Source organism: Pygoscelis adeliae, unplaced genomic scaffold (assembly GCF_000699105.1).
Source record: "Pygoscelis adeliae isolate BGI_AS28 unplaced genomic scaffold, ASM69910v1 Scaffold194, whole genome shotgun sequence".
In the NCBI taxonomy this organism is placed as follows: domain Eukaryota; kingdom Metazoa; phylum Chordata; class Aves; order Sphenisciformes; family Spheniscidae; genus Pygoscelis; species Pygoscelis adeliae.
The window spans coordinates 179,601-241,821 of record NW_008824549.1 but is presented as its reverse complement, the minus strand read 5'-3'; the positions used below and the strand labels follow the sequence as shown (position 1 = coordinate 241,821).

Genomic DNA, 62,221 nt, shown 5'->3' with positions numbered 1-62,221 from the left:
CCTGAAAAGCAGTACTTGCTGTTCCCTACATCGGTTTTGGGGAAATTAACGCAATTGGATTTTCCACACAATTATAGCGCTGGGTGTACTTTCCTTCTTATTACAAGAAATGGTATTATAAACATACACCACAGAGGCCAACCTGCTTCCATGTGAGTGCCTTGGCAAGGCAGCTACCACTAGCCACCTCCTTCCTGGGCTTCGCAAAAGGCGTCATGAAGCAAGTGGCTAAATCCAACCAGTTCTCACAGCGTCGGCCGGGCTCATGGGCATTCAGAAAAATGGCTGATTTTGCAGATCACACATTGACGTTTCATATACAAAATATTACGTGCAATCTAGAGCTGGGTCAAATTCTTTCTTGCTATATCCCAGGCAAGGGCTGGCTTTTCTTACTCATTACTAGTATGGCTTCTTCCTCTTTCTCAAGTGGTGTAGCACTTTACTGGGAGTAACCCTATTTGTGGGGCATTTGCAGACTGTGATATGACAGTAAGGATGGATTTGATCTTTGGAAAACAGTATAATGCAGTATTCTGTGTCTGGTTTTTTGTTTCTGTGACGCATAAGAGAAATACATGCCATTAAATTAAATCCCAAATCTTTAGAGCATTTCAGCAACAAAGGGCATAAAAATTACATATACAAATGGATGGATTATATCTAGAAATTAAACCTTTTAAACAATTTATGACAACTTAAGCTTTTGAACAATTACATGCAGAGTATTTTTAAAATGCACAACAAAGTTAAAACTTCAGGCTCATCAAAACCCATGCATGGAGATGGCACAACTGGCAGGATTTACCATGGAAAAGGTTATTTCTTCTATTCACAGCCAAGTCTATGTGCTGCAGTACTACTTCCAATAAAATCTTATTTTTAGCATGTTTAAGTGGTGCAGCTTAGAGTGGGTGAAATTTTTTATTTTCCCAAAATACAGTCAGTTCTGTCTTTTGAAACCTGAGAAGCTACCTAGTGTTATAAAAGGCAAATAATGTCTCATCTGACTTCTTGACAACTGCATGCCACGCTGGAAGAATAAGAGACGCTCGTTATTTTCCTAAAGCACAGAAATTGGCTGTACGGTGTAGGCTGACGAAACTTCAACAGCTGTCTTCTAAGAAGCAGGGGTTTTTTCACAATAGACTATCAAGGGACATGTGAATAGTACACCAGACTAACTCTTAAACAACAGGCATTCTTACAAATGATCAAACTCAGCTATGGGCGCCTAAGAATAACCTCCTTCGGATGGCAGGGCTGGGACATTGCTCTTCACGTACTGCAAATGCTAAAGCCGTACATAAAACATTTTGCTGGGTGAATGCTCTGTTTATATAGCTTATAGTATTTGCAGACAAAAATCCATCTGAAACACTAATATCTTAAATACCGTGAGGATCAGCCCTTTGGACAATATGGTAAATCTCTTTGTATGAGCATCCTTAACAGCACTGCTTTCCAAATGATATAGATTTATTGCTTCAATCAGACTAATAAATAATTCACATTTCTAAATGGTTTCTACACAAGGTGATGGAGTGTTGTGGTAGGATAGGAAACATCCAGCTAGAGCCTAAAATATCTTCAGACATAATCCTAAAATAATCCTGTTTTCAAACGGTAAAAGTTCGTGCCTCCTGCTTAGGCGGCACATCATCAGCATCCAGATCAGGAGTTATGCCAAACTAGCTGTAATCTAATATGGAAATGAGATGTTGGCCTTGATATTGTGTCATTCTTCTGAATGGGATCACCTGCACCCATATCTCCTAGGAGGAAATTTCAAACAGAGTTAGCTCCTTAAACCTTCTAATTAAAATGAGAAATCCCCAGGCTTCCATGACTCAGCCTCGGAAAAAGATTATTAGGAATTTAATAGGGAAAATATCGCATCTCAGACCATCTGTGACCCAGTGCACTGTGAGAATTTAAAGAAAACTGGAGGGAGGAGGTGCACGCTCCAAAGCACACTCTAGGAGTACTTTGTTGGAGCTGCAATAAATCAACATAGTTAGAGTACAGCCTTTTTCAGATTTAATTACTGTTACATAATTATTAGCAAAGCAGTCTCCTCTGAAACTGTAAAACTCATTACATCAAAAATCCCCAAGCTCCTGATGGAATTTATGAACTACTTTCTTCCTAGCTCTGGGAAAATGCAATAGGATGCATTTGGTTTTGACTCCAGAAATTTTTTAGCGCGCTGAGCTATTCTATTCTTCTTAGTTTTAGGGAACATTCCCTATTTTTCTTTTTTTTTATTATAAAACATATTCATTTTCATTTGTTTGCTTTTCTGCTCCTGGCACGGAATCTAGACATAAGCACTCAGGGACAGATACCCTTTCCCCCTCGCTGAAAGGGATTCGCATCTCATTTCCTCCATCACTCTAGTAGCTACTGATTGAGCTAAAGTACGGATTCCCTCATGGAGATGCCAAAGAACAAAATTTTCATTGTCTTTTCCCAGAGGTTTTGCTGTGAATACACAGCTTTAAAACCTGCCAATGATCTGAACAAATTGCCACCGGGGAAGGCCATTTGGTGCCTATATCAAGCAAGTCTGAGGCCAGCCCTTCCCTGACCATTGCTGCCCAGTTTGAGACCATTGGCAGCTGCCTCCTGGCTCTCCTGTAGGATAATGGAGAGATTGCATGATGCCCTAATGGACAGGCTGACCCTTAAATCCATGACATCAGCTCATAGATAGAAGTAATAAGAGACATCCCCTCAGAGAGCTGAGAGACCAAGTGAAGAATGGTAATGGCAATGGCTCCTTTAGGGTCCCGTTATTTCACAGCTGGTGGGGCTGGGCTGAGCAACCACAGCAATCCTCCCTTTCCTACTTCTTCCCTCAGCCAGGAAATTACATTTCTTAGCAGACCTTGTGCTAGCACAGCCCAGCTATCAGCCCTGGGAGGTACTCCTAAAGCTAAGCCCGACTTTGGCTGCTTGTGAGCTCGGGGGTCACAAGTCTAGGGAAAGCATCGTAGTATGTTCAGGGGTAACTCACAGATAACCAATGCTTTTGTGCTACAGCACAAAGCTGAAATCATATTTACCTGTTGAAATTGCTGTGATAATATCATCATCAGATGGGAGAAGACTAGCCTGCTTTTTCTTGTGCTGCTTTGGTAAATTTGTGGCATCAGAGAGTAACTGCTCTCCCTGCATTTATCCCCTCCAAAATACAACTTTGTGATTGTGTAAGTTGACTTGCTTGCTCTTTCATGCAAAATTGCAAATCTTATCATGGCAATTTCATAGATACCCAAAATTTCTTGGCTCAATCCAATTTTATTTACCTGTAGACATAATAGTGAAATAAAATTTGCCCCAAGGTTTAAACCTTAAACTTAGAAAACTTGAGATACTGAGCTACGCTGGGTCAGGAATATAGGGATATTCACTTTTGCTCTGCATTTAATATAATTTAATTATCTTCACAGATATTTCTCTTGGTAGATATTACAGGTTGCAAAATAACAAGCATTCCATGCAAGACAGTAAAATATAACTTAGTTTTGCATAACATTTTAATGTGATCTGAATCCTAATATGTTTAATAGAGTTAAATGATACATTTATAATACTCCAAAAGAGAGATTAAGGAAGCAAGCAAGAATGAATAGGAGCCCTCTTTCCAAAAAGAGGGATATGGCTTAAGGATCAGGATGTGCATTTCACATGGCACCAGCTGAAGTGAAGTTTCTTGCACTACATTTCTGGTAGACAATAGATGAACAGATGGTTTAGAGAGGAAGAGAGAAGGATAGAGACAATTTGGAACTGGACTTTTAAATGAAGAGTCAGTAGAGTTTAATGAAAATAAGGTTATATAGCTGATTTTTTTTAAACAAATTTTTTTCTTTTCTCCCCTAGGAAAAAGCAGTTGCTTGAAGTGTCCTGGAGAAGTACGTCTTGAGGAGATCATAAGGAGAAGAAATTACAATAGTTAAGGTAAGAGGAATGAATAGCATAATCCTTGTTGGTGGGCTGAAGAAGAAAACATTGTATATGAAACAGAAGATAAAGACAGGACATGAAGATAATCCTCGTACCATCCATGGAGTTTATTTGAATTGTAGAGAGCTCTGTCCAGATCTAGGTCAGGGAGAGAAGAAATAAAAGTGTCCTTGAGGGCTGTCTCCTTATTTGAACAAATCTTCTTCTGAAACATCTCACTGGAAAATCGTACTGAGCTTATTTTCTTGGGCGCATCCTTACTTTGTGAAAGATGGGCTCAGGATGTTTATTGGCATGGAGGCAGAGAATATGATTTAGGCAGTTATGTGGGCCACTGGGTAAAGCATCAGATTGAGGTCTCGGACACTTGAGCAAGTTACCATAGCTTAATGAGTTCCCGTGTAGCAGCTGAGCTGTTGCAAACGTAGGGTAGCACACGCTAATTTAAACTATTTTCACTGGGGCTCAGCTGATGCATGGCAGCCATTAAGCCAAGGTAGCTCAGTCATACATCTGAAATCTGATTTAAGGAATCTGGGTTCAGCTCAGTTCAGGAGGTAGGTCACCAGATTTCTGCTCACTTTATGACTTCTTTGGGCAACCATTTCATCTTGTTTTTTCTCATGCATATAGAAGTAGTAATGGTGCCAACTCACAACTGTGAAGTGCTTTGGGGGAGAGGAGAGAGAAAAAAAAAAAGGGGGCCGATTGCTATAAGAGCAGGATGTTTCTATTTGTTGCTGGGTGGAAGTGTGGAGCATGTTGAACTTTGGCTGAGTTTAATGCAAAGTTTTCATGCTTGTCCTCATTAATACCTGAGTAAATCCAATGTGTTCAAAGGGGTTTTGCTGGTATAAATGAGGGCAGAATCTTGCCATAGGGACCTAGCCTTCTGTCGGTGAGCATGCAGCTGAGGTTACTCAGCTGAGATTTATCACAATTCCTGGGAAATGCTGAAGGAAGAGCAGAAGAATCAGGAAATGTGCTTTTTGCCTACCAGTTACTCTCTTTGGGTGTTTTGGAAAGTATCAGGTGCCCCTATCCTCCCAGGAAAAGTGCACAAGTGTCCATTTTTTAAAATATGGTGTGCTTTTAAATCATTTAATAGAGAGGTTTGGTTTCTCCCTTGTTTGAAATGAAGGTGTTCCCCTGTGGAAGGATTTTTATTCTGTCTTTGTGTGGTGATCATAACATGTGGCACTCCAGACAGCTATTCTGCTCAGAGCTGAAAAACACCAAGCATTTCCTTTAATACTACCAATAAACATTTGTGTTATTTTTTCCATAAAGTGGTACTCTAAGCGTCGTGCCAGTTCTCCAAGTGACAGATTCTTTTGGAGGCGAAAGTATCAGTATTTACTGGTTACCATAAGTATTTCCAAACAATTTAAGAAGCACAAAGTCCTAAAATATTTATGTATGCACATCAGTTACAGTACTCTGCTACCATTTATTGGGCAGAACGACAAAGTACATGTATCAGAGTTACGATTGCTGTGATAATTACTTGAGGGAATCACTCCATAATGAAAATTAAAAATAAAACCATAGTATCATGTACAGTGATTAAATATTTGTGGAATGATTTATTCTACAGTCATGGAGATGGTTCATATTTCAAAATATTTGACCCAGAAAATTAACATCTTGCTGCAAAAATGGTCGCCGTATTCTTACAATAACACCTTTAGAAGTTGCAAAGGACAATGCTTCTCACATACTCACAGTCAATTTCCTGCCTTGCCCCTCCTGTTACAAAGGACTTTCAGATAACTCAAACTGTTACAAAAATCACCTGATATCACTCCTGTGTGCATTTACAGTGGATGATAATGGGGAACAGCAGAGCAAGAATCAAAGATCTTGGTTTGGGGGTCCTGCCTTGTAAGCATAGGCAGCCTCTGCCTAGTTATTCATCAGACTGAAAATTTTCAACAGAGCTGTGCTAACCCCCTCAGCTACTGCTTCTGGGCTGGCAGTAGCAGCTGTCTCTTACCATTATGCCCCGAGGAAGCAATGGCATTTGCCAGCAACTCCCTTTGTGTCTAACTCATTTCCTACATTCTCTTCTTTCATTTGCATAGTCAACTGGTCCTTACGCCTCAAGAAAATCAGGAGAGCATCTGAGGAATAAGTTGTTAGAAATGGAGTTTTTAAACATCACACCAGGAGGTGCATGCACAGACCTCATTATATTCCCAACAGGTCTGCCAGCTCATGAGAACATAACACACCAGAGAGAGACTCTCTGTACTAACAGTTGACAGTACTAAAATAAAGAAGGCAGTTTCCCCGCTCCCTCCCATCTCAGGAAATAATTGTGTAAATGCAGTGAAATATTTCTGTGAGCCCACTTTCTGTCATGATGCCCTTCTGGTGGACAGGACTTATTGATATCAGGAGTACTAGAAAGAGTAGGACTTAAGTTATAATAGGCTGCCTGCTTCTATTGTTCTTCCCTCCATCTGTCTCCCTTCTTTCACAGTAATTTAGCCTGGGGTTGTCCCAAAAGCATCAGTTAGAAATTAGTCAAAATAACCTGAAATCCTAGAATAGGTTAGATCAGAGACTTGTTTCACTGAACCTCTTCAGAATCAGGGCTTCATCATCGTTAGTGCTTTGATCTCTGATGGTTTTTCCCATCTGTGGTTAGCTGGGCTGCAATGGCATGCTGATGCCTTTGCTGCCCAGGAGAGATCTGGCAAAGATGTTTTCCAGGTGAGGGGCTGTGTTGACATCAACCACTCAGAGCAACCAACAGCTAATGATGCCCCAAAGGTGTCTCTGATAAATAACAGTTATCAAGACCCCTCCCCCCCTTTCTCATTCTTTTTGACTAGCCCAGTGGATATTTGGTAAGCCTGACCTCCTAGTTCTGGCTGGTGTTTGTGTCTTTGTTAGGTGCATTCAGACTGTTACTTGATATACTGTGGCCTCAGGACGTGAAAGGCTCTTTTTTGCCTCAGCCCCATGCCCTATTATTCTGAGTTTGGTTATGACTGGGGCTGTGCTTGGTGTGGTTTCCCAGCTATAAGTGGAACCCAGGCACAGCTGAACAGTGCTGAACCAAACCAGCTGCTGACTTACCGAACAAGTGGCAAGGGTTCAATCACAAGTGCTGTTAATGAAAAAAAGATAATTCTGTGCCTATGATTTTGGCCTTATTTGTTGTTGACCTGATGCCGACCGCTGTGCCACAGCTGATGCCAGTTGCCTGTTTGAAGCAACAGAGAAAGCACGCTGGGAATCTCCAACAATTTTATTAGCAAAGCTGGTCAGAAAACTTCCAAAAAAGCAAAAATGCTTTGAAATATCTTGCTTTGGTTATGAGAAAGACTTAATTGGGTGGGTTTTTTGGAGGACGGGGAAGAGGGACGGAATGAGTTTTGCTGTGACCTGTGTGGGCTTGCAGCCTAGTGACTAGAGCTGTGGCGTGGGATGATGGCATTTATGGCCTGCTCTTATTTGGAAAGGGCTCAGTTTATCGCTCTTGCTCTCAGTCAGGCAATCGATCAATCAGACTTGAATCTAGGGGCATAAATCCACTGTAATCACTCTTCAGTGGGCTTTGTTAGGCAATGATGAGCCTGGTGTTGCTGGAGTTTGGTGTGGTCTTAGTGCCTAAAGAAAGTAAGAGACAACTTTGAACAAGCACTGTCGCTCGTTCAGACATGAAAAGGTTCTGCAACAAGCCCATTGAAAATGAAATGTATGTGCAACATACTGCCTTTATCTAGTTAATGTGTTCAAGCTAATCACAGTGTATGCACAAGTCCAGGTACGTTATGCAAAAACTCAGCAGTACTTCACTAACTGCCAACCTATATGTCACTGTCAAAATTTAGGCTCTTTGGTTGTTTTTAAGCTTTGTAATCAATGCTGATGTTGTATCATCTTGTTATATTTGGTCCTGTTGGCTCCAAAAGAGGCATTTGATGCTCAGTGCTTTTAAAAAATGTGCCTTCGTGGTCAGGAGGCTGAACTGGTAATAGCAGTCTGACTACGGATGCCTTTTTTATAAACACTGGTTTTATCTGTGGTTCTATGAATGCATGTAGATATTCCTCAGTCTTATGTAGGATATGATAATCTGAAATGGTCTTAGTGGGTTTGGACCTGTTTGGACTATTGTGCCTATGTAGGAACCATCTAGAACAGCTTTTCTGCCAGTCAGCACAAGCTGACTTCACATGCCTACAGACCATTCTGCAAATGAGCCTCTGTAGTGGCCAGGGAACCTAAAATTGAAGCCATATGGAAACTTACTGTGCATATTAAATTGCATGCAGCAGTGTTAACAGCATTTTGATTTGTGTCTGCAAGTAATAAATGAATTATATTAATTTTGTAGCTGCAAGCTAATTTCTCCAGAATTACTTTTTAATAACCAGCATCATGTTCACTGGTAAGACTTAAATACATTTAGGAACAAATCTGAGGATTTTTTTTTCTTTTAAAAAAATTAATGCTAGATTATAATTTGAGACTGAGTTTATTTAATAATTCTCTAGATATTTCAAAGTATAATGTCACATGGCAATTGATTGACCTGGAGACCAGATTGCCTATACATGATGCAAGAGCTGGGGTAAATCACAGGTGAAATGGGTAAACTGAACAAAGACTCTGTATTGTCTACTGCTACCTTCACACATACTGGCCTGCAGGAGAGAAGGGGCAGGTATAACACTGATCTAGGATATGTGAGCACAGGAGTTATCCCTCCTTGTGTGCGGTCCTTCCTTGCCAATATCTTATCCTTTTTGGAGGAGGAGTTGCTTCCCAGACATCTCATTGGTGACTGTAAGAAAGCAAAGGATGATGGTGAGTGTATGCTTGCAGTCTGGGATTGCTAGAAATGTGTGTGGTCCCGTATAAAATATCTTCTCTTATGCCTCGGTCCATTAATAACATATTTAATATATTAATACTGACGCTGCTAGTGTCATTTTTGCTCAGAACAGTGCTGAATTTGAAGGGGGGGCACATCTCAACACATGGATGGGAAAAAGAATATAGGGAATATGACCACAGTAGCAGTGAGATATTGCACTCAGGCAGCTTGTACTGCTAGTGTCTCATGGAGGCCACTAGGCACAGCTTAAATGAACTACTGAAGAGCTTTTCCATAAGGCTGTGCCTGTGGTAGAGGCCATTACTCATGGCAGAGTCACCATCTTACAGAACGTGCTGACATCTGTGTGAGTACCTGAGGGTACGGGGAACCCGTGATTAAGTAAGATGTGGATGTATTGTACAGCAACATATCTCCTCTAGGGCATCTTTTGCAGGCTCAGCTGTTGTGAAGTGCCTGTTAATCCAGCATGAAGGCTGAAGTAACTGTTATGGGGTAGATGACCTGCTGTGCAAAACAACTGCGTCGTTCAACATGGGGATAGACAGAGTTGTAGCTGGGACACACTTGCTGTCCAGGCAAAGCACACTGGCACCCCAGCTCATGCTTAACGTACCTGTCTCTGAGGAGGTAATTATCTGAATTTGTTGTGACCACAAAGTTGCTTTTTTCCCCCGCAGAAGCCAAGTACTCCCTTACCTGTGTTTCCATCGGGTGCCGTGGTGCATCCTGCACTGAATTACTCTATCGGCTAGGAGAGCCATGGTCATACTTCTGGTGGCATTTATTCACATCCTGTGTCACTTGTTATGCTGGGGCTGTGTTTCCGTGGTTGCAATGTTTGTCATTCTGATTTCTGGGTTTGGCTATCTTAAGCCTCTCCTAAAAAGAGAGTGTGAGATGAGGCACGGGGACAGGGTTATCCTTTTAGCTAAACTTCTATTAATTTATTAAATAAGAGAACATCCGGGTGTGTAGAAAGAGTAAGAATATATGGAATTTAGGACTTGAGGAACATGATGGCTGTGACTAGTTTGAATCCATGGGCTGAAAGTCTGTGTAGCTAAACACCTGGCTAGACATATTGACTGGCTATTCACTCACTGTCTTATCACAGTCCTAAATTTTGTGCCCTTTTGGCATCAAAATTAGTATAACTACCTGCGTTCAGTCAAATGATTTCCCCACTTTCTGATGGGGACCTGCAAAATCTGCATCCCAGTGAGTATAGGCGTGCCTCTGCATGTATACTGATGGGTGTGAAATGAACCAAAATGGTTATTATATCTATTGCGGGGAATATATTTACTTTTCTAAAGTAATGCCTGTTATCAAGACAAAGATGCCAAGCACAAGAACAGCTCTCTTTGTAAATCCAGAGGGAAAGGGCTTTGCATCGTGACTGACATGGACTCTCCCTCAGAATTTGGGGATGGAATCTCAATTACTTAATTATTAAAATTAGCAAGAGTCCTGCTCCTGCTGTTCTTGGTGTCTGGACAATGCCTTTCTTTCCCACATGTGCTTCTCCTGGTGCGGGTCAAATATCCACTAGATATCTATTAGCATTCATGTGGGCTTTGCCCTGTATTCTGAGGAAGATCCCATCATAGTTTCTTTGTTTGCAAGCTGTCTGCCCAACAGAAATGTCATTTCAGTTGCATCTAAGCATTATGCATCTGCTCATGTGGCTGTAAATAAATAACGTAGTGGATAAGGCTACGTTTAGCTTCCCGTGTGATTTAGAATCCAATCTGGTATCTGCTGAACTCTCGTGGAACAAGAGCAGACCCAAGCCCTCACGTTCCTGCTTTCAAGAGTACAAAATTTATGTTATAATCTCTGATTTAGCCTGGATTCTCTATCTGTACAAGGACCTCCAATTCAGCTGATTATTATCATTTTCATTTGCAAACAGAATGTCCAAGTACTTCAGAATTTATAACCTTTTACGTGTGGGGATACTTATAGACCAGGAAATTTCATCAGTTTGAAAATACTATTTCACATATTAATCAACTCCAATAAAAAAAAAAAATTAAGAAAAAACCCCAAACCTGTTATGCTCTAAGAAATGCAAATAAAACCCCCAGAATATCAGAAAGTACAATGTTCACTAGGCTGGGGTGGGGATGGGGATACACTGAATATCCTAGAAAAATGATAAATCATAAAGGTTGCTTTTCTGTTCAAATTTTATTATTTTTTTGATAAAGTAGTCCAGAATTTCAGCTACAGCTAGATCTGGCTTGTTTCCGTATGGTATGTTCTACATACATGGTGTCCTAGAATTAAATAGTGCAAGTAGCGCAGTTAGAGGGATAAATGTGGAAGTCTAAGGAGCTAGTGACAAAGGAAAACAGCCAAGAGAAAACAGTGTTTTGGGGGAGAAGGGGGAGAAAAACTCTTTACAACTCCGTAACAACCTTTGTGGGTGATGCCAATTCAAAGCCAGTTGTGAGTCACAGGGACTCCACACTGCAGGCATTAAAAAAAAAAGAAACTCCCCCCCTCCGCCCCGGAGCTCTTTTGCCTGTGAATTTGGCTTTCCTCTCCCTTTTCCTAGCTCATTCTTGCACATCCTCTGGGGTAAGGGGGAAGGCTCTGCAGGAAAATAGGCCATCCTCTTGGCATAACGTGCAAGAATTTTGTGAGACGACTCGCTCAGGTCTGACTGTGCGGTGGAGAGGGCTTGGGAGTGCGATTCTGCATGGCAGCCCCATGTACGGTAGTTAGATTTGTATCAGTGAGACACGACAGGTCTGCCCTTGAGATTCTGCGGTGGCACGGTGCCAGCTGTTCGCCACGCTGATCTGTGTCTCTCCAGAGCAAAATCACAACCTGCTGCCATGGTTCAGCTCTGGGTCAGGCCCACAGCCAGATTATTGAGGGTTTTTTTTTGTTTGGTTTTTTTGTTTGTTTGTTTTTCCTTTTAATTTGGAAATTGCTGAAATTTTATAAGGGGAGCTGCTTTCATGACAATTCAGCCCAAAGCAGTACCATCTCTGCTACTTGTACATCAAAAGCTGTAGGATTTTGGTACCAGGATTAAATTTGCTTCGACCGTGGGTACAGACCATAAAGTATAACCGTAGGTTTGAGTTAAGCTAGATTCACAATCTGAAAAACAAAACCATGCAGCTACTTTTTAATTTAGGCAAGTATTATTTGCTTTTCCAAGGAAAGATTCTGCCATGTGTTTCACTGGGATTTCATTCATCTTTATTGATGGCATTTCACTTAATTTGCTGCCATTTGAGAGCCCTACAGGCAAATGGGAGAAGAGAAGAGTAAAGTAGGGGTAAAAATGGGAGAGGGAATTGCTAGTATAGAAAAAACCTGCCGTCACGTTTGTGCCTGTGCAATCTCCGTACATTTTAAAAATCTTTGTGCAGATAGCTATGAAGTGAAAGAATGCAGACAGTCCCAAAGGAACCACAGCCAGGATGTGTCCTAAAATGAGCGTATTCCTACTGTAACGCAGAGGAGCTTTGAGATCTCCTCTGAGCTCTGGCAAAGCAGTGGTTACCCCTCCCTCTCTCTTTGTGGTCGCACTGGGATTTGTAGGACTGTGGGGCTGGGGCCACTGGTTTTAAATTTTACTCCTGCTGAGGCTTTTTTTGAGATGGAGTTCAGAGGTACAGCCTAGCGCTACCCAGTCCATCCTACTCCGTGATTACTAGTGAGCCCAGTGTTGCAGAGGAAAGGGTGCAAACCCTGCAGTGTGCTGTCATGCCTCCCACCCCTTTTCCAATTCAGGTGCATTCCTGTCTTCAGGGCTGGCTGAAATCCTGGAACATGATGTTTAGGGGTTTTTTTCCAGCATTTTTATTAGTAAAACAAATATTTATTTTCCTCACCCTGTTCTGACATCTTTGGACACCTTTTTATAAGCCCTCGTGTTGGAAACAGGATATTAGGTTAGATAGATGTTTAATCTGAACCAGTACAGCCATTCTTAAGTAATTAGTGTATTTCTGATACCATAAAAACATACAGTGCTTTTTAAAAATCACACTAAAATGTTACTCTGGGAAATAATAAATGGCAAAGAGTTCCACTGTGTGACAAAACCATGTATGAAATAGCTTTTCTTCTGGCAGCTTTGGGGTTCCCACTTCTAAAATTGACAGAAGGCTTCATTACTCTTGTGCTAGAGGACAGGGGAGAATAGAAACTTCTCACCTAATTTTTCTGGAGCAGTTGCTATTTTACATATTTCTATCCTCAAGGAAGTGAAGGCAGTTAAGAGGAGAACAAGGCACGCAGAAATGAGCAGCTTTGTTTTGCTGTACGAATGGGGTTGAAAGGAGACAAACCTTATAAAGCAGAGATTACGGGTAAAGAAATCCACTGGCTTTTATTCCTGTGAGTTTAAGGCACCAGAACTTTCTCGACGCTCGGATTTTTTCCCTAAAATAAGGTGACTTCAAAGGTTTTTATAAATCACGTCAGAGCTCAGAGCACCTTATGTTCTGTGACTGGCCAGCGAAGGAGCACAGAAATGTTTGCTGTGTGCGTGAAAGGGAAGGTATGCAAGAGAGCCTGCTCTCAAGGGAATCCCCTACCTCCATATATCTAAATAATCTATACCCTCCTAGACAGGGAATGTCGGGGGTTTTTATGCTGTCTCAATATTTTTCTATGACTTGCTCCATTATTTATTCTGGACTGCCTTTCCAATTTGCAATGCCCTGAGCAAGCGTGGTGCCCGCCTTGAGCTACCAGAGGGGGAATCTGGCTGCGAATTGCCTCCCCATCTGTCGTGGAGTGAGCGAGAAAGATCCGAACTGGCAGGGATGTTTTTTTTCCCCCTTTCCCTTTGCTTCTGCTGCCAGAAGGGGAAACTGGAACTGGCCCATGAGTTATTGAGTTAATATAGGGCCACAGAGATGGAGACCCCCTGATTGCAGAGCCTGAAGTCTTAACACCCCTCGGGTGCCTGCTGAATGTACTGCGGCAGGCATTTCCTTCCCTTGGTGCAGGACTTTACAGCTGCCTCCTGGCTTCGCTCTCAACTTATGCAAACGCACCCTTCCCTGGTGCGGCAAGGCTACTCTGAGGTGCTCGGCTAACTTTCAGCCTCCTGGTGGAGGCTCCCCTTACAAAAATTGGTTAGATAAGTTTGCTGCCACTGCTCAGTGGGAGGGCATCTGCTCCCCCTTCAAAGGATCCCCTGTTTCTGGGCCCACTTGCCTATAGCTCCTTGTGATATATTAGTATACCTCAGTGTCTCTTCATGCGAATCTGTGCCCAGGACTGCATGCTTTCTTCTCCTTGACTGGCTTCTTCCCCCTTCTGCTCTCTCCTGTCACCTTTCCATGCTTTGCTGAATATCAGCTCATTCTGAATAACAGCAAACACAACCTATTTTACCCTCTTCTCTTTCCCCAAACCCCTCCTATATCCAGTGCAAAACACCTGGAGATGCTTTTGAGCTGACAGTCATCACCATCACCTTTCATCCAAGGCAGAAAACCACTGCCAGTACCTTCCACAGTTCCTGACCCTGATGAAAGATGGGATAATCCTGAGCCAAACCCCCTGAACCTCAAGACTTTGCTTCAAAAGGCTCTATTTTGGGCCTGATATTTGTGTCTAGAGAGGATGTTGGTTGAGCAAAACACCATGTCCGCCCCCTCCCTCTGCAAGCTTGGAAGCATTTAGACCCTGATCCAAACTTTGGGACTTGTTACCCCTCTCCAGTAGCCGGGGTAGTCTGGTCTTATTTGGAAGAGATGAATATCAAGCTGCTGTTGTCCTGAAGGAGCTGCAATGCTTGACGGGGCAGACTGTTTTACAAGTCCCGCTTGTGAAATTAGGCAAATTATCAGGAAAAATTGTCCTGTGCCCTCTTTGTCAAGCTGCATACTCAAATGAAGGTTTGAGGTTGATGTGTCATTAACAAACTGTAACCCAGACTGTGATTCAGCCAGGGGTCTCTAACCTGCAGGTGGAATTTGCACTTTTTATATAGTTTTTAAAAAAAATTATTCCCTGCTCATTCACAGCATAGCATTTTGGTACTTCAGGTGAATGCTTGTCAGGTAGCTGCTATTTCTCCCTCAAAATCAAGAGGTCTTGCTCACTCACGCACCTAAAAGCTGTTGGTTTTTAGCTGAATTGTTCATTCTTTTTGTCACACGTGTAGCTTATCGAGAAATAGCTCTGAGCGGTTAGAAAATGACCGAAGCTCAGCTGAGCTCAACTCTGTTAAGGTGTGAGGGGCCGTGCAGACCCCTGCAGCTGCTGAACTAATGTGGGTTGCAAATGCATCTATAGTTTACTGGTGCTGTTTAGTAGCCAAGACTAAGTTCAGCAATGTTCAGGGAGTCCTTTGCTCTGCAGTTTTTATGCTTCTCACGCTCTGCACCCTCCACAAGCCAGAGCTGGAGGGGCAGCTAGTGGCCTGCGTGTCTGCTCAGGGCCCTTTCCCGTATGAAATTTGGCATTTTGTTGAGCTATAAAGTTACCTTCTTCCTCTAACCTGTGTTTCATTTAGCACGCAGCTGTTTCTGTGATATTTTGGGTCTGCTTTTGCTGCATTGCTAATACATCCTTCTGAAAATAGCACGAGGATCGCCCTGATAATTCATGATTTCCATCCCCAGGCTCAAGCACTACGGGGGTGCGGGGAAGAAAGCTGTGTAGGCAAGACCAAAGGCAGCTGTATACTGTGAAATAATAAGTATCAGGCAAAATACAGTATCACAGCTAATAGATGTATTTTAAAAGTGGAAACATCTATGTTTAATTGCATTTAAAGTACGTAGTGAGAAACCACAGTTATACATTGTTATAACAAACCTTTACATCTGAAGTCAGAATAATACAAAAAAAGTGCTGATTATATATGGTCAAAATAATTGAGGCAAAATTTCGACAACATCTTCTAAAATATTAGCATGTGCCCCCTGCCAGCAACACTCTAAAGGTCAGGCTGAATAATCTCAGTGACAATCACTGGTTTTTCTTAGCTTACCCAAAAACAACAACCAAAAAAACTGTTTTGTTTTTTGTTTGCTTTTTTTGTTTTTTGTTTTTTTTTTGCATAGCTTTCAATATTGCTGCACTCTCACCTCTGCATATTGCAAGCCCATCTCAGTTCTGAGATAATTTCTTTAAAATTCTGAATATTTTTAATCCAGTTCTCCTCAAATACATAATATATATTTTCTACCAATTATAAATACATCATTTTAATTAATCTGATTTCAATAACATGCATTTGTATAATTACTGTACAATCAAAATAGACATTGACTTTACACAGTGTGTATGCTTTTATTTCAGCGATATTGTTCAGACACACTGCTCAACAAATCAAGCAAATAGGGAAATAAAAACAAAAAAAAGGAGGGGGGGGAATAACCTCTGGGAGGAAACAGAATCTCACAGTGTTTACAGACAAAAAAACGAAAGGAAAAATACTTATCGGAAAAAGGGTTTATTAATACATAGAAAATCCCCACAATAGTTGAAACACACTTTAGGAACTAGTAAACACGTTAAATAGAGTTGTGCCAATTACGCAGTGCCCAAGCATCTGCTTGCTCTTAATTAGATGGGGAGGTGAATGACCACTGTTTATTTTCATTTTCCTCATTAATTATGAAAAACTGCATTTAATTCATCTTGCATGGTGAGAGACTGGCTGCGCAGATGTAAGTCGTAAGGGAAGTGGCTCTCTGTAGGCAACCTGAACATAGAGCTCTGCCCAAGGGGACCCCTGGGTGGCACTGCACAGTAATGCATGCCATAATTGTAATTTTTGCCATAGTCCAAGCTTTCTTCTTGCTTCAGGGAAAATATCCCATTATAGTTAATTGGGGGAGGACTTAAGGGACCTTCAAACTGTGGGCTGGCACACTCGGGGGAAGTGCTTTCATAGAAGGACTCGTAAGCGCTGCAGTAATTGTAGGGTTTCATGGACTTGGAGTTGTCGAGAGTCCCGTGCCCCGGGGGGGTGCCGAGCTCGGGGCTGTGGTAGGGGGGGTAGAAGGTGGAGTAGGGCGAGCGGGTGTGATGGGCGCCTTCGCCCGCCTGGCCCATCAGGAAACTTCTGGCATTCAGCTGCAGGCATCCCGCCACCAAGTTTGTAGTTGGCTGGGACAGACCCTTGCACAAGTTTTGGACAAAGGTGAGCAGGTCAGGTCTCTTGCCAATTCGCAGGATTTCAGAAAGAGCCCAAATGTAGTTCTTGGCTAGTCTTAAAGTTTCTATTTTGGACAGTTTTTGTGTTTTAGAATAACAAGGGACCACTTTCCTTAAATTGTCCAGGGCGTCGTTAAGGCCGTGCATCCGGTTCCTCTCTCTAGCGTTGGCTTCTTGTCGCCTGAATTTGATCCTTTCCATCCTTATCTTGCTCGTCTTTTTTTTCCGAAGGCCCCTTCGCCTAGGCAAGCCGTTCTCATCCTCCTCTTCTCTCTCTTCCTCCTCCTCCTCTTTTTCTGTGTCTTCTCCAGGAGATCTTTTAATATTCTTTCCTCGGAGCACGATCTGCTTCGAAAAGCTTTCTGGGTTCTTCATTTGCTTTTGGTCATCGCTTTCTCTGGAAAACTTTCTGCACATCTGGGGTTCTGGCATTACAACAGACTCATCAAACGGTAGTGTTAACATGGTTCTATAATCTTAAGTTACCTGAAAGAATGCCAGCACAATACTTAAATATTTCCATTTTTAAAGTTTGCCGACTTACACACACATCCTCATGCACCTTTCGTGCGTCTGTGTGCACGCTCTGTGTATATGAGTGTGTGTGTAGATATATAAACGCACAATCTATATTTTTTTGCATAAAAGGCCAGTTGCAAATGCTTGCTTTTTAAAAAATAAAAGCTGTCCAGAATTTTAAAATCACTCTAAACATTCAGGATCTTGCAACTAAAAAGCCATGTTTCTCACAGATAAATATAGAGTAAATCTAAAATATACAATTAGATCCCTGCTCATTTATCTTATTTTTAAACAAGCCCTTCGAACCCTCGCCACCATGGAATTCAAAGAAATGCAAAACATGATAAAGTAATACAGAAATTTCATTAATCCAAATTCCCCTGGGTGAAAAAATGAGGAGAGCGAGAGCAGTCTTAAAATTGAGAAGTGCCATATCTCTATTAACTGATGGTTAAATATTTTAAAATCACTTTTTGACATGTATTTCAAAGTTTTTTTCCCCCTCCATGTTTCTTCCCTTATGAATCAAGATATTAAACTCTAGTAAGTTAAAGTGGGTGAGGAAAAAAAATAAATAACGGAACATTCCCCCCCCCCGATCACTCAGCTAGTAACATAATTAAAAATGAAGAATTATTTTTCTAATGATTTGTATGAAAATCACATATTACTTATTTCATATAAAGACAAAAATCAGAATGCTCTAACCCTAAACTTATTCAGATTAGAGTTAGGAAATAAAATCCCCCTACCTTTTTTTCCTTTTTCCCAGCAAAAATTCTAATTGATATTATCTATCTAGTTAGAATCAACTTATTTGCTTTTTCTCTTTTTCTTTCCTCCTTTTTTTTTTTCTCCCCCATCAATTGTGGTGGGGGGGAGGTGAAAAATTCCCTGCACGCTATAGCAGTGTTTATGTTCTGCGAGGCTCAAACGTCTCCCTCCAGCTCGTAGCTGACAGGAGCGGTCTGTAGATTCTGACTGCAATCCTGCACATGTGCTCAGAATCCAGCCTGGAATGGGAAAATAATTTCCTTTTCCCAATTATTTAGCTTTTGTTTGCAGTTTGGGAGCAGCAAAAGCTTGCACCCCCCGGTCCTCAAAGAGACAAACAAAACGAATGCAGGGACTTTTTTTAATAGAACAAAACTAAACAAAAACCCCAGTCAAAGACTAACTCTATCAGTATTGTCTACACACTTGCAATATTACATAACACCAGTGAAAGTATGCAATTGCATCAGAAGAATAAAATGTTAGGAGGAGTTATTAGACAGTAAATAGCATACATAAAATACAAGACAATGATACTGTATCTTTAAACACTTGCATGCACACCCAGCACCAACTGAAATATATCTTTATTTGTATTACCTTAGCTTTTTATTTCATTCAACAATCAGTTTTCATTTTTTGCCTTCCAAATCTTTTCAGTCTGAATGTCGCATCGTCTCCTGGAGTCTAGATCTGTGTATATCTGCACTATCTCATTGATCTCTAAAAAGTGACATTGATGCCAACTGCCAGAGCTGGTACCCATGCCATCTGCTAGTGACGTCACGGGGCAGAGAAAACCACGTGAGCCTTTCTCCTGGGACCTTCATTCTGCACTGATCATCTGGCATCCCTCTAAGTGGGTACCAGCATTCATGTATCAACACAGAAGGTTAGACTGATAGAAAAAAAAAAAAAAAGGAAGGAAAAAAATCTGCACCAGCATTTCACATACAGTAGGTGCATTTCCACTGGAGCTGCTTCTTTTTAGCAGTCTAGCTGCACGGATAGACGTGCCAACATTTGGTGCTATCCCTGCCTACAGGTACGGCTGCCCTGTGGTTGTTAATACGGTATTGTTTATACGGAAAATGCTGTCTTGTATTGATCTGAGTCCCTCCGGTGCACCTGGTACCCAGGGAAAAAAAAAAAAAAAAAGGCAAGGAAGGGAAGGCAGGAATGGGGAAGTAACGCCGGTGCTGTGACACATAGCACGGTCACAAAAAGTAGTTTTTGTGTGATGTTGTTGTGAGCGATTTTTGGGGTGTGGGGTTTTCTGAGTGCAGCGTGTTGCCCCAGAGCGCAGGTCAACAGGAGCAAACCTCCTGCCGGCTCTAAGAAATCCTCCCCTCGTGTCCCTTGGTGGGTTTTGATATTCCCGAAAGAAAAGAGGCATTTGTGGGAAACTGGACGTGCAACATGAAGCTTTAACACATGATGCCTCTTTTCTTAAACGTGTGGCTTGCCGTGCAGCCCCAGAGAGGTGCGCTTGCTCGTCCCCATCCTGCCCCCCCGCTGCAATGTGACCAGGGCCCACCTGCTCCCGGTGGGGTGACACGCTCGCAGGCGTAACTCGGGGTGCTCAGAGGGCTTCCCCCCCTGCCAAATTTTTTCCGCCTGCCTGGCCTTTTTGTGAACGCTTCTCCAAAATCTGTTTTAAAAACTGAGTTATTTCCTTTGGAAACATGTTCTTCCTCCTCCTAAAATTCTTCCCCCTGCTCTTCCATTTGCCTCCCTGGCTGCTCCTTTCTTCGTGCCCTTGTTTCTCCCGTCAGCTGCCTCTCCTGTACTCCCTGCTCTTCCTCCTCCCTTAACCCTTTTGTCTCTTTCCACAGGCAAGAAACTGTTAAATGAAGCTGACAAAGCCTCTCGGCTCAGCCTTGCCATGGAGCTTATGGCAAACTCCACCTTGGTCTGTTTGGCGTTTGTGATTTTTTTTTGTTTGTTTGTTTGTTTAAGGAGTGGTGTGTCACATACAAGCGATATCAAGAGAGTTACAGGGGGAACAACGTGTCATCTTAGAAACATTTTTTTTTTTCTAAAGTTTGCTTTCATTATTATCACGTATCACTGCTTTTTAGTGACTAAGTAATCCCTATTTCAAAAAAGTGAGTGACTGAGTATGCTTTTAGTATTAAAATAAACCCTGGCAGAGCTGCTATTGTTATGGGTCTGTGTCAGCGTTTCCATTATAAATCCTGTTTTTGAAGGGTTTATAACTCATCTGCTTTAATTCACATTGGGCCCAAGCTTGGCATTAATGTTCTCAGCCCCGATCCAACTATTTTGTTTTCACAAAGTTTCATTTAAATCTGTTTGGGCATTTTTTGATTAGGGAGGGGAACAAAAAATAAGGCAGCAGCAGAGCAACGTGTGTGTGTGGGGAGAGCGTGTTATGTACATCTACGCGTATGTGCTCAATGATTTTAGAGCCTTTCATTAAAAATAAAAAGCCCTCACCCCAAACTTTTTTTTTTTTTACAGAAGTGAGACATATCAGGCCATTCATTCTTTATGGAGCTCAGGCCTCTTTTTTTTAAAATTTTTATTTCTTAAGGCAAATGTATTTGAAGTGACAAAGACATTAAAACTTAAGTGGCAACCGTTCAAAAGGAGCAAGAGCTGTACTATTCATAACATTTGTTTCATTTTATCCCAAACATTACAATCTGTGTAACAGAGGAGAGGGTAGAATCCCATTATTCTCAATAGGAATTTATGTATTAAGATTTATATTGTGGAAGGTCCTAAGGGTTGTCAACCTTTTCAAGGATTTTGCATATTCAGAGTATTATACAATGCACGATAATCTAAATATGCAAAGTCCTGAGGAACCAAACCCTGTTTCAATGCATACTAAAAATACTATGAGAAATTGAAGGAAAGGTTGACATTGTAGTGGCTCTGTGTTAAGGGAAGGACCATCAAAATTTCCAGTTATATCACCCAGCCTCCAAAATACACTTTTATAAAAATATTTTCTCTGTCCTTTTTTATTGCTGAAATAGGTGGTTTTTTTTAAACTACTCAAATGTTATTGTAAAATGCATTTTTGAATGGCTTTTATACTGCTACTAAAAACAAAATAAATGAATTAGTTTGTGTTGAAGGATTCCCTCTGTAGTAGTAACATTACATTTTTGCAGATTCTTAATCCATCATTTGACCTTTTTAATATTTTCAAATAAATAGTGGAGAAACAAAATAGCTGAGATATCAAGGTTTAAAAAGCCTCTACTGTGCATGCATAATAACTTTTCATAAGGATTTTACTACGCATTTTGTATTATGGATCCATGATATGCAAATGTGTACTGCTGTTAATATGCATTCACAGCATACCCCATAACTGCTGCTTTGCTGTCTACTGTGAATGCATGTTAAGAATAATACACAAAACACAGTTAAATGCACTCTATAGAACGGCTGCACAGCACCAAATATGTTACTGAACACATACCACAAATTTTTTTTTCCTGTGCCCAGGCTGTATAGTTTTGAATTATAAGTGACTCTATTTCAAATGCGATATTATTATAACACGTTTAACACAGCCAAACATTAATAGGTTCACTGAAATAATATTGAGTTCAAAGAATTGCAGAACCTCCACGCGGCATCAGGGGGACTGACCCAAACTGCACTGCAATCAATGGGAGTCCTTCCAGTAACTTCAATACGCTATCATCGGATCCCCAGGGAACGTCTCTACTCTTTTCTTTTTTTTCTCTTTCTTTTTTTTTCTTTTTTTTTTTTTTAATTCTTTCATCGACCTCTCCCAACTGGCCCATATCTCCCAGTTTCGCTGAAACAGGAGAACCGCATCAGAATTAAGGAACTCTAATGATGTTTGCTCAGGACCAGTTTGGTGTGCAGTAGTCTGGGTCATTCACTGGTAGTAATGAGACCTCGTGGGCAGCGGGGGACTGTTCAGAAGGGCGAGTTAGCTAAATCTTTTTCTTTTCTTCATTTCCTCATCTTTCTAATGTAGGCACTAAACATCACAGCAACTCTGCTCCTCACGCGTGTAAAGTCATGGTGACAATCCTGCAATGCCAAACTCCCTCTTCCTCACCCACAACCTGGCATGAGTTTGCCTTCCTGCCACAGCACCCACGTGCACAGCCCCAACACCTGGGGAGGACCAGTAATACCCCCTCCAAACCCGCTCGCCTCTGGGCAGGCTCCGGCATTTGGTGCCTATGCCAGAACCCAACGGTATGCCTGCAGTGGGGCTGGACTCTCAGCTTCCCTCGGCAAGTACCTTTGCTGCCTTGGGAGCAAGACTGGGGGAAAATGTATGTCTAGTGCATTCTAAATTGCAAAGCCAGACCACGAGGGGCAAATACACGGGTAACAGTCTGAAAAACAGTGGCTCCTGGCCCCAGTCTGCTGCTGAGTTCAGAGCTCAGGAGGAGGTGGGAATACCTGTTTGGGTTTTTTTATGGTTGGTTTATTTTTTGTTGTGGGTTGTTTTTTTTTTTTTGTGGTTTGTGGGGTTTTTGTTGGTTGTTTTTTTTTTACAGAAGTAAGGCAAAAGAGGATGGTGTCTCGGGCAGGAACTCTGGTCTGCCAGCCCCAGTGAGTTTCAGACTGGTCAGAACTGGGACCCTCTGGTGAACGCAGGGCTGTGTCCCTACAGAAGGAGCTGCCGGGGGAGGAACCAGACCAATGTGCCATATGCATGTTGCGTGCCAGCTGCCTAGCCTGTGTGCAGCTAGCACACTATGGAACTGAAATGATGTGCATCCCTGTCCAGGGGTGACCCAGCCCTTTTCTGCCTGTCTGCGTCCCCAGTACGCTGCTGTAGACTATGGACTGCTTTGTGAGGGGAACCTGCCGTTCCCATCACGTTGGCTAAGCCCTCTCCTACCAGTGGTAAGATGATGTTCAGGGATATACGTCCTGCTCCCAGGAGAGATTAAAGACGACACTAATAAGGACCCCTGGCTTCAGAGAAATAACCTACGTTAGCTGAAGAGGATTTGGTTCAGTCTGCAAACGTGATTTTAACACATCTGCTAATGCTGCAAAATATTATAAATGTGCGTTGCACTATCTAAGCCCCCTGTAATGAGGATGTACTACTTGCTCTAATCAGACATCCTTAGTTTTACGTTTTGAATAGGCTGTTAGGGACAAATATGAAAGAGCTGCAGAGGGGTTAGTTACTCTGTTTTAATGGGAGTCGCTTGAGCAAAACATGAATTTAGAATCTGAAAATGGTCTCTAATACTCATTGCTTATGGTTAACCAAAAATGAGTTTGTGACCAGAAATTGCTCTAAGATTTCTGAAACGCATGACTAGAATGGGTCTGATTTAGATATGATATACATTTGGCATAATCCTATTAATTTTGAGGTACTCCTGGCTTACACTAATGTAAATGAGCTGAGAGAGGGTGGAACCAAATAATCTTAAGATGGAAAATATATTTTTTTAAAAATTAAGAAAAGGCATTCCACCTAGAAAAGTAATGGCACAGTATAGCCTGAAAGTTTTATTACCAGATTAAGAGGTGATATGTATCTTGCAGCAATATGAGGTTTAAAATTCCTCATCTCTGCCTGGGGAAAAATGCTCTGGTCAGACCAGTCACATAGCTGTGTCACTTCTTGAAACTGCAGGGGGTTATGATCATTCCTATTTCTTTGTGGTGTGAAGCAACCCTATGGTACATCTGAGAAACCGGGGGTTTTTTTCATTCAATACTTGGTGACTGGGGTTGTCACACTCTCTGCTACCCTACCTTGAGGATGCTTTGAGATCAGTAAGTTCAGCAGCCTTTAGAGGCTGCAGCAGGGACACTTGGCTGTAGCACACACCCTGATGCTGCTGATCAGCATCTACTCTTTAACAGCAATCTCTGTCAAACAGCTAGTTAGCGATGCTGCTTTTTTCCTCCCTTTCTTCTGCTGGTGCCTACAGTGATTCACAGGCATGCTTCCTCCATGTTTCCATTTTGAGAATGTCTCTGTCCCCATCAAAGTGTGTTTTTTGGGATGGACCTTGCAGCCAGTCCCTTCTAGAAGAGGTAGTGTGGGTGTGCGTGACCCCAGAAGAGACCTGCGCTTCTTCTCCTTCCCCAAGCAGACCCAATGGCTATGATGCATGCTTTTTCGTCCATAAACTGGGGGCCCTCTTTCCTTGCAAAATCTCTGAGCCTGATGGGCTGCTTTCCTCTCCGCGCTGCAAATCTCCCCCAGCAAGAGGCGCCTGATGGGATATTCTCCCTAGATCACCCGTGTGGGTGTTCCTGATACTTTTTCTCCCTTCCTGCAGCCTTCTCCCTGTGAGAGGATTATCCGTTGTGCGGGAGCGACAACGCGCTGAGCTCTACGTGGCGAGACAGCACTGGGGCAAAGACGCTCTGGGAAGTGGTGGGAGCTCTGAGCACATGGTGACGGTGCCAACTCAGTTAGAAGAGCAGAACAGCCTTACAGAAAGCACACGCCGAGATGAGCAGTTTGCTTAGGACTACGCAGCATGCTCTAAATTAAATGTGAGATGCGAGGAAACAGAGAAGTTGAATTAACACTGACTTGACGGAAGTGCAAAACAAAACCTAAGAGTAACATCAACTTCTGGTGGACAGTTCCCTCCCAGGAAATTATAGGATGTTTTGTAAGGGGAACTTTGGAAAAGATCCTTGCAAAGTTTATGAGGAACGCTGACATTTCCATTATTTGCAGCAGACCTTTGAAACTCAGCAGGGAGAAAGCCCTTAGGCTGGAGAAATGACTTTTCTTTACCCCCATGAAATTTTATCCAGGTTCAGGTGAGCTGTGAGCTCCTAAGAATCATCATTTCCTTTCTCTTGCGTGCACACCTCAGGCAAATTTTAGCAGCATACTGAAATAACATCGGAATATCTTAGGAAAAAAAAAAAAAAAGACCTTAGAAATAGCAATTCCTTTAAACCTAGTTTGAAAGCACATTATTAAAGTGGAGAAGTTGAGTAGCTGACAGTAGGAAATGCCAGAGCTACAGTTGCCTATGAAACCTTTATTCTCTCTCTTTATATACAAATATGCAGGTAGTTTCTTAACAGTACAGCTCAGCTGAAGTGCTTGTTTTTATGAAACAATATTAAGTGTGGGGCAGGATGACTCAGGCTTACTGTAATGGGAATATCTGCTCCTTTTGGTTTGCCTTCTATTATCTGAATTTATAACCCTCCTTGGACAGGGCTCTTCCTGAGATACTGGTCTGATGAAGATAAGTAAATTTTCCATTCAAAAAGCAGAAAAGCTGTGCAATCAAGCATCCCAAGCTGTTAATGAACTATGGCCTCCCTCACATTTCCCAAACCTGCGTTACACTTTTGTCTCCTCCTAGCATCTGCAATTGCCAACCAGCTTCTGCAACATGTGATAATGCATGTACTTAAAAACCTTACTGGGTTTTTAAGTAACTTAAAAACCAGCTCCAGCTTACTGCAGCTCTTTCCTTACTGAAAATAAAGATAACTTTGGGCTAAAAAAAAAACCAAACCAACAAACCAAACAAACCTAAGCCAGTGTCAGAATTGAATGTTTATCTTTGTAACACTCCTATGAAGCAGGGAAATGCTACTTTCCAGAAGGAAAAGGGAGGCACAAGGATCTTACGGCACATATGCTGAACTTGTTCCACTGATTTAAAATGTCCGATGCAAATGTTAGGAGTAATCAAGAACCCGATGTCTATTTGATAAACAATCCAGAAATTATTTTTCAAAAGTAGATTAGATGAAGTGTCAAGTCATCAGATCCTTTAGCCATCCTGTTTTTCCTGTTACAGAAAACTATACGTATCTTCACTGGTTTGAAGGCAGTGGAAGATAGTCAGTAATATACTTCGGAGGATCTTGACCATCACGTTTTACCTCAAGACACACAAAGTTTGTCACAGCTGAGAGTGGAAGCCAGGTCATTTGAGGGGTTTTACCCACAGGATCAATTTTCCCCTGATAGTACTGGAGATTCACTGGCAGAATTTGACCGCAAATAGAACAGGATTTTATAAACCTGTTTTCTGGATTCAATCCCTAGGCTTCTGAGAAAGTGAAAGGCACAGCCAATTTCAGCTCAGCTGTAAAATGGTGCTGAATTCAGATTGGGCTGTAATGATCTTTTTCCAAAAACATTTTGGAAAATTGATGTTTAAAGAACATTTTTTCAGTGATAAATGAACAATTCTATTACTTCTAGCTGCAGAACTACTTTTAGAGTAACTGATGTTTCTTATCTTTATAAAAACCCATTTGGTTTTTATAAATTGGTGTTTTTTATAAATTGGTGTTTTTATAATTTTATAAATTTGGTGTTTTTCACCAAATTTCTTGGGCAAGTGGACACACTGATGTTGTAAGCTGTAAATTTCTTAGATCCCCATTGCAAGCCTCATAATTTTCCTAGGACAGAGTAAAGAAGAAAAGATTAAGAAAAGAGCGATGGTTCCTGTCTATTCAAGTACACAACTGAAAGAAGTAGAACTCAAGAGAGGATTTTGCTTATACCTGCATAGATGTTTTTGGTAAGATCTGTGGACAACCTCTAAGAAGCAGCATTGTCTAATAACGCCAGTAAAATTTGCCAGAATCAACATGAAGTTATGATCTGCCATAAAGAGAAGTGAGGTTATCACGTATTTAAGTACGAGCTGAAGCAAACAGTAGTTTCAGTAATTTCCGTCTCTTACCATCTCTTATGTCTGCGTAATCTCTAAGGAGTTGTGTAAGCCCTACAGCTTGCCAGCTTCCTCAGGCACCAGGCATCACGAAAATCAGTGCTTCATGCTACAGCCTTGAGCACACAGTGTTGTTTTTGGAGGTAACCGCTCTGCAAAGTGGTCTCGCCTTACAGGGTGTGCAAAGGAAATCGAGTAGTATCTTTTGGCAGCCTGGAGTTTTCTTTTCAGTCCTTGGGATGGCTGAGGACTGGCTTGAATCCCTGAATAGTTTAAAGCAACCATGGCCAGAATGCACCTGGAAGTTTGGCAAAAAGCCCTTTTTTCTGGCTAAATTCCCTTTTCTAAGAAGGGAGCCCGAATCCTGCTTGCATTTCCCCTCTGTTGTGCTAGTTGCCATGTAAGCTGACTTTCTACCTGGCTTGCGTGGCCTTACTGGGTGCCTGACCCTTTAAGCTCTTGAAGTAATGAGGAAAGGTCATAGAAGACATCGTTTGCAAAATGCTAAAACAGTCATTGGTCAGCAAAAACAGTACTGAATATGCATATATTTTTGCAAGTTAGGAAACATTTCTTTTCCTTTTTTTTTGCTGTGGTATTGTTCATAGTGTCAGCCAGTATGTATCTGGCCTTATTTTGGTTTCTTCATGATCATCTTTAATTCAGTTGCTATTTTTTGAGAAATACTTATTGCAGTTTGATTCATTATTATTGCAGTGTGACCAGGAGAGAAAAATTATGCACTTTACAAAGCATTCAGAGATGCATTCTGAAGAGTGCACTATAATATGTTCAGGGCCTCATTCTTGTGTTCAGGAGTTTTATGCATGGCTTGGGTTGAAATTTGAAGTGCACTTTCTGCCTAGAGAGGTGTGCTGGCTTCTGCATTCTGTATTTGGACCTGTAAGGCATCTCACTATGTAAAGCCATCTAGGTAAAATTTATCTCAAAAGGATACTTTGCTATGAATTTTGAAGACAGCCATGTGGAGAACATTTGTTGTCACCAGCAGATGGTGACTGGAACAGCCGTCTCTCCCTGTACATCTAAGCCCTCAAACGGTGTGAATACAGGCAATGCAATAGTAATTTGGTGAAGTGATGGAGGAAATGCACTTGGTGTTACAGCACGGGGCCAAATTCTGAGAGATTCAGAGCTTCTGCACTCTGCCTCGAAGCCTGGGTGTTGGAAGAGTAAAATCTGTGAGGTTCAGGTTGGTGGGGTTTGGAGTAAATATTGCTTTCCATGTTTCACATTCAGTTTGTTATTCATTCACCTCTTGCAACACCAACTAACATAAATGAATTTTTTGCAAAGACTGTGCAAATGCTCCCGTGGAAACAGAAATCTTTATTATGAATAAGATACTTGCAGTTTGACCTTGTAACATAAAGTGGCAGAAAATGGAACGTGTTTTCTTTCAGAAGATTGCGTATTCTTTTCAGCATAAAACTTTGTGTGTTAAGTGCATTATAATGAAGTTTTATTCTGAGAAGAAGACTTTTAGGAAACGTAAGGACTTTAATTAATTTCAAAGGGATTCAAAAGGATACTTCTTTTCAAAATCACATATAGTACATAAAATCAAAACCAGAGCCTTTTTTTTTTTTCAAAATGAGACATTTCAATTGATATGAAACAAATATTTACTGAACATTTTGCATTGTGGAACACTTTTTTTTTTCTTTGCTTTTGTTTCATTTCTGAAGGAAAGCAAATTTAGAAATGCGAGCTTTTGCCAAACAAAGGAATGTCTCAGTTTGCCTACTGTACCAAAATCCCTATGGCACCTGAGCTAAATCAGTGTTTCCAAAAGGCAAACCTCTTTCAGCCATGTATTCTGGATTTGCAGTTTTCACTTTATTAATCTATTTCTCTATCATGTACTATATCCTATAATTCAGATAACCTATTCTTGTTATTTAACTACCATATATAAACATTTCTACATGCTCCCCAAATCTTTTTTTTTTTTTTTTTCTTTAATCATCAGCAATTCTCTGAAGTAGCAGTTCAGGGTCCCCTATACCCTCAATTCCATTTTGCCAAACACAACACAAAAAAGATCACCTTTGTTAAAAAGTTTAATGTTCTTAATTAGTAGAATTGTCAGACTAATTAGAATACCAATTAGAATTGGCAGGGCTATCGTTAATTTAGAAGTGCTCTGGTCTAGTGTTAATTGCTATTAAACCTTATAGTTTGTGAAAGAGAGGGAGCAAGGAGATGAATACACACACATGCAACCCCCTTCCCCTCCCATTTTAATTGTTAAGGGTCCATAACCATAACAATCCATGCTGTCAATGTGTACTTAGGGACTGTTTAATCTGTGGAGACGTTGATGCAAAGTTAATAACAGTTTACGCACAAAAGTAGCATTGTGGAATAAAAACTTGGAACTTTTGTGTGTGTGCTACTATTAAAATGGCAAAATCCCATCAGTGGCTGGAAAAGGTACTCAAAGCACCGAGGACTTCTTAACGGAAATGTGCAAGAGAAATCCACTTTACTTGCTTTTACTTTTGGTACTGTGAAAGTTACTTTGCACTTCTTACAACACATGGCAAATAAAGATCTCACAGCACCGTACATACTGAAATTAAGCTTCAGCGCCTGCTGGTTCAGTGAGTTCAGTGTTCCACAGATGGAGGAGCTACCGCTCAAGTTCCCATGGTGAGTCAGACATACAGTGGGAAATAGACTGAGCGCTCCGTAACTTTCAGTCTCTGGATCTAACCCACGTGCACATTTGCCCTTCCCATCAACCTAATTCTAACTTTCAGGTAATGAGAAGATCGTGGAGCAAAACAATTTTATTTTTCAACCTCAAATGAAAATAAAGAAACTTCTATTCAAACTACGTACTTAAAACATCTGTTCCTGACTGAAACCATAAGGGACAAGTTCCCAGAGGTGGATGCTGTGAATATTGCTGTGAATTCCATGTACACCGCTAGCATGCGCACAGAGCCCAGTTTATATCTGCAAGCGATTAGGAAAAAAGGGTGCTCAGGCGGCTAGAGAAGCACGGGACAGCCTGATGTGTCTAAGTCCCAAGTACAAACATAATGTTTCCTAGGTACAAATATATTTTCCACTTCGATGTTTTCTCCAGCTGGGCTGATTGTTTTCTGAAATCTCTTACCGGTGGTAGATTGAGGCAAGAGTGATGGTTCTGATTATTATTTATCTGGGGCAATGGTGGTGTGAGCTAGAAGAGGATAGACTGAGGGCAGAGCAGGAAAAAGAAAGGTCAGTCATACTGTTGTCTATGGAGCATGCGGATGTCCTCTTGGTAATGCACATAGCGTAAACATTTTTCTGTTCCTCTCCAGCCTGATCTAGCTCAAGTGTTTCTCTATTTACAGCACAGCTAGTTCACAGTCTGATAAAATCCATCCAGACCCAACTGTGCTGCCTCTTCTATTCCAGAGAAACCGAATAATTCATCTTCAAGGAAGTCAGATGTTTAAATTGCGTCTTCTAAGTGTATGGTCAAGAAACCTTTGCCTTGATCAAATGGCATTTTGTACACTAATGCTTTATTTAACTTCTGTTTATGTGATGCTGTAGTCAAATATGACACGTGTGTCTTTGCTTTTACAGAAAAAAAGGTGTGAATTTACATGCTTTATATAGCAAAAGGGATTTAAGAATCAGTTACAAACCTAACCGTCATAGTTCTTATCATGTTACTGCTCAAAGCTAAGATGTGATCTTGGATAAGTAAAACACTGAAAAAGGAAAATAATTAAGATACAGTAAAAGAAATTAACTGATGAAAAAATGATTTAACTGAAAGCGAGCATTTTAATTCAGTTTTTCACTAAGTAAGCTAGGTAGTGAATGTTAAAGAACTACATACAAAACCATTTTCCTCTCTGCTCTTTACATTAGAGGGTAATTAAAATGAAAAATTAAAAGAGGAACTAAAAATTAGTAATTAGTTAACAAGAACAACAAAAAAAACTTTTCTTCCAAAGCAAACCTTTTTAAACATGTAAGAATCTTCCCAAAATCCTAGTTGATTTAGGGTTTTTTTTAGGGATTTTTAATGACCGTGGACCTATTTTTCTTTATTTAAGTACCAGTACACTCATTTCAAGGCTTTGGGTTTGAGCTGCCTAAACACTATAGGCAATGTGGTCAAGTCAACTTGAGACTACTAGGACATTTAAAATCCCATCAAAAGTTTATTCCAAATCCGTCAGTCCCATTTTCAGTGAGTTTTTCCGATTAGGAAATGAAAAGAGATTCCTGTCTTCTTAGGCTGCTGCAGCCTTTGCTCTCAGCCACATATTTCATGCCATAGCTTCAGGTCTTTGCCACTTAATATTACAGAGCCTGAAACTTTATTATTTCCGTTTTGTCCAGGCAGACACATGCAACCATGGTGACGCTAAGGATGACAGTGAGGGCAGGGGCTTTTCACTGAGCTCAGCTCCAGGTGGACTTCACTCAGCACCAGCATCATGTTAGACGGGCAATGAATAACAACCCTGCACGTACCTGTGAAGCTGTGCAAGGACTCGCATACCCCCAGCTTACTGCCCAGTAGCTGCCTGAGTGAAAGCCACCTGTCTAAGCTTGCTTTTAGAGAATGGGAAGAGGCGGCACCATCTTCTCCAGGGGTGTCTAAACTAAAAGTGCAATGAATCACCTTCCACTACTTTCCACTAATTCTGTGCATGTGTTAGACAACCTGCTTAGGACAGACAATTTTTTTGGTGCCTGATGTTAGATAAACCAAATTCCACTCTAAGCCTTTGCAGGGTCAGGACTAGAGCTGGTTGGAAATTCTTTGCCAGAACAATTTCCTTGTGATAAAGCTGTTCTCACAAATCACACTTGGGTGTGTTTCGTCGTTAGTGAAATCTGTTGACTATCTGCTCAGAAAGCCGAAACCAGTCCTTTATGAGGTCAATAAATCCCAACAGGAATAATCAGTTCATTGGGCTGCCCCAAAATGTGTATTTCTCTAGTCAGTTAAACGTCAATGTGTCCTGTCCTAGAAGACACATTGGGTCATGGGAGCCGTGGTGTGGGCCCCAACTCTTCTTTATGGCTTTTGTTCTGTGGCCATAATGCATTTTCCAGGGCGCAGTGCAATCCTGCCTCTGAACGACCATCCATCTGTACCACGATGTGTCATCAGAGAAATAGGCGCTTCTCTGTTTTAAGTGTCTGGCAATGAGTTGTTGTTTCCTACTTTGTATGTCAAAGCTGTAAAGGTTCAGCTTCTGAAATTTAAATGTAGTTTTTCAGTTTAAAATACTGTTGGGGAGTATATCAACCAAATATTGCAACCTTTCATCATGGCTGGGATTGAAAACAAACACGGAAATTTGGGGATAACTCACTGGAAGAATACTCTGATTTTGGTTTAGCTTTAACTTTCTCAAGGTGCCTTGCAACCACAACTCCATTTTAACCTGTCACATAGCAGGCTCAGCGTTTCTGCCTCAGTGTAGTATAGTGAAGTATCCCCCAACAAAGGTGAGCAAAGGACTTCGAAATGCAATAAAAGAAAGTAAGCCAGACCTTTTTATCTCTGGTAGGGATGTGGTGGTTCAGTTCCAGTTTTCTGACCTGCACCAGTGGAAGTCCCCAGTCCTGAAGCACTGACCTGCTTCACGCCTTAATTTGCATCAGAGATGCTTGTTGCTGCTGCCTTCCTGGGCAGCTGCAACGGCAGCGTCCAAGCCCTGGGCTCCCACTGTTGCTATATATCATTATATCCCCCCTGCCCGGCCTCAAGTCTGGTTCCCCATGTAGCTGCCCTCTCTGAGCTATGGTGGTGGTGCTGCATCGATGTGGGAGCAGAGAGGGAGGCATCGCTCTGCTCCTCTAAGAGATGAACAACAGTCTCGGTTTGCTTCTCCGGATATCTTACCACTTGGGTGAGAAGGCAACCTTGTGCTTGGAGTGCCTGGAGGCAAAGAACTGCAGTTGTGGAGCTTCAGTATAGACAAATGATTTTCCCATTTTACTGCTATTTCCCCAATCATTATTTTTATTTTTTGCTTAGGTGGTTTGCAGTTACCATACTTATTCATTCTATTGTTTGCCTTTAGGGCTTCTCTGTGCCTTTTCTCCACCATTAGTCTGTTCTCCTTTTTTTCCCCCAGTGATTTTATATGTAATCTTCATTTTAATCTAGCCTGATAGTTGTCCTCTTGTCCCTTGTAGATGCAATTGTTTTTAAAGAGATGAACAATATTAATTAATTAGTTCGGTGCAAAAGAGCTTGTGTATTATGCCACCTCTTTTGCTCAAGTGATCAAGTTTTCCTTATCTTTTTTTCATCCCCTTTTTATTCTAGCCTTATAAAGAATTAGGAAAGAGACTTACTCAACTGCCAAAAGCCATCCATTCCTGTAAAAGGAAGGACCACGCAGGGATATAGTCCACAGCTGAGAACACAGGGATTTTTCCTGTTTGTTTAGACCAAAGGTTGGTCTCATCTCGTATTTATTTTCTGGCAATAGCCATTGCTGAAGAGAGACCCCTAAAGTGTGTACATGAAGGTTAAAAAGAGATTACCCTTGTTAAGTCTCAGCCCGTTCTCTAACAGTTGCTGGATTCTGTGAGCCCTGAAGCATGACCCGAAAACGTTATTGTAATTAATTATGGTAACTCTGATATGCATATCAATTCCTTTTTGCAAACATACATTTCTGAAATCCAATTCTTGTGGCAGTGAGCTCTCTAGCCTAAGTACATTTAGGATGTTCTTAATCTAGCACAGTTCATTTAGGATGCTTTATTTTGTTTTTTTTCTGTTTAAAACTCTTAATGTGTATGAGCAAATCAGTTGCACCTCAGATCTAGCAAAACAGCAATGTTTTAGCTGTCCTTTTGCCTTTTCTTCCACCACTGAGCCTTTTATTCCTCAATTTAGAACAAACAGGACCTTCTTCAGAACCCATCACAATCCCTGATGAATTTCTGGCAATGGTTGCGGTACTGCCATAAGGTTTCCTACTTCTGTGCCCTTCCTCCAGACATCACTGAGTCAGCGCGCAACTGAGGACAAGGCTGCAAACTAGCTCGCTGTGGTACGTGCTCTGTTGCACTGGGGCCACCCATCCTTCCCTCAGCAAGGGAGGGGGGTCTTTAACCCTTAAAAAAAAAAAGATGTTGGCAAGCGGTGCCCCGGCGCTATGCGTGTGGAAAGCATTCACCTGGAAGCAGCAGAGTGACTCTAGGCGGGAGCAGGGCACAGGAAAGGGGCATCACTGCACTTCTTGTTAGTGCCTTGCTCACGTTAAATTCTTTTTAAACAAGGCACTAATAAATAGTGAATAATATATAGCAAAACACTAACAGAAGTCAATAGCAAGTATGCTGGTTTACTTGCCAACAAAAAACAAAAGTGAAAATGTTAACATGTGAATGCTGCTCTCTGTATGAAGAAGTGCCATATTCTAAGCATAAGTGCAAACTAAAACCCCATTTGTGTGAATAGCTAATTATAAGGGTGAAAACACTGTCAATCTTAACACTCATCTGGGTTTCGTCTTGGATGCCAAATGGGCCTTGCTGTCCTATATGTTAAGAAAAGTCTTAATTTCACAGCCCTGACAGGAGCATAAATATCAGCCAGAAGTAATTGAAAGGGAATAAATATAGGCTGTGATGATGGAATTTTTATTAGCATCACTTTTTTCTGACTATATGTAAGTATCCTGAATCAAGACAATATTCCTCAGAAATAAGTATTGATAAAACTTTCTTAGCTATTTTATGAACACAATAAAGAAAAAAGAAAAAAAAGAAAACTGTTCACAGTGCCTGCCGTGAGGAAGCCTACTGCAGTTTGCAGAAGATGCATGTGCTGTTGAAGCTTTCTAATTGAAGCTAACCCATCAAAGGGTCTAGAGACTTTGTCAAATGTCTTAAGTTATATCTCATGTCCCTGTGCAATTATGATTTAAATGTAACTCTTTAAAGAACACTACAGACAACCAGAACAAAGTCCCATTACTGTCTCGTACCTATTCATTATTAAAGAGTTACCTGTGGAGTTTTGTCAAAATCTTTACATATTAATCTCTGAAAACTTGTAGGGTTTAAAAAAAAAAAAAGAAGCTGTTCTTTAAATATCAGGCAAAACTCACGGCAGGTGGGGAGGACTGTACTCTATAACAAACAATCTGGATCCCATGTGACTCCAGGATCCTGCAAACCTAGAAAGATCACAAAGGTGGTTTGCTTTTAAATAAATATTTTAATTTGCATGATGTTAAATGGCATAGCCGTTAGTGCATATTAGTATTTCAAGCAAAGGTGGCAACTTTTTAAAAATAAATTTTATCTTTGGCTGTTCCGTAAACTGCCTGGTCAATTTAAGTTGGTTTAGATCTTTTTTGTTTCCCCTGTTTCCCAGAACCTAAGTCACATGACTTCAGATTATCAGTTCAACAGTATTCTATTCCAGTGTTTGTGTAGGAAAGATAAATAAATAAGAAAGAAGCTATCCTAGGGTTCCAAACTATGAGAAAAATATACAGCTCAAATTCTGGTTAAACCCAGCATGATAAAGGCTCTTGGAATTTAATTACCTGTAAACCTCATTTATTGTTTCAATTTAGACCCAATAATTCAACACATAAAGCAAAACATTTGCTAATGATTTTTCTTCTTTTTTTTTTTTTTATATCAGAAGGCTTTTTACATGTGAGATGCCTGAATCTCAGAGATATAGGAAGAGCATTGTTGGCTTTTATAACATCTTTTTCTGGTTTTCAGCCTATCTCTATGAGGCGGATTAACCCACTTGATCACATTCAAACTCCCAAGAAAATGCTCTGTGAACATTTCACATTTATTGAAATGATGGTATATAACAGTGAAAAGTAAGCAAGTGGAGGATGAAGAAACCTTCTGAGAGCTGTGGGAGATGCTGCGTTTCTAGTTAACCTTAACTTGTGTGAGATAAGAGGATGCACTTTACTTAATGCCTTTTTAAATCTCTTAGGAGAGCCTTTGGCTCCTGGGATGCCTGCAATGAACTGTGCACCATTGCTGTGAGTTGGTGTAGGTCCATATGATGAGGGGACTCAGTGACTCTCTTTTCACAGCCAGGTGCTGTTGGGTTTGTTATGCTATGTTTGTTATGATGTTTTTCTCCTGTCCTAAAAGGAGGAAGATGTAGAATAAGCTGAGCCACCTGACACACTGACATCCACATACTGATGGGATTTGGTACTGAGCCTCCACCAGCGCACTGCCCTGTGTGCTATTGCCGGGGCGCGAAGTCAGTGTGGGGAACTAACTGCACCTTCCAGATGTCACTGTGGGGGAGGAAGACCGCAGATCCCATGAGGCTGGGCAGACCACCAGTGGGGCGGCAATTGAGTGGCCCTCCCCATTCCCAGGGCATGCTGGGGACGGGAAGGGTGCGAGGGAGTGGTGGCACTGGCTGCGAATCAAAAGTTCCCCGTTGAAATGAATCAGAGCCAAAGTAAAATTCAAGGTCAGGGAAGGGCTCTGCAAACAATTTTTTCTTCAGCTACTCTTCATTTTTCCTGACCACCCATTCAAATGTGATCTCGTGAGGCTGCAGGACCAAAGCGTATATAGTCAAGATGGTTTTAGCAGCTCCAGCTTCCTGGGATTTGAGCGCAAGCTTTAGCAGTCCATTCAGGTAGAGCAAACCGAATGCTTTCCTCCAGATTATCTTTCATGTATGTATAAACAGCAATTGCTGCAAAATGTGTGAACTATGGAGCTCAGAGTCACAGCCTGCAGCACAGCAAACTGGCTTTTCCTGGAGCTCATAATGTGATAATTAAATTGCTAACAGGCACCTTAGTGATGGCATTTGCTGGAGATGTGAAAGCCTTCTTACAATCATACCTTTCTGTAGGGGACTCATCAGTAGAAGCAGAGCTATCGGGATAGGTTTTTTTTTTATATATTTTCTTCAATGAGTACATTAAATTTTTATGTGGAGTGAAATGGGACAGGACGTGTTTCCCTTCCACTGCACAATGATTTATTACCCCAAAAAGACCACAGAACTAATTAGCAGAGTAATTAATTAATATAAATTTGCATATTTGCATTTGCAATTAGTGCAGCCGACTGATTAGTCTGAAAATGGGAAGTTTGACTCATTAGATGTTAGTGTCTGCTGGACCGGAAAGCGGCTGCCAGATGAGGCGAAAAAGCATAGAATAAGCATGAGCGTGTGCGTGTGTGCGCACGTGCAAGCTCATCATGTCTTTTGTTAGAAGAACGGAGTGCAAATATGTGGTCTAAGATACTAAGACTGCTAATTTTTTTTTTTTTTCTTCTTTTTAATCACCTCCTCAGCTGTTTTTCCCATTAACTTACTTCCTGCAATGAGCCACTGCAACCATGAAACCCGTCGATGTTTCTGAACAGTGAAATCTTTAAGGGAGGGTAGCTGCTGCAGATCTCCTGATTTAGGTGCCGAAGGGGAGCTGTAAGGAGCCTCCTTGCCGTGTGATAGATGGGAAAGGGATATTTCCCCTCTTCCTAGTTACATTGTCTAACCAATTGCTAATGCGGAGAGGTCAAACTCAGCAGAGCCCATAAAAGCCCTGGATAAGTGACTGTAAGTGATTAGCTTTCCAGGTTGCTGTGCTTGTCGTCTTTTCCTCCTTGGACACCCTTGTGGGTGTTCCTCTGTATACATCTAACAGGCCTTCTGCTCTGCATACCTGAACTTGGTATGCCTGGAGAGCCATTGTCCCAAGTTTTAGTGAGGTTTGAGAGAACATTGAAGAGAGATGTGTCTGTCCATCAGGTAATACATCCAGATGACATAATATCTGCAGGGTGATTACTAATGCTCCTCTCAGGGTGCCAGAGCAGTGCTGGCTTTCACGGGGGTCAGTGGAGGAAGTCTTGGTACCTCTCAGGACACTTTACGGCTGGGAGAAATCTCCAGTCCTCCCTGAGTGAGACTGATCGTCTCCTCTTCATGATTAGTGTGATTGGGAATGGGAGATGGGCGGGGGCTGGCCCCAAAACAGTCCTCCGAAAGCTCACTGGGTCCTTGTCCAAAAGCTTTGATCAGATTTTAGCCATTGGTGCCATTTTGACACTCGTGTGGGTGTTGTGGAAGATTCAAATGGCCATTGCCCATCACTTGCCATCACCGTGCATTTACAGCCTGGTGATGTTCAAGACTTGTAGCAGCTTCCTCTAGCTCCTCTGTTGTACCACAGCAAGTCACTTTGGTCCTTATTTTTTTGATTTTTTTTTTTTTTGCTACTAAGCTTAAAAATTTAGCTACAGCAGTTAGAGCTGTAGTATAGATGCAGCTACACTTTCAATAAAGCATATTTCTGTTCTGTTCAAGGAATGAGTTTAATGTACACTTTGCAGGTATAAACTCTGTCCCCTCTGGTATACCTTCATTAGTTTGTAAAATCTAAGTGCAAACTGGGCCTAAGTCAAAAGAAATATCTTATAAACTTGGATCTATTAATTTTTGTGAGATTTGCAGGTGTTGATTAGCTCCCAAGATGCCCCTGGCATATTAGATGTATGCAAGATAATTCAAAACATAATCATCTCTATGAGATAAGAAACCCTCTATTTTTCCTTTATACACCTACACCCATGTGCAATAATTTGTTATTATAATGTATGTGTGGGTATTACAAGAAAAATTACTTTTTTTTCCCCCTACCAATCAGTAAATTTTATTTCTACATTTACCACAAAAAATAATAAATTCCATCAGTATTTGAAAATAATTATAAGATGAGCAAACATTATTTTCTATTAATATTATTTCTGAAATATTATTTCTTTCAATTATGAAATCCAGTACGAGCAAGAAAGAATTTGTGAATGAACATTTGATGAAGAAAGAACTAATATGGATAAAGAATGTTACTTAAAAGAATCTTTTTACCACTACAGGTGAAGATACAGGTTTTACAGTCATTCTTTTAATTAGAATATTTTTCACAAATTCTGTCATACTCAATTGCATCGTAAACAATTAGGAGAAAATATGAGCAAAAATAAAATTTGTCTTTCATGAATGTCATCTCAGGTAAAAATCAAACAATTATCTGTAGGATCAAGTAACCAAACTTACTTTTGCCAAAGTCATTATTATGCTTGAAACGTAACCAGATTTCCAAACACGTTCAGGACCTATAGAGGCAAATTCGTTCCCAGTGCTGTTTTCAGTGCCCCACTCCCATCGAGTTCTCTATCTGCATCCTTTGGCACCCTTTAAAAATCTAGCCCTGTAGGCAGGTGAGAATCATTTTGAACATGGATGCACGTATGTATATGAGGCAGCCTTGGCCTGGGAGCCATGGCACTATGTTATGTAGGTGTTACCCTTGATGTAGGACTCGCTGCCTGTTAGCAAGGCTTATTATTGGGACTCAGCACCACACGCACACAACTATCCTCCTGGCGGGTTAGGATTGCTTGGTGCCCCATCAGCCTGAAGTGTGGGCAGATGCATAACTCGACATGTCTGCAAGCTCCCAAGTCACTGAGCTGTTCTTTGTTTTAATTTACAGACAGCTGTGAATTTGCTTTTGGATCTAGATTGAAATATGATCTTCCTGTATTTGCAGCTTTGTGTTCTGACATTGTCTCCAATTCTGACCATCAAAACAAAGAAAATAATGTTCTGGTCATTTAGGGAGATCCTTTCCCCCCTCACCCCACAAATACTGACTCAACAACTGAGAAGCTGTTCACCTTCTTCCTAAACTCCCCCATGCAAAATAGCAAAACATTGTTTTCATGAGGTCCAAATGTTTCATTTCAGCTTTATTGAAGAGTTGCATTTTGATAAGGCTGTTTGATTCCAACCACAAAGTAAACCATTTTGCAGAAGCATGACGCATAAGCAAACAGAAAAGTACAGGGCGTATGGTGCCTGCAGTTGGAGAGCACCCCAAAGAGACTCGAGCGGCAGCAGTGACACAGCACTCTTCTTGGCTACGGTACAGTACAAAGAGAAGGATCACAATACAGCTAGCTTCCTAGGTCTAATTAGCTGCACAGGGCCAAAGGAAAACCTGTGACATTCAAAACTGATAACTGGGGGAAAAGTAATCTGTATTCATGAGACAGAAGATGGGCAAAAGCCAGCTTCCATTTGGACTCTAACATTGCCTGCATCAGTAGGACTAGTCAAATATGGAGGTCTTCTACCTCAAGTGTTGGAGAAATACAGATTGACTATAGATGCAAAAGAAAAGGTCAAAGTCTCTCTTTCTATGTCGTTGACATGCTGGCAAATCAGTCAGAAAATGGTTTCACTTAATAAAAAACTTGATATCTGTGCAATCCATTTCATAGCGGAGGCAAGTAAAATGGGATTTTTCTAACAGATAAGAATTTTTTTCCTGCGAACCTGGGCTATATCCTGGAAACTGCAAAAATGTCACCTCCCAAGGTCCTTGTACTGACAGCTCGGGTATTTCAGCAGCCACTTCCACAAGTGAGATGCAAAGAGGTAAAGGAACCTCAGTGTCTGACACAAGAGTATGATTTAAAGTAGCCAAACCTCTAAAATGGGTACAACAAGGACGAAAATGACAGTCTGGATACGTACCGATCACTGCAAAAAAAGCAACTCAATATTTCAGGGATGCTATAGGCTATAGGCTCCCTATGCTATAGGCTATTATTTATCATGACTCTGCAGCACATTCTGAATATAACCTGCCTGTCCTTGGAGAGGCAGGTGAGACTGGAAGAAGAGGGGAGCAGCTACAACATTTGATAGGAAACACCTGCTGGCCTGTTATCGGCACATGAGATTTCCTGGGAAAAGGGTGCATAACGCATGAATGTTGACAGGAGGTGAAAACATACATGACAACTTAGAGGTATGCGACCAAGACAAGAGGGAATACCACCACTCAGCCAAAATTCGGGAAGCATAAACTAAACCTGGATGACAGCAGAATGTAAATCACTGCATAACAAATGAAGGACTTCAGGCACCATGAATGAAGTGAATGCCATAAACCAACCCCCTCTAAGAAACTGGAAGCCATGTGTTGGGTAACTACTTACTGATTAATACTGGGTACCAAGATCAGCAGAAGTCACAGGGTCTCCATAACAGCCAGGATGGGGCAGCTATCTGGAACATGAAGGATGCTGTTGCCTTGAGAAAGAAACAAAATACTTTATGAAAACAAGGGAAGTCCCACCACAAGAAAGTGCTTAAAAAGCAGCAGTTGAAACAGCACTAGTGCAAGAAGAAGCCCCACAGTGAAAGGATTGAGAGCACAGACGTCAACACAGCAAAATAATGTTCAGATGGAAAAATCGGATTATTGCTGTTGTCCCTGAGTATCGGGAGCTTAATCAGCACATACATAGCTGTGCTGCTACCACTGAAACAGATCACAGGCCCCCAGAGGACATTCCTGACAAACCTCTAGCATCTGCATGGCCAAGACTTCATTGCAGCACTTTTAAGCTGTGAAGGTGCTCCTTGAAAGCACAGTGCAAGCCCAGAAAAAAAATTCCTTTAGGAGAGTTTTCTTGACTGCAGTTGTTTCAGGCAGTGTGTTGCCAAAGGGGAGGAAGAATTAAAGGAGCAGCCGTGTGTGCTGCAGCAGCACTTACCAGGAAAGAAACAGAAAGTGCCGATGTAATCAGTCTTTTGAAAGAAGGGATCATGTCAAGAGGGTCTGTACAAGAATAAGTTCCTTTTGTTCCGGAGAGAAAATGCAGCGGATTGTGGAAACTGTAGCAAGTTGAGTCCAAATATGCTGTGGCCAGAGCCACAAAAAATATTCCCAGCAGACACCTTCATATAGCACTATCCAAAATATGGTTTGGAGAAACATCCTCCCAGTTCAACGTTTGTGCACTGATAGCCCCATGCTAACACACAAAATATTGGGCTTGCTCCACGTGGCAGGGCTGTTGCTGCACGGAACCTTTGAGCGTGCGTGTTGGACCTAGGAAAGTGAGGCAGCAGCTGGTCTCGTCTGACACGGAGGAAAAACTATCTGATGGTGAGTGAAGACAACAGAATTTTTTTGAGGCCACTTCAAGAAAAGCAAGGCCAATAGATACCGTATTACCACCAAAGTAATCCCAGAAAGCAGAGAAGAAATTTTGCCTGAAGAATCTTGAAGATTTCAGAGGGTGGGTGTCTGATGCACAAACAACTGTTTTGCATGCCACCCCGTCCCGGGGGCAGCTAGCCCGGGTGACTGAAGAGGAGCCAGACCATTTCCTCAGACAGCTGAGTGACTTCAACATACCTGATGAGGTTTTCCCCTGACACCAGCTATGAAGGTGTTGCCCATTTCATGGCTCAGTACTGGAAAGCTCAGCAAATTAATACAGCTTCCTGGCTGGAGGAAGGAGGAGGAAATCCTCCTATGACTAAAAAACGTAAGGTGGAAGAAAACCTCCTTTCTAACAGAGGAAAACCCTATTGGACAGTATTAGGCTGATGTGCTCGTCACCCAGCTGAAATGCAAAACATTCAGTTAGAAAAAGTAGTTATCGAAGTGAAGCTGCAGGCTCCAGGGAATTGCTAATATTAGTGCAACTGCTTCTGATAATGAAAACTCAGGCTGCAACACAGAAACTGTGAGTGAGGTTGCTTGCAGCAATCACAAAAGCCCAGCAAGAAGAGGAAAGGGAGAACATAATTATAACCCCTGTAAGTATGATTGGTCGATGACACTGGCAGTGTGTATTCAGCCACACAGCGTTCTGTAACTGCCGAACTATAGCCTCATCTTCCAAGGTATCATCTATAGTCAATGAAGAGAGAGAAACTTTTTTAGAGGGCAGTCCTGAGCGCTTGCATTAGGGTCCTGGACTATGTCTTTCTCTGACGGTGCCTGTTTCCCACTGCTGACCATGGAGAGACCTGGGGAGTTCAGCTCTGTGGTGGGTGCTCTGTTGGAAGCTGCCTCGTGGTAGATGTTGCAATGACTCTTCTTAGCATGCCTTTGCATTCAGAAAGCAATACTTGCTCCATACACTGAAGGAGTTTCCAGCTCAAACTGAACTGAAGTAAAAATGTCACCAAACTTCTTTGCCTTCTTGATGGGGAATGCTTCATGTCTATGCCCAGTGAGACAGCTGATGTCCCCTTAACAGAGGAACAGGCTTCTTGTGTGTGGGTGTTTAGCTGGGTTGCAGAGAGCAAGGGGTCTGTCTGCTTGTGAAAAACCTTATTAAATGAGCCCTTCTCTTTTATTCTGTCTTGTGTAAAATCTTCATGGCTCGGAATAGCCTGAACCCAGGCAATGTCAGTGAGACAAAAAGGGCAAAGCTGAAGTGACCTTAAATGGTGGCCGCTCCGCAGTATTCTGCAGAAAACCCCGTTATCATGAAGCTGCAGGTCCTGGCAGCTGTCTCGGCCTGAGCACTTCTAAAAAGATTCATCAAAATGTCTTACTTACGCAAGCAGGTGTCTTCCTCACCCCAGGGAGAAGCCTTCCAGTAGCAAGCCTTGCAGAGGGGTCAAGGGAAAGCTAATTAAAGATTAAGACGACAAGGTTCAGCCCTCGACCAGAGGAAAGGCTGCACAGAGTTCCCCAGCAACAACAGCCTTAACCAGGGGACTTCCAGCAAAGGGGAAACCCCGAGAAATTTCCTTTCAACCACAGCACCAAACACTGCTGTGGTTCGTGAGAGAAGGAAGGCATCTGAATGCAAAGACAGGCTCACAGAGAAGAGCTCATGCGTTTGGTGCAGGTCTTACACAACCAACTTCTGCCTCTCATTCTCTCATAATTAGGTCTTGTTCCCATGCATACGCAGTACAGCCTTGAGGTTTCCCTCCTGATCCATCATCTACCAATGAGATGTGGTATATGGAGTCTCTGTGGGAAGGAGACACCATGGCAAAATAGGGGGACGGGGGTTTCATTTCAAGGAGCGCAGGCTGGAAGTACGCTTTCTCTCTAGGTTGCTCCAGCATGTCTTAACACACCTGCTGTGGCTGAGCGTGCCAGAGCTGCATCTCCCATGCATGGGTGGCACGTGCAAGGGATAAAAAACTTGAGGGGTCCAGAAATACTGGTAGTGGCACAAGGTTTGCAACTTCATCCAAATTGTACTGTGAGCTTGGCAAAAAGGGTTTCAGAGAACCATCTGGTGGTGGTTTGGCATCCTGTGGGAGCTGAGTTCCTAGTTAGTGGAAGATCTGGCCAAGCAACAAGATAGTTATGACTACCACTGGCTTTAAAGATCTTCTTTTGTAGTTGCTTCAGCACAGATGTTTAGATTGGAATGAGAATGGAGGTTGAACTGTCTTCTCCTTTTTGATGATGAGTGTGGGTGGGGAAAGCTTTGTGGTGGTTTAGATGGGAAGGTATATGGAACATGAATCTCCATACAGCATTTTTGATGGTTAAGCATTTGACTTTCAGCCTCCAGAACCTGCTTACTCTGGCCTCTCTCATGAGAGTCAAGAGATATCAGGCCAAGTATGGTTGAACATGTATTTTCCTTCCTGCTTTGTACATTGTCCCATGCTGGGACGTGACAGTGGTATGAGGTCTGAGGGTGGCAGAAGCCCATGCTGCTGGTCACTGAACCTACAAGGCCTTAAATAATTTAGTTTTAAATGCTACTTTATAATATTTGTTAGTAAAATCATTTTAGGAAATTTCCTTTCTATCCTGGCTCAAATTCTTCACTGGAGCCAGTTCTTCACTACCATTCTTTCATTTATGTGAAATAATCTTTTTTTTTTTTAAAGGAAATTGAAAAAAAAGGTGGTCTTGAATATAAAAACACAAGCATCGTCACAACAGAGAGGCTGTAATCTTTGACAGGGAAGCAGTGGGAACGGGAGGTTCTGGGAAGGGTGTAGGAAACCACTTCTTGAGCCAGACCTGATAGAGAAGGATTCATAGCATGGATCTGCACTTTCAAAATCCCAAGTCCAACTTTCAAGACTGGCAGGAATATAGCAGCCTAAGGCCCACTGACTTTCAACAAGGGAGAGGTTTTTTTAAGAAGACATGTATTGTTTTTTTCACTATCTAGGTAGAAAATGATGCAAGAAGACCCCTCATTAGATTTGAAAAAATGTCTGGGGACTATTTTGAGGTGAACTATTATGGCCTAAATACTAGAAAGGGATAAGTGATCCAGGGCATTTGCTGTTTGAAGTTGCCATATCTGAGCTCTGTATACAGTCATTTGAGAGCAGGAGCAACCATGCCTAAGCTGGCTGTCCGGAGAGGGTGGTCAGAACATGATCCTCTGTAATTAGCTGTGTTTCAAATCAGTAAAAGCCAAGAAATGAGGTGTTTTTGGAAAGCTCCATGAGATCTGCCAAATCATGCCGGAGCCACTTTTTCAATCACTGAGGTATTTTGGGAAAGTTATTACTAGTGACTGAACCAAAGAACAGATAAGGAATGAGCAGAAAAGGCAGGAGAACAACACACAAATGGGGACATAAGTGACAAATAGGTGATGATTAAAGGGAAAAAGGAAGAGAAAATCTTCCTCAGAACTTATCCCGATTGCATGGCTGTTTTCTTGTAGATATTCATGGTAGAGCCAGGTCCTTCAGAGTTATCTGAACACAGTGACAGTCTTAATTCAGGGGACAATCTAGAAGAAGAGTTCCACAAAATATGTAGTATAGAGGAATTGTCAGAAATGTGTGTTGGGCAGTAAATAAAAAGCTGTCTATTTAATATACATTGAAAGTGAATATCTCAGAACATATTGGGGGCTTTCTCTTAGTTTGGTGGCATTAGTAAATGACGTCTTCCCTTGAATGATGATCATGATTACCTTGTGCATATTTTTTGCTCTAGAAAATAGATGGGACATATTGCACTTGTGAATATATTCTTGCTACACCCATTTCTGATGACAGGGTAAAAGAGAACTACAAAATCATTCTAGTGAGTATTAATTGAAATTTACATGACTATGTTTGCATATGCAAAATATCTTCATTGTATGGCAAAAGGTACAGTGAGGAAGGCTTGGCATTCCTATGGATATTAACTATTTATTTCAACACATTCACAGAATGTGGGTCATGAATTTATAAATATGAATATAAGCTCCAGAAACCTAAGTCTCATAATTAGGTTTATTTAGACAGGAAGCAGAAATTTTAGTATTGTCTAGAAAATTGCTTTTGTTCTGGGTGGTATCAGAACCTCCATTGTAATCAAACTAGTCCAGTCTACTATAGAAGTAGCTGTTTCCCCTCACACTTTTAGTCAAATCACATTTATGTTTTGATGCAGGTTCTGTTCCTATAGACATGTTTATAATACCAATCTGAAGAGCATCTAGGAGAGCCTTCTTATAACTACTAGAGACTCTGTCTTTATGCATCCCCTCACAAAGAAACTCTGCCTTGCACATGCAGTTGGACCAGACCTACTGCATAGGCAGTGCAGGAAGTCCAGACTTGCTCACCGCTCAAGGTCTGACACCTTTATAAATTGGGCTTGTTCCTTAATACATTAGCGTGGCTGAGAGAGGCTTTCTGTTAGAGTGTATGGACAGCTTACATGCCTGATCGTGCCTAATGACAAAGTCAATCATGTTCTGGAACCATAAAGGTCTATGTTATGTACTACATATGTCATGAACAGAACAGAGGAGTCCGGGGTCTAAGTTGCTAACAGCATTCTTACAGTGAAGTTGGCTTTAAAATTTAATTACAAATCTAGTCCATTTTATTTATGGTCTTGCTTCTGAGCCTAATGTAATCATTTAAATCCTGAAACTGAGCTTTCGGAGGCAAACATCAAGTATTGTGAAACTTGCTGAAACCATGAGCTCTGGCAACACCAATTTAAGCTGTCTCTACAGTTTTATGTTAATACACCTGCAATGTTTTTATACACCATTATTTAGAAAACCTACCATCAAAAAGGTATATGCTGAGATTTTACCTGTTTTCTACTTTATTTTACATTTTACTTTAAAAGGGTATAATGTAACAAATGTTATCTGAAGGCCAGGGTCTGAATTCCTGGCTCATACTGAAGAACACCTTGCTCCACCAGCAATTCCAGAAGAGTCAGACTTTAGGTGGAGAAGGCCACTAAATCAGTGTTAGGGAACGAGAATTAATTGTCTACCAGGTTAATGTACTCCAGAACGTGAAGACCAGTTAATGTTGCCAAAACTGAATGGTTTAATTTTTCAGTTTCTTGGCAGGGATTTGGTGATTTCCTGCATGCCCAAAGCATGACTTTGAGGCCTAAAGGATTTGAGTAGATGATCCAATAGCATCAATGTCAATGATGCGTGAGAGGATCCTAAATTGGTAAGGAAATAAAGGCTGCTTGTGTAGGCTTTTTCCAGTGCTAACTCCTGTGGTATCAGGATAATTTTATTCAAGTATCACAGTATGAGAAAAAAATATGCCCTGGTAATTGAAACTTTACATCAGGCAGTCATTCATTTTAATATGTCAAATGTACACATTACAAGAAACTGTTGAAAAACCCAGACTGGAAACCCCAGGCCAAACCATATACCTCAAGATTGAAACCGATTTAAATTCCAAGAATAAGTAGCTGACAAAGATAATTTTCATAGATTAACATTTTTCACCTGGGTTTTATATATCTGGAAGAAATATACACTGCATTGGTTATGCATTGATCAAACTTTTATTGTGCCAGCTGTACTTCATAGACCTGAAAAAGTGATTCAAGCAAAACAAAAGAGAACATAAAAGCACAACTATAATGGTTTTAAATCCCAAAGAGGCAATTACAAGTTTGATTCCAGTGATGCAGCTGGACTACATTGGAAAACTAAACACTTTACACATATTAAGTAGATATGAAGGCTATGACTAGGACTGTAAATAATAAATCCATCCTGCAGTTTTATTTGTAAAGTACAGCCCTTTTAATAAGTTGAGAAAATACAGCAATAAAATTCACACTAATTCATGTGTAAAAGGTAGTTTAACAGAGCCAAGATGTGTTAAAACAGATTTTTTTTAAAAAGCGTAAGTTGCACAATAACTAATCATTCAAATAAAACAACCTGAAAGTGGACTAAAATAATGTTGCAATAGGAATGAATTACAATTCTTTAGCCTCTGTGAGTGTGTTAGGGTATAATATAGTGGTTTATATTCAGAATATTTATTGGCCTGTTTTAATAAAGAAAAGCCTGGTAATTGCAGTACATAATATTTATCTTTGCTCTGGGGGCTAAGAAGAGTAAAGGGCAGGGCAGCGCAGCACCTAACAAACCACCCAAACAATGGCGCGAAGTTTAAAAACCTAGCGATGCAGATGGCGACTGGCTGGTGAGAACAGAGGGGAAGGAGACAGGCAGCTGCCTCGGCATGCTCTGCTCCCAAAAGCAGCCTTTGCATTCAGGGTACGTGCACGGGGTCTTTGCCTTCAGGTCAACCACGCCAGCGAAATGTGACATGCCGAGTACAAACTCGTTCTGCAGGCTGCTTCAGAAGGCACTCGAGAGACATTTCTGGAGGGCAACTCATCCTATGGGAAACTGCTTCAGGCTGAGATGGATCATCGCTCACTACTGAGTATTGGGAGACCCTACATGGGTGGTTTCAACTGGATATCTCCAGTTTAGATGGTTAAAGATGGGTGAAATGAGTCCTTCTCTCAATAGGTGTTATAAGACTGATCCATCTTTTCTCTGCTTCTTCTTATGTGCTGGGCGTACACCTGGACAGAGCAAGCTGGGGCAGTTTCCGGGCTGTTTGGGGAAGTTTTGCAGGTGTCTGGAGTAAGGTCTTCCTTGTTGTTCTCTCTGGAGCAGGGTGTTAAGGGTAACCTCCTGGGTGGGGGGGGGGGGGGGGGGGATCTAATTATACATCTATTCTCCAACATTTTGGCTCTCAGAATTAAAGCAAAATTTAAAAAAAAAAGAACCAAAGCACAAAATGAAAGGCAACAGAAGGGTGAAAATTAGCAGATCACAAGAAAAAAAAATAGGACACAAAATAAGTCTGACATTTTAATTTAAATTTTAATTCTTTGATTTCTCTTTTGGAAAATATGAAACAACAATAAAACCTGCTTGTTAGAAAGGATCAGTTTTGATTGTTCTGATCTAACCTGAAATATTGGGGGGGGGGAATGTTTTCTTGAAATGTTCCCTTTTGATATTATCAAGAAGAGTTTAGTGTTTTATAATTCAAACCAATGCTTTCATCACAGTATTTTAGATAATTTATAGTTTAAAGTGTCAAAAATTAACAAAAAATAAAAATGATAAGAATATCATTTACATGAAATATTTTAACAATCTAATCTTAGGGATTTCTATTCATTTGTCTTCTTGAACAGCATTATTTTTCAGGCTTTTGGCTTTTTACCAAAATTCTGAAATTTCTCATGTGACAGGAAAAACATTTGTGGCTTAGCTTAATGGTTAAAATCTAGAAAGGTCTGTGGCTCAAATAATAGTCAATGTGGCACTGTCAAATTTTGGGTGAACTTCAGTGAACTGTGGGTTGATGCTGCTTTCCGCGGGAGCCTGGTGGGTTTGCTGCTTCTCTTCGCCAGAGCCAGGTCTGGGAGAACAATGTTAAATATGCCCTAACATTTATAAAGCCACCTTTCTTGAGAAGTATGGTTCAGACTAGTATTTGCCACCATTTGCCCTTAACGTCTGGGGACACCCAGAGTATGCGGATGTACGCCCGGGCGGTGGAGGTGTGCAAACTGGCAGACATCAGGAGAGTTTTGTTTCTTGCCTTATAAATGCATGCTTAGTTTGTCTGAAGCTGCTTCTGAACGTATTTAAAGTTTGTGATTAACACCTCTACCGACAGCAAGGGAGAAATCAGGCAAGAAGCTACAGTCAAGGTCCGCAGAAATAACGGCAAGCATGGGCTGAGAAGTTACAAGCATAACTAGTGCCACCTATAGGTAGAAGAACAGTAACCGGTGGAGCTGTGGTCTGCTTCGCTGCCGAGGAACAGCGGAATAGCTTCTAGATTTTGGTGGCAGGGGTGGTTGGTTGTACTATTTGTGAGGTTTGTGAACGGGTTATATTTCTTTATCCTTTCCAGGTTTTTCTAGTACGGGCATACTATTGCTCTAGCTGGTGACTTGAAGCTGCGGAAGTAAATTGGGGAATGTAGACGATTGAAAGGGAAATATTATACAAAATGGTTTCCTTCAGGGGGGAAAAAAAGAACAACCTATTATTTCACATTTTTACACTGTAGCTAAAGGAAGCTACAAACATCCTGAGATGAGGGGCATGCACTTAGGCTTAGTTACTCCTTTGCAGCAGGACCAGAATAGAGCTGAGAGAAGAAGCTGAACTAGAGTTGACTAAGAGGGAAAAACAAAACCATCCTTGAAACCAGACTAGGGCCGCAGTGAATTTTTAAGAAAAGTTTCAAGGGGTCTTCTCTAGCTTTGCAGTCCTATTATGACTGTTATTACTATTAAAAAAAAAAAACAAAAATTTCAGACCATATAAAATACTGGTATATCACTCTCTTTTGCAACTAGGTAGGAATAGTTTAAGGCTCGACGTCTAGCCCTGGGTGCTATTCCCACTTCCAAACTTTATCAGTTTCTGTAGGTTTTAAATCACACTGTCTTATCCTCTTTTCTGTGAAAGATCTAGGGGATCAAGCAGGATAAGATGAAACTCAGATCATGGTAAGCGTTGGTAGAGAGGTTTCTTGCTCCCACTTCATGGCACCCTATGAAGATTTGAGGCCAAACATATTGGCAGTTGCAGAACCAGGCCCTGGTTTCCTAGTGAGGAGGAATAACAAAATTGTTGAGCTCTGAGTGTTCTCACAGATTACACGTGGATTTAGGCAAGCTCAGTGCCACTAAAAATGAGAAGAAAAGTGATGCCAGATGTAAAATTAAATTGATTTTATGTGTGGGAAACTCATTCAATAAAGAAAACATACACAAAAATATTAGTTTCACCTCCTTTTTCAATTATGCTTATTATAATATAATTGCTTAAAAATTTTGAGTGGAAATGTGAGTCTGAAGTTGACTTTGTCCTATGTTGCTTTTTTAGCAGCTTCCAGCAGAGTTTTAAAAATTGTTTTGCAACTTTTTTTTCCCAGCATAGCTCAGGTATGTTGTCATTTTTCTTTACTGTTTTCTTCTGTCCCTGTGTGAGGAATGTGACATACCTCCCATGAGATTTTGTGTGGCCTTTCCTTGCTTCCTAGTGATCATCCTTGGCATGTGCCGTGGCACTATTTTTTGGTCTCTCCTATAATCTATGTTCCACTTCTATTTGTTGATGTGTACGTGCCATGCTTTGTACTATGCCTCGTATTGCTAGCACTAAAGATAAAAAGATTTTATTTTTCTAAATCTCAGGACATCCTCCCTATCTGATGCTTTGTGTGTTGTTGACTTTTATTATCGGTGTGAAGTATATTATTGCCTCTGGGGTAAGCCAGAGAAGAAACCAACATGCAGGCCTTTTGTGAAGCTTCAAGCTTCCAGTCTCTTCTCTGATCATCTTCTCTCCGCTCTTATCTCCAGCTGACAAAACTTTAAACATGCTTTTCCCTTTTTTTCCATGTCTTTTAAAAACAAATTGGGCTACTGTTTTGTTGGTGAGGATAAGTAGATGTCTTCTAGCTTGCCAAATAAGAAAGAGTGATCCTCATATCTGCAGCAAGCACAAGTGATAGTTTTAGTAGAGTTGCTGTTAAATATCACTGTCTGGATTTAAATGTTTGGACAAAGATTAGCTGCCAGTACAAAATAAATAGCATGAGTGTTTAATCAAGATCTATCATTCCTCCTGGTCAGATACTGTCCTTTTTGTTGAAAAACCCAGTATAATGGAGACACGATGCTTACTGAGAAGTCTTATGACTCTGTTAATAATTGGATTGTTTTAAGCAAAATCCAATTCATACTTTGGTGCACAATCAGGAGTGAAAGAAAAGAGAGTTTAATCTATGGATAGATAGGTAGATGTGTACTTTACAGTCCCTTTAAAAATTATGTCTTTAAAGTTGGGGTCACAACTTTCAAAAATACAGACATTTAGTCACTAGAGGGAGACATGATCTCGTATAACCTAGAGCATGTCTACCACCACAAAGAGATCAGTGATAAAAATTCCCATTGCGGGGAGGCAAATATCAACTAGGCTGGAGCGCTACTGCCCAAGTGAAAGACTGCTGATTTGTTAAGCATCTGGGGGCCGTGGGGATTGGAGAGAGATAAAGAAAACTGATCCTCCAGGATAGCATCAGCAATGCCTTTCCGCAAAACACATCTGACCTGGGTTCCAGTGAGAAGATCACCTTTAACTGAAGTGAGCAGAAAAGGCTTTAACCACATCTTCAGCCAGTGCTGGTCCGTGCCACATTGCTCATCTTTCTCAAGAAACCTGCTGGGTAAGACACCGTTTCTCACCCCAGAGCAACATGGCTGGGTGGAGAAGTGGAAGGTCAATGTAGAAAGCCCCGTCTCTCCGTCTCTCCTCAGGAGCTTTTCTACTGTCAGAAGTGGACTGGCACACATTATCGGCTCCTGCCGCGTGCTGCCCAATAACTGTCTATTCCCCCACTGCTGCCTTTGGGCTGAGGAAAGACGGTGCTCGGGGCAAGCCAGTGAGGGAAGGAGGTGCAGAGAAGGCTCCTGGACCATTTGTTGGCACCGGTGGGAGAAGACCTGTTTTTCTCTTGGAGCAAGACCCTGTGTAGGGTACAATCTGTGCAACCGTTTGTCTGGCGAGAGCGGTATGCAAGGCTGGATTGACAGGGTCTCACCCCAGTGATTTACTTTAAAATGAAAGCTTAGATGCAAACATTAGAGGCAGATTTTTGTGTCCACTGGAAAATGCTTTGATCAAAGCACCAAGCCCAGTGCGAGGTCTGCACAAGTGTTATTATTCATCCAAAAAACAAACAGAGCAAGCCAAAGGCCCTGTCCACACTGGGATTGGGATTGGGCTAGCACCAACCATGTTGCTGCTGATAAAACCACAGGGAAACATCTCTACATCTGGAGCTTCTGTTCAGTGTTAATCCATACTGGGATGCTGTTTAATAATGTATTTAACTAGAGTACTGCAAATGTGTGGTAAATGACATTTTTTACCATCACATTAATAATAGGTGTTATTTATCCTTTATTGCCCAGAAACATTTTAGGGACCGCTGTTAATATTTCCTCAAAATAAATGTTTATGGAATCTTTAACTCTGGTTTTATTTACCATATTTCTCACAAAGCTTCTGAGTCATGCATTCAAGTCTGCTAGGATTTGTGATCCTATTTTCTGTTTGCTTTGTACATTTTGTCTGTCTGTGTAATCTGAGGAGGGAATTGTAGAGTGTAAGATGGAGGAAAGTATTCTTTATTTTAATTAAAATGCTAACATAAGAAATTATCTTATTGAGTGATTGTGTTGTAACACAGCCACTTGCTCTGCCATACAGTAGTTAAGTGTGATTTGATGCTTCCTCTAGAATGCTTCCTATTCTCCAGGGCTTATACTGTAGCCAAAAAAATTCCCTTTAAGCTGAAACTTGGCACGCAAAATCTCAGCTAAACTTCAGTGCTGCTTGAAACTTAAAACACAAAACTTTGCTTTCCCATGTTCAAGTTGCTTTGGGACACTACACCTGGTGGTTCCTTGTATCATTTCTTTGTGGAGTGATTGAAGAGCTCAATGTCTTTCTAATATTAAAAATGAAATGTTGCTGGCATTAATTCATAACGGGAATTCATTACTGCTGACTGTGGAAAAAACCTGTATCATAGGCCAGATGAGTTCAGGACGGACATATATACATCACTGCACATGAAGAAAAAATTAATTATTTTTTTGGCAGGTTTTGCCTGTGTTGCCCTTCCTAAATGGAAGTCTCTTACCACTTGTGGAGGGGCCATGACACAGCCTCCGCGGCTGACCCTTGTCGGAGACAGGGGTGTCAGCTAGCTGGACATCTGGTCTGATCCAAGCATGAGCCATTGCCTCTTCTCAACAGCACAGTGAACAGGGGGATTGAAAAGGCTTGATACAGTGCCAATGGTGTGAGTCTAGACTCTGCTGTAGACCTTAACGAATATTTCATCTATGGTTATTTACATGTAAATGGTTTCTGAAGCAAGCCAAGTGTGTGGCTGAGCACATTGCCTGTTCCCATGCCGCTGACTACAGAAAGCTGGTCATAATTATCTGATTGGCCAGTTAGATTTGGGTAGGTTTTTAATTTTTTGATGAACAATGTATGCATACACATGGGAGAAGAGAGTCAAGCTTACTGTAACCTGAGGATACATAAAGATTGAGTCTAGCACATCTAGGACCAACAAGTACCTGTGCAGCAAGGTTACAAAATCGGACAATATGTATCTACCTAGCCTTTTTTTTTTTTTCAGTAAGTTGTGTACCTGATTGATTTCAAGCCTTTTTTGCAGCATGCTTTTCCAAGATCTTTGCCATAAATTTAGTAGTTTCAGATGACTGGGAAGTGTTTTCTAACAAATTTTTTCTCCTGATTTTATTTATATTCACCCTTTGAAATGTCTTTGCACATAAGAAATGAAAGAGATGGTGTTTATTTGACAAAAATATCTATGTCTATGAGAAGCCTATAAAAAAGGTTCCTTTTGGTAGAAATAAGGAAAAATTTTAGTTCTTTTATTATAGGAGAAAAGGAGCACACAAAGTTTTTGCAGTTAGAGAAGTACTGACTGGCATTTGGGAACAGGGAAATAAACTCTCAGGTAGAAGAATTTGTAGTCATTTAAGCCAATCAAGGGTCATAAGGAAATTCAGAAGGACATGACAGGACCTAACATAATGGCAGAGGAAACCGAAAGTTGATAAATGCAAGTCATTTATCTTGGGATAACGAAGGGAGAATTTGAAAGAGCCCATCCATTTTTGAGGTTACAAGTTAACTTCAATACTGATACCGCTCAACACAATTCAGTCAGAACTAGTCAGTCTGTAATAGTAGCTCAAAAATAGACAAAATGTTAGCACCTGTAAAAGTTGGACTATAAAACTATGTCAATCAGTTACAGTTACAGAACAGTGTGAACCTGACAACGTCAGTGTATGGATCAGTCATGTGTCATCACCTGCAACATAGGATCAGAGAAGGGCCAATACAGAAGATGCAGAGCTGTTTTTCTCTTAGTTTGTTTTTGGTTTGTTTGTTTTTTTTTTCCCCAGACAACTCTTGTGTTACATTCCTAAGAGTCCAGTGCTTGTATGTCAGTACAGCTTAGGAAACCCGTTTTTGGCAGCAGAGACTCAGAAACTGATGCGGATCTTCCTGGTCTACCATTTCCATGCCTGTAGGGTACAAAGTTGTATAAATCCCAAAGAAAGCCCGAATTACCATTTTCTACCTTTCCATGGGTCACTCGTTCCTTTTCTCTATTTTGAGACACCAAACCTCCAGTGACTGGAAGGAAGTCCATTTCCATGCCATGTCATTGATCCTACAAGAAGCGGAGCATTTTCCTGCCCTCTCCAGCAAAACATCTACTTACCTGCTTGGCTTTGAGCCCATCAGTGACTTGGAGGTTCTTGCAGGAACCCACATGCGTAATAATCCTGGGTAGGAGCTGGGCAAGCAGAAACTTGTAGGACTTCATGCTGGTGTGGAAATGGTCTGTCAAAGGACAACAGAGTACACCGGTGGGCAAGGGAGTTCACTGTGTTTACGTGGAAGAAGAATGGCTGCTAAAAAATGGAGCAATGGGGCCTGCCTCTGCTGTCAGAGATTATGGGAATCACTGGCCTGAAAGAGATGGAGTGACATTTATGCAGAAGTGGCTTAAGAGGAATGAAATCCCAGTTCGCAGCCTTTATGGGGTTAGTCTTTTCATGTTTCTGAGAACAGAATCGGTGAACAAGGTGAGTTAATAGTACATAAGTAAAACTGAAGCCTACAGCAATTAAATTAAAAGCTAAAAAGATTTGGAATGGTAAAACTGAATACATTTTAATTGAACATAATTCTATTGAAGACTATTAAATTACCACAGTGGAATAGAGGCACAAAAAAAAACATGATAATGAGTTCCTGAATGAAAATTTTAAATGGATAAACTGAAAAATTGCAGGTACCCCGGTGTATGACATGCAGAGTGCTCATGATATGAGAACATGAATTATTTATATCTTCTTTAAATGTAGAATGTAAATTTGTTTTGAATTAATTTCTATTGGGAAATCACAACACAGTAAACATAACTGTCTCTTAGGGCGATGTTTTTTCCTTCTAATTATTATTATTATTATTTTATCAGATTGTTGTTTGGAGAGGGAAAGAAAAAATGGCAAATTTTATGGTAGTAAGTAATTTAAATAATGGTGATATTGAAAAAATGCAGTGCTTTACTTTGGAGTGAAAGATACTGTAAGCTAGACAGCTGTTACAGTAACTTAGGACACAGAGGCTCCAATTTGATGCTGCTGTGCTGGGGCAAAGATGTTGGTATCTCCTCATTTTTCCTACAGCAGCACAGTAAGTTGGTAGACTGATACAGGACATGAAAGGGTCCAGCTAGTGCCTTATTACTGTTGTGGTCTGTGGGATGCAGAGGCAGGTGCCAAAGCTTATGCTAAGGCAGTAATGACCATAGAAATAGTCTAAGAGTGGACAAAAGGCTCTTGTGAGGAGGGAGAGAGTTGTTAAAGGAATGAGCCACCATTATTGTAACTTTAATTTCTTTTCTTTGTTTTTACTTGTACAAGTGTGTTCAACAGTAAGGGAATGTATCACTTTGGGGGAATTAGGACAAACAGGTTTGTTAAAACACAGATATGCTCATAGCTTGCCTGTTGGCATTGTTTTATTCAAGCGATTATTGCTTCACTTCTGCATACTCCTGCTGGAGCAATGTGCAGGTAAGTCTGGAGTAAAGTCACTGAGGAATTAGTCCTTCCCAGCTGTGTTTTGTACTCCTAAGTTTAAAAAATTTGAGACAGAGAGCTCCTTTTGGCTTCAGTGGGGCCTTGTGCTTGGGGGTTGCTGAAATATCTTTGTCTAAGATTTACCAGGACTGAAGCTTTTGTAGCTTGGCTTGACCTTTGCAACCCTTGTTGCTCATTTCTAATGACACTTTTTCAGGCCATCTCTCCCACCCCAGAGAATTAATGATACCTTGTGGACAATGTTATGTAGCAAACAATAATTTTGAGTGGCAAGTGGAAGATTAAAAACATTAAATTATTTTGCTACATATGATGCACTATTATTTCATTACTTGTATCTTTGACTTGCAACCCATCTGGACCTGCAACTCCTCACTAGCTGCAAACTATGTTCTGCCCATTCTCAATCCTCTGACAATGGCAAGATGATGAGCTAAAAATGTAAAGATTTTTGTTCTTATTATTTTGGAACAACTGCTCTCCCGTTTTCTGCTGTTTTCTTTTCATGGACCATTAGCAGCTTCCAAAGGCAATATCCTTTCACTGTCACACTATGCCATGGGGTGCCATTTCAACAACTTCAGACGAGGGCATTAAGTACAATTCTGGATGAGAGTCAGAGCATAACCAAATAAAAATAATAAAGGAAAGCTTGTAAGAGCAATTTGGAATGCTGTCCTGTGCTGAATTCATTTGCAGCTTAGCAGAGAGCTACCAATCACTGGTGATCAGCGCAATACTCCGCAGCACCTTATTTAATTGTAAAGTATTTCATACCCTAAGAAACATCACTGTTCATTTGCTTTTCCTTTTTCGGTGATCATCTTAGCAGAATGCTGAGCGGTGAAGCAGTGGGAGGGGAAGAAAATTCATGTTTCTAATTCAAGGAGAATAAAAATGGACTTCTTGTTGTTCCTCTCCCTTCCCCCTTGCAATTAATCTGGAGTTACGCATTTCTTAGGATAGTTTAAAAAAAAAATCCTGGAGGGAGGGAAAAAACCCTCATAATCCTTTGGTAAATCTCTCAATGCATCAAGGCCAAATTGTAGTGGATGTTGCATACAGGTGCAAGCCAAAGCATCCTCCTGGCCAGTGGTAGGACTGTGGGGCAGAAGCAATTTCCTCTAGCTCACCTCCCAGGGAGACAGAGGAAGGATTATTCTACAGGTCCTCACAGCACCCCATGCTCTGTGGAGGCCTCAAGCTACCTACATTCATTGAAATAGCCCCTAACTTGGCACTGACTGATCTGGCACCGGCTTTTGCGTTCAGTGCTTGGAACAACTCATTCATTCTTTATAGTGGGGAAAATCTGTAAGGTACACGACGAATGGGCTGCTCGGAGCTGGAGTCAAGGCAGCTGCTGATTCTGATGCTGCATTCCCTCTCTGCACCTCTTTGGTGGTAATGGATATGCCACTTAGCAAGCACTGCTTGGAAGTGTGGCGCAGAGATCCGTGTAGAGCTTGTCAGCTGGAGAGCAGATCAGTCAAGAGGCTTAACCATAGGACTGGGAGGTTGCTGTCTTGGCTATGCTGATAGATAACTTTGGGCTAGGTACTTAACATCTGTGTATTCTGCTTTCTCCTTCTGTAAAAGAAGGCTACTCTCTCTACTCGTGGATGTCAGAGTTTTCTCCAGTGCTGGCCTGTGTAATAATATCTTAATGCCAACACAGAAGGTTTTGGGAGACTCTGCGAAGGTTTGTAAAGCACTATGAACTTGTGTTGGGCTAGGTGTTACATGCTACCAATGCCTTGCTACCAGAGTGTTTGCATTTGACTTGTGACTTACGTAAAATACAGTTTTGTACTACTCTCTGCTCTATTGAACAATGTTGAGGCTCATGTAATTTTCTCCCTAATATAGTAACTCTTTCACCTTGACATGGTAGGCTATACAAGGGTGTCCAGTGTTGGAGTAAAAGGCAGAGTGGACAGAAGACTGGAGATGCCAGGGCTGTAAAGAGAAGGCTAGGGCAGTCATTCCCCTGTCTCCGCTCCATCAAAGTAGTACAGATTACTGATCCTAATGTAGTTGTTTTTTTTTTACTTCTCTGAATTTCCAGTCCCTTTTTGAACTCATGCAGACTCTCAGGATCTCCAATACCTCTTGACACAGAGATCCGCAGCTTAACCACATCCTGTGTGAAGAAGTATTTCTTTCAGTTAATTTTGAACTGGATATTGCTAGTTTTATTTCATATGCCCTGCTTCTTACACCAGAAGACACAGCAGAAGATCATTCCCTGTAGTACAGTGGCACTCACGGTTTTATAGATTTCTTTAGATACCCACACCATCATCCCATGCCAAGGTGGAAGAGTCCTAGTCTATTTAGTCATTCATCTTACAAAAAAGTGTGTCATACAAAAAGCTGCGTCCTACTCTTGACCATCCTTGCCACCATTCCCTTTACCTTTTCAGTTCCACCATGTTCTTCTAAAGGAGAGGGGACTGGAGTTGCAAACAACATGCATAAGACCAGCACATTCTGGATATATAAAATGCTATACATGTCTTTGGTTTGTTCTCTGTGACGCGTCTGTCATTCATGGGCTTGCACTGCAATTATTTCAGGTGTGGCAATTACATTGTTACAGGGGCTGGGGGTATATGAGGGTCCTGGCGCCGCATGATAGAACAGATACTTGCCGCCACTGTAGGTCTGAGCATGAGAGGAAGGAGCCGTCCAGACCAGCACGGCTTCCTCCCCATCCTTCCTCGTTTGCCTCTCTGCCTGCTTTATGATGCCCCACATTTTATTCGTCACCTTGGATTGTTTTCCTCTAATTGTACATTCACTAGAAAAGCAAAAAGCCTCTTTAAAACTGCTGGACTGAAAATGAAATATAGGATGGCTGCAGGCTATGTTTTTTTTTGCTGGGAAGCACTACCATGATAATTGTTTCTACAAAAAGAAACTACTACTCTGGAAAAAAAAAAAGAAGGAAAAAAAAGACAAAACAAAAAACAAAAATGCAAATACCCTCTGTTTGCTTGAACCTACAATAAACTATTGCTAGTAATTATAGAAGCTGACTGCACAACAGCTTAATTTGACTTAATTGGCAATTTTTTAAAGCTGTAACACAATAAAAATAGAAAACGAACTCAGTGCACAGGTTCTGGAGATGTTAAATTTCACTTTACGAAAAAGCTGTAAACCTTCATGCAACGTGTTGACTTATAATTCATTTCAGTTGGTCATATTTTTTTCTTTTCTTTTTTTCTTCTGTTGTGATATGAAAGTGTAGAAATATGCAGCAGTGTCTGAAAGAAGACTAAGCTTTGCCTTTTGCTCTCAGTGCTGGGTTCCAGTCTGACAGATTTGCATAAAACAAAGCAAACGCAAAACATGCAACTGTTCTGCTGGGTTTGTTGACTAGATGGGAAGAAATGATAGAGAGCTCATGGTGTCTCAAAATGGCTGTGAGGGTTGGGTTTTTTTTTTTTTATTTTTTTTCTTTTTTTTTTTTTTTAAGTGATTAGTAATTCTAAATGGCAAATTCTTTTGTTCTCCCCAAACATTTAAGAAAATGGTGGTCTACTAGAGAGACAAATCCTTTATGAGCTACAAATTTATCCATTGTCGGTTTAACTTTAAATAGATTAGTAGTCTCCTTTAAGTCAATTGAGCTTTAGTGGGTATTACAGAAAATTAAGCCATCTGTACACACTACCAGTGAGATGATTTAATTACACAATGTTCTGATATGGTAAAAGAACAATTTATATTAAGTCAATGTTTATTTATTTGAATGTGAGCTGAGGATTGTATATTATAATATACAGATATTACACAAGTTGGTGTGATGACAGAATGAATTGATTTATACTGTAAGTACCTAAAGGATGCAAATCTATGTACACATTTAAAAGATCAAGTAAGGATCTGCAAAAGTTTGGAGTTCAGACTTTACATTCACCACCCCATTTTACACCTCTCCTGTACCATACGACGTATCTAGTCCCAGCTGCTTGGAGAGTGACCCTGGCCACAGGAGTCCCTCAGAGCGTACCTAGGCCCTTCTCCGGGGAAGGTGCTGTAGATGGAGGGGACTTGGGAAGGGGACGAGATGTGCTGGTTTTGGCTGGGATAAAGTTAATTTTCTTCATAGTAGCTGGTATGGGGCTGTGTTTTGGATTTGTGCTGAAAACAGTGTTGGTAATACAGGGATGTTTTCGTTATTGTTGAGCAGTGCTTACACAGAGTCAAGGCCTTTTCTGCTTCTCGCACCACCCCACCAGCAAGTAGGCTGGGGGTGCACAAGAAGTTGGGAGGGGACAGTGCTGGGACAGCTGACCCCAACCAAAGAGATATTCCATACCATAAGAAATCATGCTCAGCAATAAAACTAGGGACAAGGTTGGCAGGGGGGGCCACTGCTCGGGGACTGGTTGGGCTTCGGTCAGTTGATGGTGAACAACTGTTTTCATTTGCATCACTTGTCTTTCTTGGGTTTTATTTCTCTCTCTTTGTTATTTTCCTTTTAATTACAATTTTTTATTATTATTATTTTATTTTATTTCCATTATTAACCTGTTCTTATCTCAACTCACAAGTTTTCTCACTTACACCCCTCCAATTCTCTTCCCCCCATCCTGCTGGAAGGGAGTGAGCAAGTGGCTGTGTAGTGCTTAGTTGCTGGCTGAGGTTAAACAACAACAGTCTTTTTTGGTGTCCAACATGGGGCATGAAGGGTTTGAGATAATAACAGATTGACCAGAGCGTATTAGAAGGGATTTGTACCTGTTAACAGTTGCGGGTCACGATATTGATCCATCTGTTCTCGATATTAGTTTATCTGATCTGTGCCATGCTCTTTTTTTTTTTGCTGTACGTGTTGAAGACTGGTGGCTTTTGCAGTTTGCTGTGCTCTGCAGTGATTAGCAATGTTTTGCCTGGGAGATTTGTTATTAAAATACTGACCTTGAGCTTAATCTGGTATTTGGGCCATTACTGTACTTCAGGTACCATCTCATGGAGAAAATTAACAATTATACTTCTTCCTCTGAGAGGTTTTTTGTGGAGGCTTCTCCTAAGAGGGAGCAGGAGGAAGAATCAGAAGAGGCAGCCTGTTCTGCCTGCTTCTGTCATGTTTTCTCCCTTGTTACAATAACTTCTCAGTATCCTGAACATCCTTGGGTAGTTAAAATACTTCTATTGGTATTTCTTGGGAATATTGTTTCGGTTTTGTCTAAGGTTAACAAGCAATTTAGGAATACGACCCAGGCTCCGCAACAGGATGGTCATGGGTGGCAAGGCATGTGGGAGAATATGGGCAGGTATCTAGAGAACTTCTCACCTCCAATGGCGTGGAACTTCACTCCCAAACAACTGCAGGATCCTGATGAAGTGATAGAACGTTTGGGCAAAAAAAGAAAAATGCCGTGGCTATTCCAAAGAGGCACAACTTCCCACCC

General features: G+C 41.2%; 1 protein-coding gene across 2 annotated transcripts; it reads right to left on the bottom strand.

The window, feature by feature from the left end:
* Window positions 1-15,531: 15,531 nt before the first annotated feature.
* On the bottom strand, window positions 15,532-19,022 carry NEUROD6 (neuronal differentiation 6). 2 transcript variants are annotated; one of them, XM_009321888.1, is made up of 3 exons: window positions 18,878-19,022; window positions 18,256-18,516; window positions 15,532-17,467 (listed from the first exon to the last, which is right to left on the bottom strand). In XM_009321888.1, exon 3 carries the CDS (start codon window positions 17,444-17,446, stop codon window positions 16,433-16,435), a length of 1,014 nt encoding a protein of 337 aa, XP_009320163.1. In that variant the 5' UTR covers window positions 17,447-17,467; window positions 18,256-18,516; window positions 18,878-19,022; the 3' UTR covers window positions 15,532-16,432. The 2 variants fall into 2 exon arrangements, with proteins under 2 accessions (XP_009320163.1, XP_009320164.1); XM_009321889.1 differs by lacking the exon at window positions 18,256-18,516 and having other exon boundaries at window positions 18,878-18,992.
* Between the last annotated feature and the right edge of the window lie 43,199 nt (window positions 19,023-62,221).

Coding starts and splice junctions, on each gene's coding strand:
- NEUROD6 (XM_009321888.1), bottom strand. CDS start 17,446: ATGTTAACACTACCGTTTGATGAGTCTGTTGTAATGCCAGAACCCCAG.